The sequence below is a fragment of the Mustela erminea genome, chromosome 9, assembly GCF_009829155.1.
Source record: "Mustela erminea isolate mMusErm1 chromosome 9, mMusErm1.Pri, whole genome shotgun sequence".
Lineage (NCBI taxonomy): Eukaryota > Metazoa > Chordata > Mammalia > Carnivora > Mustelidae > Mustela > Mustela erminea.
Genome location: NC_045622.1, coordinates 11,194,085 through 11,266,173, shown reverse-complemented (window position 1 = coordinate 11,266,173; position 72,089 = coordinate 11,194,085). Strand labels below are relative to the sequence as shown.

Sequence of the window (72,089 nt, the reverse complement as noted above, 5' to 3'; positions counted from 1 at the left end):
TCCCATTAGGACACATTTCCGAGATTAAAAAGATAAGGTTTGTTTAAATACTGTAGAAAGGAAGACTGCTGCCTAAAATATTTTTTATTTAAAGTGCTTGAATATTCATTGCGAAAACTAATGCTGCTCCTGAGGCCAAGCAGATGACCCATTTGCATGCCTCAAAGAGGGCCAAATCTCAGTCTTGAAAGCTGCAAATAAACCGGTCACATTGGGACTGGCCAGCACTGCAGTGAGCTGGCTGACACAGGGCAACAAAAGTGGCCTGTTGGAATTGGTCAGATCCGTGTAAATATTAGAGATGGCCCTCAGCCACCCTAAAGCGAGGCTTCGGACAATTGGGAAGACGGCTGCATTCCCTCCATAATGGGTGTGGGAGGGGCCGTGCCAAACAAGGCGAAAGGATTCTGATGTTCTCTTCTAATATAGGCATGGGGCTAGAGAGGGTGGGGGGCATGGAGTGGGCAGACCCCAGACTGTGTTCTTCATGAAGCAGAATCAGGTGATTCTTCTCCCAGGGCTCCGTCACAGGTCAACCAGTGTTGACCTGGCAACTATCGACACAGAGGTAATGGGCTCATTCCTTAAGTCTCGCTTAGACTATTCTTGGAATGACAGAGAGCACCGTGTACTTTCCTTCCAGTCCCACCACAACAGCTGAAGCAAACAGAAGTGAGAAAACACCCACTCCCTGAGCTTGATACAGTGGGCCTAAAGAGGGGAAACCCCAAGCATCAGCTCAGACATATCCCAACTGCTTAAGTTCCAGGGGAAAAAAGATCAAGAATAATGACATCAAGGAAGCTGGGGAGCCTGAGCCAGAGAAATATGGTGGCAGCCCTGGAGGCTTACCTAGCGATGAGACTCTGGTGGCTGAGTCTGCCTAGTTACAAGGTTTGGCACAGGAAATCATTTGGCTCACTCAAGCGTGAGTGACAATCCAGTTGTCATAAAAAACAGTGCGCAGGGATTTACTCTCTACTCTCCCATTTCTCTACAAGGATGGAGGGATCCAGGGCAGCCAACTCTGTTAGATGTGTCTGCCCTGCAGAACCAAACGTCCCCATGACCTAAACTGAGAGTCACTGAGATATACAAAGTAGGAGTTATTCCTGCAGAAACTACTTCCTTCAGTTCAACTTTTATATCAGTAAAAGCAAACTTGTGATCTCCATCTTTCTGATAATTTTGTTTCTGTTGGTTGGTTTAGAATTCAAGAGGGGAGGCTAGGAGTGTGCTTTATTATAGTCCCTCAAACCCCAGACTTGTGTCTAGGATGCACCGGCTCAATGGATGAGTGTGATCATGAGACAGTGATTCAATCCAACCAGGTCTCTGTTTTCTCATCCATAAAATGGGGACAGTCGTCGAAACTACTTCAGGAATTGTTTCGCAGGGTGACCTCGTAACCCAAGAAAAGGGTTTCGCGGGGTCGTTGCATATTTTCAGTACCCAAGAAGTGTTGCCTATTATATTTATAATTTAATGCTTTAATTTTATTTTTGTTCTTTATTATTATAATTTTCAATTTTGCTGCAGAAATGCATTGGTCTGTCTTGTTTTTTAAATATGTTCTCTTGGCCCTGATGTCAGCTAATGTCCCAAACTCCTCTCCACCCAGTCCATGTGGAAAGGGATTTGAGACATTAACTGGTGTTGGTGAAGATGGGTTGGGGCATTAACTGGGGTCAGCGGAGATGGGGCTGGGATATTACCAATACCAGCAGAGATGAGTTTAGGGCATTAGCTGCTGTCAGTGCTAAAAGGACTGGTCGAAAAGGAAAACACAGCACTAAAATTCTGGGGCAAAGATCGAAATTGGACTATTGTCAAGAACATAGAAAATAAAAGAAATCCAATTGTATAAAGGAAGAAACAAGTTTTACAATGTGTGTGCGTGTTCTAGGAGGCAGTGCAGGAGTCAGGTAAATCAATACCTTGCAAATTGCCAGCACTCAGAGGTTGGCGGGTTATCACTTGCAGAGAGAGAAGGGAATAAGCAGGCTTTAGAAGCATGCTTTCCAGGAACGCTGCAGACAGGCACAGGTGGTGCGTGCCCAGGGCTGCTTAGCTAAAGAGCAAATATACAGAGACAGATAATTTGTAACAAAGGCCTCTAAGACAGGGTGCTGTGGTTACCTCCCTGTTGAACGCGATGCTCCCAATAGCTCCTTCCAGTCCATACTGGAATTGTTGCATGACATTGGAGGAAAGCAGCTGACCCCTAATTGGCAACAGTTATAATGGCCATGATCCATCCGACCACCTTGTGTTTACTAAGCCATGTGGATTCGTTATATGGATACGATATTAACTCCTTCAGTTATCTAACAGGAAACTATGGTCAGAGGAGCTAAGGCAATTTGTCTACCTTCACAGAGCTAGAAAGTTATAGATTTGGACTACAAACTGGGCTTACCAGAGCAGAAGAAAAATTCTCATATAAAATATAAGAAATTCTTCTGTCAAGATGCAGTGGTAGAAGCAAACCACTTCTAAGAAGTGGCTTTTGAAAGATCCCAACAGCAGAGATAAAAAAAGAAACCTTTATATTCTTAGAAATACAGAATTGAGCTCTTTTGTAGATTGCTCTGAAAAAGTAAAACTGAACTATGCTTTCAGGAATGCCAAAAAAAAAAAAAAGGTTCGCAAACATACAGACGGAAGAGACATGCAAAGGTTACTAAACAACTCCCTGCTAGACTTCAGAGAAGTGCCCATTGAGTCACTCAGGGACACAAGTTTATTTTCCCAGAATGTGTATCCGAGACAAGGGGTGGAGAGCCTGCCAAGCTTACCAAGCCTCCGGAGGTACAAATAACACATTCAGGAGATGATATAATTGTGAAATTGATTAACTACAAGTCATGCTAACTTTGCCTCCTGTTGATGGCCATAGCTTTAGATATATATTTTTAAGATTTTGTTTATGTATTTGAGAGAGAAAGAGAGAGCAGAAGCATGGGGAGGGGCAGAGGCCAAGGGAGAAGTAGGCTTCCCACGGAGCAGGGAGCCTGATGCAGGGGTTGATCCCAAGACCCTGGGATCATGACCTGAGCCAAAGGCAGACGCTTCACCAACTGAGCCACTCAGGTGGCCCAATGGTCTTAGCTTTAAAGATGATTAGCGTATAGAAAAGGGAATTATTAGCCACAGACGGGGTATTGGCAGAAGTCATGAACCATGCATAGTGCCAGTACAATGAGCACTTGGAAAGTGATTAAAAGGAAAATTAAACAGGGAGGCCTGGGGGGCTGAGTCAGTTAAGCATCCAACTCTTGATTTCAGCTCAGGTCATGATCTCAGGGTCCTGGGATCAAGTTCTGCTCAGTGGGGAATCTGTTTCTCCCTCTCCCTCTATAGCCCTCTACCTCTCCTGGCTCTCTCATTCCCTCTCTCTTTCTCTCAAATAAAGAAAATCTTAAAAAGCAAAAGGGGAAAGATATTTCGGATGTCTAGGTGAGTTGACCCCATGGGACAATGACATTCCATGCCCACTTGTACCAAAAAGCAGCCAACAGGACATTAACCTCTGGGTGCTCGGGCAACAGAGAAGTGCACCAGGTGACTTGCAGCACCCCAAAGCAGGAAACCTGTGCCCCCCAAATAGCTATTATCACCTGCATAATGTTGTATTTTTTCAGTACCCACAATAGCTTGAGGCAAGATTGTTCCTCCCAGAAAATAGCATCCTCTGAAATCGAATAGGGAAACTCTCATAGGGGATGAGTAGGCAGCAAAAAGCACCTAACATTGTGGAAATTCATTACCAAAAAAAAAAAAAAAAAAAAAAGGCCCTGAATTTACCACAGGTAGGACACCGAAGAAGGCAGTTAAGAGAACACACAGAACCATTCTTTTTTGTTTTAAAGATTTATTTATTTGAGAGAGAGAAAGGGAGGGAGTGGGGGGGAAGGGGCAGAGGAAGAGGGAATCCTGAAGCAGACACCCTGCTGAGCAAGAAGGCTGGTGTGGGGCTCGACCCAGGGCTTACCCTGGACCCGAAGATCATGACCTGGGCCAAAGTCAAGGGTCCACCACTAACTGAGCTACCCTGGCACCCCGAAACAGAACCATTCTTTAAGTCAATGTAACATACTCAGAAGGATAAGGTAGAATATTACATCAATTAAATAAGAACAGGTTAAAAAATGAGGAACTAAGGAATTATATCATAGAACTGTGGTAAAGAGCTAACTGACGGCTGGCTTATACAACAGAGATTTATTTTTTCACAATTCTGGAGGCTAGAAATGGCAGATCAAAGTGTTGGCAGGGCTGGTTTTTTCTGAGGCATCTCTCCTTGGCTTGTAGATGGCTAGCTTCTCCCTGACCCTGCAAATGGCTTTTCCACTATACCTGCCTGTGTCCTGCTCTCCTCTCCTTATAAGGACACCATTCTTTATTCCTAGAAATAGAGTAGTTAGCATCTTTAAGTCTAATCTGATCAGAGAACCAATACCAGAAACCCCAGAACGAATTCAGAAAACTTATCCTTAAAATTCTGTTTCTCTAAAATCAGTCTTGGTGCCAAAGTCTGCATTAACCAGGTTTTTTCAGAGAAACAGAACCACCAGAAGGTATACAGACCCTGAGAGAGAGAGAAACAGAGAGGGGGAGAGAGAGAGAGAGGGAGAAAAGGGGGATGGGGTGGGGGTGGGACAGAAAGAGATTGGTTTACTTTAAGAAACTGGTTCATGAGATTGTGGAGACTTGGAAAATCCAAACTCTGCAGAGAAGGATGTGAGGCTGGAGACCCAGGAAAGAAATGCAATTTCAGTTCAAAGACAGTTGCTAGGAGAATTTTTGCTTCTTTGGGGAAAGTCAGTCTTTATCTATTAAGATGGTCAAGGAATTGAATAAGATCCACACACATCATGAAGGACAATCTGTTTTAATCAAAGTCTCCTGGTTTAAATGTTAATCTCGTGTAAAAAAAAAATCTTCACAGAAATGTCTAGAACAGTATTTGACCAAATATCTGTACACTGTGGCTTAGCCAAATTGACACATGAAATCAACCATCACAGGAACTAATAGTTCACCTGGCGTGTTTGACATATTAAGGAGACTCCTACTATTCTAATACAGAATATAGAAAAGAATTTGAGTATGTTCACAGACAATTAAGCAAACAACAAAAGATTATTGTCCACACCAACAAAAATTGTATAAGGAATGAAGACCTAATCATAGTATCCCATGTGATTCATCTATGAGAAATATTGATATGATCAAGTTTGGTAGGCACAATGAGGTCTGCCCCCTCCTCCAGATGCCCACATCCAAATCCCTGGAACCTGTGAATACATTAACTTATTTAGACTTGTCGAGGTCATTAAGTTAGGGATCTTAAGCTGGGAGATTATCCAGGTGAGCCCAATGTAATGGCAAGATCCCTTATAAGAGGGCGAGGCGGGGCGAGGCAGGGCGATCTGGAAGTAAAGGGTTAGAGAGTCTGACAGAGACAGGAAGAGGTTACCTGGCTGGGTGGAAGATGGAGGGGGAGAACACCACGAGGGTGCAGCTGGTCTCTAGAAACTGGAAAATACAAGGTCACCGGTTCTCCCCCAAAGCTTCCAGAAGGAACCAGCACCACTAGCACCTTGACTCCAGCCCAGCGAGACTTTTTTCGGACCTACAGAGTGTAAGGTAATGAGGAGGAGTCAAGATGGCGGAGAAGTAGCAGGCTGAGACTACATCAGCTAGCAGGAGATCAGCTAGATAGCTTATCTAAAGATTGCAAACACCTGCAAATCCATTGGCAGATCGAAGAGAAGAACAGCAATTCTGGAAACAGAAAAACAACCACTTTCTGAAAGGTAGGACCGGCGGAGAAGTGAATCCAAAGCGACGGGAAGATAGACCCTGGGGGGAGGGGCTGGCTCCCGGCAAGCGGCGGAGCAACGGAGCACAAAATCAGGACTTTTAAAAGTCTGTTCCGCTGAGGGACATCGCTCCAGAGGCTAAACCAGGGCGAAGCCCATGCGGGGTCAGTGTGGCCTCAGGTCCCGCAGGGTCACAGAAGGATCGGGGGTGTCTGAGTGTCGCAGAGCTTGGGGGTATTGGAACGGGAAAACCGGCTACAGAGACAGAGCCAACAGTAAGATCACAGCTCGGGGTTACCTTGAATCGGTCGCAGGATCGGTGAACTCAGAGCGTGGCCGGAGAGCAGGCAGACGGGAGTTACTGGGCGCTGTTCTCTGAGGGCGCACTGAGGAGTGGGGCCCCGGGCTCTCGGCTCCTCCAGGCCAGAGACCAGGAGGCCGCCATTTGTATTCCCATCCTCCGGAACTCTACAGAAAGCGCTCAGGGAAAAAAGCTTCTGAAAGCAAACCTGAGCGGATTACTCAGCCCGGCCCCTGGTAAGGGCGGTGCCATTCCACCTGGGGCAAAGACACTTGAGAATCACTACACCAGGCCCCTCCCCCAGAAGATCAACAAGAAATCCAGCCAAGACCAAGTTCACCTACCAAGGAGTGCGGTTTCAATACCAAGGAGAGCAGCAGAATTCCAGAGGAGGAGAAAGCAAAGCACGGAACTCATGGCTTTCTCCCTGTGATTTTTTTTTTAGTTTTGCAGTCAAGTTAATTTTTTTCTTTTTCATTTTTTTTCTCTTCTTCTGCTAAAATTTTTTTTAACTTTTACCCTTTTCTTTTTTAACGTTTTTAACTAGTTTATCTAATATATATATTTTTTCCTTTTTATATTTTTCTTTATTCGTTTTCTTTTTTTTAATTCTTTTATTTTATTTATTTTTTTTTTCTTTCTTTCTTTTTGAACCTTTTTTTATCCCCTTTCTCCCCCCCTCACAATTTGGGATCTCTTCGGATTTCGTTAAAGCATATTTTCCTGGAGTTGTTGCCACCCTTTTAGTATTTTACTTGCTCCTTCATATACTTTTATCTGGACAAAATGACAAGGCGGAAAAATTCACCACAAAAAAAAAGAAGAAGAGGCAGTACCGAAGGCTAGGGACCTAATCAATACAGATATTGGTAATATGTCAGATATAGAATTCAGAATGACAATTCTCAAGGTTCTAGCCGGGCTCGAAAAAGGCATGGAAGATATTAGAGAAACCCTCTCGGGAGATATAAAAGCCCTTTCTGGAGAAATAAAAGAACTAAAATCTAACCAAGTTGAAATCAAAAAAGCTATTAATGAGGTGCAATCAAAAATGGAGGCTCTCACTGCTAGGATAAGTGAGGCAGAAGAAAGAATTAGTGATATAGAAGACCAAATGACAGAGAATAAAGAAGCTGAGCAAAAGAGGGACAAACAGCTACTGGACCACGAGGGGAGAATTCGAGAGATAAGTGACACCATAAGACGAAACAACATTAGAATAATTGGGATTCCAGAAGAAGAAGAAAGAGAGAGGGGAGCAGAAGGTATACTGGAGAGAATTATTGGGGAGAATTTCCCCAATATGGCAAAGGGAACGAGCATCAAAATTCAGGAGGTTCAGAGAACGCCCCTCAAAATCAATAAGAATAGGCCCACACCCCGTCACCTAATAGTAAAATTTACAAGTCTCAGTGACAAAGAGAAAATCCTGAAAGCAGCCCGGGAAAAGAAGTCTGTAACATACAATGGTAAAAATATTAGATTGGCAGCTGACTTATCCACAGAGACGTGGCAGGCCAGAAAGAGCTGGCATGATATTTTCAGAGCACTAAACGAGAAAAACATGCAGCCAAGAATACTATATCCAGCCAGGCTATCATTGAAAATAGAAGGAGAGATTAAAAGCTTCCAGGACAAACAAAAACTGAAAGAATTTGCAAACACCAAACCAGCTCTACAGGAAATATTGAAAGGGGTGCTCTAAGCAAAGGGAGAGCCTACAAGTGATAGATCAGTAAGGAACAGAGACAAGATACAGTAACAGTCACCTTACAGGCAATATAATGGCACTAAATTCATATCTCTCAATAGTTACCCTGAATGTTAATGGGCTAAATGCCCCAATCAAAAGACACAGGGTATCAGAATGGATAAAAAAACAAAACCCATCTATATGTTGCCTCCAAGAAACTCATTTTAAGCCCGAAGACACCTCCAGATTTAAAGTGAGAGGGTGGAAAAGAATTTACCATGCTAATGGACATCAGAAGAAAGCAGGAGTGGCAATCCTTATATCAGATCAATTAGATTTTAAGCCAAAGACTTTAATAAGAGATGAGGAAGGACACTATATCATACTCAAAGGGTCTGTCCAACAAGAAGATCTAACAATTTTAAATATCTATGCCCCCAACGTGGGAGCAGCCAACTATATAAACCAATTAATAACAAAATCAAAGAAACACATCAACAATAATACAATAATAGTAGGGGACTTTAACACTCCCCTCACTGAAATGGACAGATCATCCAAGCAAAAGATCTGCAAGGAAATAAAGGCCTTAAACGACACACTGGACCAGATGGACATCACAGATATATTCAGAACATTTCATCCCAATGCAACAGAATACACATTCTTCTCTAGTGCACATGGAACATTCTCCAGAATAGATCACATCCTCGGTCCTAAATCAGGACTCAACCGGTATCAAAAGATTGGGATCATTCCCTGCATATTTTCAGACCACAATGCTCTAAAGCTAGAACTCAACCACAAGAGGAAGTTTGGAAAGAACCCAAATACATGGAGACTAAACAGCATCCTTCTAAAGAATGAATGGGTCAACTGGGAAATTAAAGAAGAATTGAAAAGAATCATGGAAACAAATGATAATGAAAATACAACGGTTCAAAATCTGTGGGACACAACAAAGGCAGTCCTGAGAGGAAAATATATAGCGGTACAAGCCTTTCTCAAGAAACAAGAAAGGTCTCAGGTACACAACCTAACCCTACACCTAAAGGAGCTGGAGAAAGAACAAGAAAGAAACCCTAAGCCCAGCAGGAGAAGAGAAATCATAAAGGTCAGAGCAGAAATCAATGAAATGGAAACCAAAAAAACAATAGAACAAATCAACGAAACTAGGAGCTGGTTCTTTGAAAGAATTAATAATATTGATAAACCCTTGGCCAGACTTATCAAAAAGAAAAGAGAAAGGACCCAAATAAATAAAATCATGAATGAAAGAGGAGAGATCACAACTAACACCAAAGAAATACAAACTATTATAAGAACATACTATGAATAACTCTACGCCAACAAATTTGACAATCTGGAAGAAATGGATGCATTCCTAGAAACATATAAACTACCACAACTGAACCAGGAAGAAATAGAAAGCCTGAATAGACCCATAACCAGTAAAGAGATTGAAACAGTCATTAAAAATCTCCAAACAAACAAAAGCCCAGGGCCAGATGGCTTCCCGGGGGAATTCTACCAAACATTTAAAGAAGAACTAATCCCTATTCTCCTGAAACTGTTCCAAAAAGTAGAAATGGAAGGAAAACTTCCAAACTTATTTTATGAGGCCAGCATCACCTTGATCCCAAAACCAGACAAGGATCCCATCAAAAAAGAGAGCTATAGACCAATATCCTTGATGAACACAGATGCGAAAATTCTCACCAAAATACTAGCCAATAGGATTCAACAGTACATTAAAAGGATTATTCACCACGACCAAGTGGGATTTATTCCAGGGCTGCACGGTTGGTTCAACATCCGCAAATCAGTCAATGTGATACAACACATCAATAAAAGAAAGAACAAGAACCATATGATACTCTCAATAGATGCTGAAAAAGCATTTGACAAAGTACAGCATCCCTTCCTGATCAAAACTCTTCAAAGGGTAGGGATAGAGGGCACATACCTCAATATCATCAAAGCCATCTATGAAAAACCCACCACAAATATCATTCTCAATGGAGAAAAACTGAAAGCTTTTCCGCTAAGGTCAGGAACAGAGCAGGGATGTCCATTATCACCACTGCTATTCAACATAGTACTAGAAGTCCTAGCCTCAGCAATCAGACAACAAAAGGAAATTAAAGGCATCCAAATCAGCAAAGAAGAAGTCAAATTATCACTCTTCGCATATGATATGATACTATATGTGGAAAACCCAAAGGACTCCACTCCAAAACTGCTAGAACTTGTACAGGAATTCAGTAAAGTGTCAGGATATAAAATCAATGCACAGAAATCAGTTGCATTTCTCTACACCAACAACAAGACAGAAGAAAGAGAAATTAAGGAGTCAATCCCATTTACAATTGCACCCAAAACCATAAGATACCTAGGAATAAACCTAACCAAAGAGGCACGGAATCTATACTCAGAAAACTATAAAGTACTCATGAAAGAAATTGAGGAAGACACAAAGAAATGGAAAAATGCTCCATGCTCCTGGATTGGAAGAATAAATATTGTGAAAATGTCTATGCTACCTAAAGCAATCTACACATTTAATGCAATTCCTATCAAAGTACCATCCATCTTTTTCAAAGAAATGGAACAAATAAGTCTAAAATTTATATGGAACCAGAAAAGACCTCAAATAGCCAAAGGGATATTGAAAAAGAAAGCCAAAGTTGGTGGCATCACAATTCCAGACTTCAAGCTCTATTACAAAGCTGTCATCATCAAGACAGCATGGTACTGGCACAAAAACAGACACATAGATCAATGGAACAGAATAGAGAGCCCAGAAATAGACCCTCAACTCTATGGTCAACTCATCTTTGACAAAGCAGGAAAGAATGTCCAATGGAAAAAAGACAGTCTCTTCAATAAATGGTGTTGGGAAAATTGGACAGCCACATGCAGAAAAATGAAATTGGACCATTTTCTTACACCACACACAAAAATAGACTCAAAATGGATGAAGGTCCTCAGTGTGCAAAAGGAATCCATCAAAATCCTTGAGGAGAACACAGGCAGCAACCTCTTCGACCTCAGCGGCAGCAACATCTTCCTAGGAACAACGCCAAAGGCAAGGGAAGCAAGGGCAAAAATGAACTATTGGGATTTCATCAAGATCAAAAGCTTTTGCACAGCAAAGGAAACAGTTAACAAAATCAAAAGACAGCTGACAAAATGGGAGAAGATATTTGCAAATGACATACCAGATAAAGGACTAGTGTCCAAAATCTATAAAGAACTTAGCAAACTCAACACCCAAAGAACAAATAATCCAATCAAGAAATGGGCAGAGGACATGAACAGACATTTCTGCAAAGAAGACATCAGATGGCCTACAGACACATGAAAAAGTGCTCCATATCACTCAGCATCAGGGAAATACAAATCAAAACCACAATGAGATATTACCTCACACCAGTCAGAATGGCTAAAATCAAGTCAGGAAATGACAGATGCTGGCGAGGATGCGGAGAAAGGGGAACCCTCCTACACTGTTGGTGGGAATGCAAGCTGGTGCAACCACTCTGGAAAACAGCATGGAGGTTCCTCAAAATGTTGAAAATAGAACTGCCCTATGACCCAGCAATTGCACTATTGGGTATTTACTCTAAAGATACAAACGTAGTGATCCAAAGGGGCACGTGCACCCAAATGTTTATAGCAGCAATGTCCACAATAGCCAAACTATGGAAAGAACCTAAATGTCCATCAACAGATGAATGGATAAAGAAGATGTGGTATATATACACAATGGAATACTATGCAGCCATCAAAAGAAATGAAATCTTGCCATTTGTGACAACATGGATGGAACTAGAGCATATCATGCTTAGCGAAATAAGTCAAGCAGAGAAAGACAACTATCATATGATCTCCCTGATATGACGAAGTGGTGATGCAACATGGGGGCTTAAGTGGGTAGGAGAAGAATCAATGAAACAAGATGGGATAGGGAGGGAGACAAACCATAAGTGACTCTTAATCTCACAAAACAAACTGAGGGTTGCTGGGGGGAGGGAAGTTGGGAGAAGAGGGTGGGGTTATGGACATTGGGGAGGGTATGTGCTTTGGTGAGTGCTATGAAGTGTGTAAACCTGGCGATTCACAGACCTGTACCCCTGGGGATAAAAATATATGTTTATAAAAAATTAAAAATTAAAAAAAAAAGAAAGCCACATATTTGACCTGTTAAAACCCAAGTAAAGTAGTTATTGTGACTTTTGGAAATGTTACCATTAATAAATTGAGGTACTTTATGTCTTAAAAAAAAAAAGAGTGTAAGGTAATGAATTTGTATCTATTTAACCTACTTTTTGTAGTATGCTGTTACAGCAGGGATAGGAAACAAAAACACCTAATAATCTTAAATGCTGAGTAATTAAAATTGTGATCTTCTGAGAGGAAGAGAAGGGGAAAAGACGTGTGTATATAGGGGTGGGAAGTCAGGTAAGAAATAAATGCTAATCTTCCTAAATAATAAGGTAATGAATAATGTCTAAAATGAAAATATCAAAAATAGCCAGTAGAATTAGAAAGCAGAACTTGAATGAGGAGTAAGGATGCGGGGGCTCACTCTTATTCATTTTAAGTTTGTGGTGCGATAGGTCATTAATCTATGTACAGATATTGATTAAAAATTAAAACTAAATCAAAAGGTTACCATCTTCATACTCTGACCGAATTATAAGAGGATATATACTCCAATAGGGGAAAGAAATGAATTCAGACTAAAAACTGGTCATAAGAAGCAAGGGTAGATTTCCTCTATCCCACTTCTCCATCTCCCGAGAAGTGAGTTGGGGGAAATCAGAGAGGGAGCCAAACCATGAGAGACTGTGGACTCTGAGAAACAAACTGAGGGTTTTAGAGGGGAGGGAAGGGGGCTGGAGTGGAGGGATAGGCGAGCCTGGTGGTGGGTATTAAGGAGGGGCATGGAGCCCTGGGTGTGGTGCATAAACAGTGAATTTTGAAACACTGAAGAGAAATAAAATAAAATGGAAAAAAGAAAAAAGAAAAGAAGCAAGGGTAGATAAAGGTGCTAAAAAAGCCTAAATGGAAAAGAGTTCATAATCTGACGCCCAGGGGATCTCAATCGACATGATGATGGCAAAGAAAGCAGAAATAAATTCTAAGCTTCTTGGCATGTTTGTTTTGGTTTTGGTAAGCAGTAGATACTGATGAACCAGGCCTCAGGGACAATATCAACATGTCTGCTGTATATGGAATTGGTATCTCAAAAGCTCAGAAATAGTTCGGAAGAACCATGAACACTGAAGCGGTAATCAGTAAACATTTATTGTGCACACGCCAGCAAAAAGTCTGTTTGCGAACCCGGAGCCCCCAAACCAAACATGGAAGGAGGCTCAGGGGTATGCTGTTAGAAAGCAGGTTATATGGTAAGGAGATAATGACTGCTTATTTTTCAATGTGATTGGTTAGAATATTATACTTTTTTTTTCCCACGGATTGAGAAATGGTTAGTGGTTACTTTCTATCAACCATGGGAACCGCTCATTTTGCTGATGATTCCCAGAGGCATGAGTAAGAAATAACCCAGGTCTAGTTTGTCTTGCAAAATAAGCTCAATTATGTTTTGCTTGTAAAACTAAACTGGTTTGGTCTGTTTGGGGAATTTTCAGGGCTGGTCTCCACTTGTGTCTGATTTTTAACAGTTCCCGTACTCTTGGTCCTTCCCTTGTATGCTGAGAATATGACCAACCAGGAGAGCGTTATTCTCAATGTCCACCCATCAGTCAGGCTGAAGAATCACATGGGCAGTGTTTCCACCAGTCGATTCACCGGGCTGGAGGGCCATGTAGCCGTGGTCCTCATCATTTATGTGGTTATTGTCAATTTCATTCAGGTGCCTAATCTCAGTGGATACCCTTTAGCCTGTGAGTGCCGGCTGATGGGCATTTAAAACCCTCGAGATTATATACCGTACTAGAGAAGTTAATATGAGGACTTCAGGAGACTAGCTGAGGATTTGAAAAATTGTCCAGAGCAGCGACCCCTAGGAATCAAGACTTTAAACAACTCAATAATTCAAATGGGTTATTACCAGAATCAGGTCTTACCCTTCGTTTTAGATTATGTGCAGTTGGGTTTCAAATCTTTAAGTTATTTACATAATCACAATGTGCTGTATAGCAAACACATATGCTTATGAACACTTGGGACAGGCCACGAGGATTTTTTTTTCAGAAGGCCGTGTTGATGGGAACTTTCACCTGAACTAGGGCTCTTTAGGACCCGAACATGAGGTAACTTGATGAGACATTTCTACAGGAACAGAAGTAAACAAAGGTTCATTGTTCCAGCAAATTATAAATTCAGTTTCTAAGCTTGGAGTGCATTCAGTTGGGAAGATTTCTGGATTGGAGCTGGAAGCACTTCCAGAGGATGGAATGAGCATGGCCGTTCCAGTCCGATAGGTTTTCCTGGATGGCAGCGGGGTGGCCTTTGTCGTCAAGTATCCTGTTGCTTTTTCTTGAGTGGCCCATACAGCAACAGGCCTGAAGGTTGTCCACTTGTGATCTGTGGTAGGTGGTGGTCTTTCTGAAGTTTAGAAGTAGGTAACACCTCAAAGATGATTACCAGACCTGGAATCGGGTCACGGATACACCATCATGGATACACCATAGTTATCTGTCTTAACAACTTTTTAAGTCCCTTATATTAAATGTGATGAAACTAATTTGATTATAAAAGCATTCTTAGCCTTGATTATTTACATAATTGTGGTAAGACTAGTAATCTGTGCATATTCTCAAACAGGACACTTCCATCAACACTTGGATAATATCTATGGAGCTTTATTGGCTCCATAAAGTTGGGTCTTTAAAATTGTTTGGTAATAAGGAATCTCAAATTATACCTTTAAAGTCTCTCTAGGCTAATAAACCAAGCTCCAGACTTGTCCAACGGTGCCCTGTTACACGGAGAACTGATACTTACTAAACTTAAATAAATATATACAGTGTCATGAAAAAAAGGATATTAAGTATTTGGGGATGCCAGTGTGGCTCAGTCGGTTGAGCATCTGCCTTTGGCTCAGGTTATGATCCTGGGGTCCTGGGATCGAGCCCCAAGTTGTGCTTCCTGCTTTCAGCAGGGAATCTGTCTCTCCCTCTGCCCCTTTCTCTCACTTTTGCTCACTTGCTTGCTCTCTGTTTCTCTCAAATAAAATCTTAAAAAAAGTTAAATTTCTGAGTTTTGGGAGGATCAGGTAAAGAGAAACTAAATGCTTCCACCTTTGTTGTAAAAATATACTTCACACACACACACACACAGTGTGTGTGTGTGTGTGTATGTGTGTGTGTGTATCACCAAACAGCTATAAGTTTAAGAGAGAAAAGGATGCCTGGCTGGCTTGGTCAGAAGAGCATGCAACATTTGATCCCAGGGTCATGAGTTTGAGCCCAACATAGGATGTAGAGAGGACTTAAGCAAAAAAATCATTTTAGTTTTTTATTATTTAAGTATGGAAGAGAAAAGGGAGTCCTTAATTACAGTTCTAGAAATTCTTATCTGGTCTAGTGGTACGATCTTAAGTTATTGGAAACCTGTACTTGGTAGAGCCCTTCTCATGAATCCCTTTAGAGATCAAGAAACATTTTTGCAAAAGCATCAGAATAGAACGACTGTCTGTGAGTAACGACAGAAGGCTTGAACATAGCCACAGTGAAAGATCTGGGGAGGGTTCCCATATGTACATTGAAATGATGCAATTGACAAGTTTGATTATTTTGTGATAAACAATATCCGAAGATAATAGTTAAAATTATGACCGACAGTACTATACCAGGACATGTCAGATTTGGGGGAATTTCCTGTAATTTCTCAATTTTAAGGTCCTATAACTCCCAGAAATATGATCTGAAATGTTAAATATTTTATTTCATGATGTTTCCCATACAACTTAATAGATCAAATAAGTCTAAATGAATGAACATTTCTTCTTTTTCTTACTTTAGAATTTGGTTTGGAGAAGTTGTTATAAATATCAAAATACTGGGATGCCTATGTGGCTCAGTCAGTTGGGCGTCTGCCTTTGGCTCGAGTCATGATCCTGGTGTCCTGGGATCGAGTCCCGCATTGGGCTCCCAGCTCAGTGGGGAGTCTGCTTCTCCCTCTCACTCTCCCTTTGGGTTCTCTCTCTTTCAAATAAATTAAATTTTTTTTAAATGTCAAAATACTAAAAACAATTGATCAAATTGGATCATGGGTCTCTGTGAAACAATTCTTAGTTATCTATTCAGCCGAAGTGGCCATTAAGATTTCAAAAGCAAATACAGAAAATTACATAGTTTAAAAAAAAGAACAACTTTGTTCTTTTAATATATAAGTAAAATAAAGCCTATTCAGATAAACTAAGCCAAGAGCACTTGTCAATGGATATGCACTTCAAGAAACACTTGTGATTTAACAAGCCTCCCTGGTGATTCTGTTCCATATTACATTTTGAAAATCACAGATCTAAAACAGGAATTTGGCCCCTCCTACAAGGGGAACCTCAATCTTTGCCATCGTCTCTAAGGTCTAGGATTGCATGACTTAATAACCTATAATAGGGACTGTGGGTGGCTGAGCTACACCTCAGAAGTGTTCATGTGGACACTCTCTGCTCTCTGGGACAGGCAGTGCTGTACGTGACTCCAGGGTCAAAGGGTAGCATAGAGTGTAGAGTGAGTATTCTCTGACATTTACCGGAAATCTAGGGCTGTCATGGCACCCTGAGCATCACTGGCTTTGTTAACATGAAGCGGCAACAGTGTCTGAAGGCAGTGTTACCTACAGGATAAAATAAAGCCATGGAAGCCACAGGGATATTCCTTCAAGTAGCTTTGCAGTCATGGGTTGATCAGCAAACATACAACCAAAGCAGAGAGGAGTATCAAGAAGCAAACAAAATACAGCCAACGGACTGATTCACAGGCATACAGGAGGGACCCATTTGGGGATGATGAGAAATCAGTAGGACCTCTTTTGGGGTGGGAGTGGGGATTGGGAGGAGGACGTATAGTGAAGTACTGTGAACTCCTTGCTTGAGCTAGTGGGAGGTTCACGGTCACTTAAAATATGGCAGTAGGGTAAACAACTGTCTTCATTTGGTGTGGCCAGGTCATAGTTGGGCTTCAAAGGCCTGTGTGCAGTGAAGGACTGGTCAAGTGTAGGAAAAAGGTGGTGGAAAAAGAATGCCAAAGGTGACCGTTACTCTCGAAAGTCAGCGTTGACATGCCATTGGCTAGGACATGGTTCCTTATGGGGTGGAGGTGTGTGTAATGTTCTCGATGTCTGTTTCTTGATGCTCCATGGCCTCAGTCTGGTGGGATAAAGGGAAAGAGACTTCTGCTCCATAGTTCACTCATGGGTCAGGGAAGAGAATCTAATTGGAGTGTGGGCTTTCACTGGCAGCCAGAGAGGGAGTATGGTGTTGTAGTTAGGATCTGGTTTAGGAATCAATACAGATAGGAATTTACCCTTCCTGTGACCTTGAGTGTTTCACTTCCCTTTGAACTGCAGGTTCCTCATCTGCCAGGTGGAGATAATCTTCACCTTCACCTATAGGTTACGATCATTGCTATTGTTCTGTCCAACCAGTTTGACATTTCATTTTTTTTTTAAGAGGAAATTTAGGAAGATTCTTAGTTTCTAATTTTTCTCCTCTACAGAAAGCATTGTTGATAAATGCTGAGCTGTAAAGAAAGGACAGCTGGGTAAAATTTGGAATGTCAGCCAGAAGTTTCTGAGCACAAAAGATCTAGTGAAGAGTGTGAGTGCCAAGGGGGGTCCTAGTGCTTGTGTTTTGGCATAACGTTCCCTGTGATATCTACCTATCATAAGGCTCATGCTATGTATTTTACATTTGGAGGAAAAGCCTGCATTATTTTCTATATTGATGTTTGTACTTGTTGCTTGGATCATTTTTGTGACAAACACCCCCCCCCCAAAGACTTTGTAAAGCTAGGAAGTGTCTGCTCACTCCCTATATTAGGTAAGAGTGTTGTTTCATGAAAAGTCATCTCTTTATAAAGATAACTCACATTTGGGGATACAGCTGGTGCATGCTCAGAGGAATTCGTAAGTGCACACAAATATAAATCCCATCCTGAGGATCTTTCCTTCTGAATGCCCCACAGAATTTTGCCATATGGTGTAACCTTGGGTTTTTCTCTCTCTTCTTGCTCAAATGTATCATTTATTACTGTGGGGTTTTGTTTTTTTTTTAAGCACTTCTAAAATTCTGTGCTTTCCACACTTGGGATTTCAAAATCAGTAATTCTTCCCTTTCTGTCTCCTGCTTTCCATGTCTTTCTCTCTTTCCCTCCCTCCTTTCTTAACCTCTTTCTTCCCTTTTCTCCTTGCAGTTTTTCCGTAAATTGAAAACCTTCTGTAAAGGTTAGGGGATAATGGATCAAACACCCATGTCGCCATTGCCCAGCTTAAAAGTAAAAATTAAAAGTATACCATCTCTGGTCCAGCTACCCTTCTCTCTCACAGCCAAAGGCATTCACAAAATTTGACATTCATCATTCCTGCGATGATGCTAGAATTTGACTGCATAACTATGCAGCCTTATAGGTACTCTGCTATCAGTTTAAAAACTTTATATACATATATGGTTTCTACCCTGCAACTTCCTTTTGTTTTATTCCTTTTTTTTTTGGTTCAAAATTTTGTTGGAAATACAGTTTTCAAATTTATTGTTTGCCAAACAGATATTTTAAAAATCAGGACACCTTCCCTATCAATTAGAAATCTCAAGAATCCTTTGTTAAATTATATACCCTCTATGTAAGGTACCACATTGATTTTCCTCTCCTGTTTTGCCTTGGACTGCTAGAGATGTCCTTGCCAGCTGAGAATAGGGTGTGGTCCAGCACTGCCTACACGTGTCTCTGTTCATCTCTTTCATAGCATGTTGGGGATTGGAGATTGTACATCCTTCTGAGGCTAGAACAGTAGGTAAGAAAGCAGGACAACAGCTCAAGGCCTTGGAGTTAACCCTCAAGTTAACCTTTTGTCTTTATGCAGACCATGGTTTCACTGTCTCTTTGGGAAAAACATTTCTCCACCACTCAGAACACTGACTTGTAGAATCTACGTTGTCCCCTCTGACAAAGGCTCTGGGTCTGTCTTCACAAGTTCCGTAGTAGCACCCCCATAAATAGCGTCAAACAGAACTCACTAAATTATACAGAAAAAATAGCTTAAAGAGAAGCCTTGCTGGTAAATATGAGAATACAAACCAGCCAAGTGTATAAAGAAAAGATTAAAAGCAATTTTTTTTCTTTCCACTTCCCTTCTTCTCTGTTGTGTGTGTGTGTGTGTGTGAGTGTTTTATTCAAATACAGTTGACATGCCATATTATATTAGTTTCAATTGTATAACAGCAATTCAACACTTACATACATTACAAAATGATCACCATAGTAAGTCTAGTTATTACCTGTCATTGAGCATACAAAGTTATATATTGTTGAACTATATTCTCTATACATCCTGTGACTTATACATGAAAGTTTGTATCTCTTTATTGCCTAATCTCCTTTAGTGATTTCACCCATCTTCTCCTCTCCCTTTGCTTTGACAAAGACCAGTTCTCTGCATTTGAGTCTATTTCTATTTCGTTCATTTTTTTTTTAAGATTCTACATGTAAGTGGAATCACATAATATTTGTCTTCCTCTGACTTATTTCTCTTAGCATAATGCTCCCTAAATGCATCCATATTGTTGTAAATGGTAATAAAATTTTTATGGCTGAGTAATATTCCTTTGACTATATATACCACATCTTCTTTATCTTACCATTCATTGATGAACACTTGGGTTGATTTCATATCTTAGCTATTGTAAACAATGCTGCAATGAACATAGGAGGGCATATTTCTTTTTAAGTTATTGTTTTTGTTTTCTTGGAATAAATACCCAGGAGTAGAATTTATGGATTGTACGGTAGTATTGTTTTTAATTTTTTGAGAAACCTCCATACTGTTTTCCATAGTGGCTATACCAATGTGTATTCCTGCCCACGGTTGACGAAGGTTCCCCTGACTCCATCATCTTCAACAAAACATTTCTTGTCATTTTGATACTAGCCATTCTGACAGGTGTGGTTTTAATTAGCATTTTACACATTATTTTACTGTATTTTGCTGATCTCCCTGTGGTTTTGATTTGCATTTTACTGATTATTCGTGCTGTTGAATATCTTTTCATTTGTCTGTCGACTGTATGTCTTCTGGGGAAAAATGTCTATTCAGGTCATCTGTCCATTCTTTAATCAGCTTGTTTTTGGGGTGTTGATTTATAGGATTTCTTTATACAGTTTATGGGGCCCCAACCCTCCACACAGTCAAATCAGTATATGAAATTTGGTGCCCTCCAGAACTTTACTACCAGCCCACTGTTGACTATAAGTCTTACCAGTAACAGTTAACATATCTTGTATGTGTATCATATACTGTATTCCTATACTAAACTAGAGAAAAGGAAATGTTATTAAGAAACTCATAAGAAGAAAACGGGACTGGATGTATTATTAAAATCCATGTATAAGTGGACTTGTGTTACTCAAACCCATGTTCCAAGGTCAACTGCATATTTTGGATATTAACCCCTTACTGGATATATGATTTGTAAGTATCTTCTCCCTTTCAGTAGGCTGGCTGCCTTTCCATTTTGTTGATGGCTTCTTTCACTCTGCAAAAGCTTTTTAGTTTGATGTAGTTTCAATTGCTTTTCCTTTTGTTGCTCTTGCCTGAGGGGATTAATCTGGGGGAAACAAAACAAAACAAAAACCAAAGTGCTAAGATGGATGTCAAAGAGTTTCCTACCTATGATGGTTTTTTGTGGGGTGTTTTTAAAGAGTTTTATGGCTACATGTTTTCTGCCCATTTCTTGACTGGATTATTTGTTTTTTGGGTGTTGAGTTTGATAAGTTATTTACAGGTCTTGGATACCAACCTTTTATCTGTTGTGTCATTTGCAAATATATTCTCCTGTCTGTAGGTTGCCTTTTAGTTTTGTTGACTGTTTCCTTTGCTGTGCAGAAGCTTTTTATCTTGATGAAATCCCAGAAGTTCATTTTCACTTTTGTTTCCCTTGCCTTTAGAGATATGCCTTGAAAGAAGTTGCTGTGTCTAGGTGAGGAGGTTACTGCCTATGTTCTCCTCTAGGATTTTGATGAATTCCTATCTCACATTGAGGTCTTTCATTCATTTTGAGTCAATTTTTGTGTGTGGTGGAAGAGAATGGTCCAGTTTCATCCTTCTGCAAGTGGCTGTCCAATTTTCCCAACACCATTTATTAAAGAGACTGTCTTTTTTTCCATTGAATATTCTTTACTGTTTTGTCAGAGATTAGTTGCCCATAGAGTTGAGGATTCATTTCTGGGCTCTCTATTATGTTGCATTGATCTATGTGTCTGTTTTCGTGCAAGTACCATCCTGTCTTGGTGATCACGACTTTGTATTACAGCTACAAGTCAGGCACTGTGATGTCCCCAGGTTTGGTATTCTATTTCAACATTCCCCTGGCTATTCGGGGTCTTTTCTTGTTCCACACTAATTTTAGGATTGTTTACTCCAGCTCTGTGAAAAAGGTAGATGGTCTTTTGATAGGGAATGCATTGCATTGCATGTGTAGATTGCTCTGGGAAGTGTAGATATTTTCACATTTATTCTTCCAATCCATGAGCATGGAAAGCTTTTTTTTTAATCTCTTTCTTTGCATCTTCCTTAATTTCTTTCATAAGTGTCCTGCAGCTTTTCAAGTATAGATCCTTTACCTCTTTGGTTAGATTTATTCCTAAGTATCTTGTGGTTTTTGATGCTGTTGTAAATGGGATCAATTTCTTAATTCCTCTTTCTTCAGTCACTTCTCCAAAGAAGACATACAAATGGCCAACAGACACATGGTATATGTTCCACATCACTTTCCATCAGAGAAATACAAATCAAAACCACAATGAGATACTGCCTTACGCCAGTTAGAATGACTAAAATTAACAAGACAGGGAACAACAAATGTTGGCAAGGATGTGGAGAAGGGGAAGCCCTCTCACACAGTTGCTGGCAGTACAGCCACTCTGGAAAACAGTGTGGAGTTTCCTCAAGACGTCAAAAATAGATCTACCCTATGTCCCAGAAATTGCACCACTGGGTATTTACCCTAATGATACCAGTGCAGTGGAAAGAAAGGGCACCTGCACCCCTATGTTCTTAACAGCAATGCCCACAATAACCAAACTGTGGAAGGAGCGGAGATGTTCTTCAACAGATAAATGGATAAAGAAGATGTGGTTCATTTATACAATGGAGTATTATTCAGGCATCAGAAAGGGTGCATACCTTTCAATTACATTGACATGGATGGAATAGAAGGTATTATGCTGAGCGAAGTAAGTCAATCAGAGAAAGACAATTATCGTATGGCTTCACTCGTATGTAGAACACAAGAAATAATGCAGAGGATCATAAGGGAAGGGAGGGAAAACTGAATGGGAATAAATCAGGGAGCTAAACCATGAGAGACTCTTGACTTCAGGGAAACAGGGTTGTAGAAAGGGAGGTGGGTGGGGGATGGGTAACTGGGTGATGAGCTTTAAGGAGGGCACATGATGTGATGAGCACTGGGTGTTATACACAACTAGTGAATCCTTGAACACTACATCAAAAACAAATGATGTACTGTATGTTGGCTAACTGAATTTAAATTTTAAAAGTTTTATGGTGTCAGGTCTCACATTTAGGTATTTAATCCATTTTGAGTTTATTTTATGTAGGGTATAAGAAAGTGATCCAGTTTCATTCTTCTGCATCTGGCCGTCCACCTTTCTCAGCATGACTTATTGAAGAGACTTTTATTTGCCCCATCATGTATTCTTGCCTCCTTAGTTGTAAATTAATTGACCATATAAGTGTGGGGTTATTTCTGGGCTCTCTATCCTGTTACATTGACCTATATGTTTATTTTTGTGCCAGTGCCATACTGCTTTGATTACTATAGATTTGTAGAAGAGTTTAAAATCTTGGAGTGTGATACTCCCAATTTTAAGATTGCTTTGACTAGGGTCTTTTGTGTTTCCATACAAATTCTAGGATCATTCCGTCTAGTTCTGTTAAAGCGCATGTGCGCGTGCGCGCACGCGCGCGCGCGCACACACACACAATATTTGTCTTCTGATAGGGATTGCATTGAATCTGTGTATTGCTATAGGTCTTGTGGATATTTTTAATAATATTCTTCCAGTCCATGGTCATTGTATATCCTTCCATTTATTTGTATCTTTTTCCATTTCCTTCATAAACGTCTTAGTTTTCAGGGTACAGCTCTTTTACTTCCTCGGTTAAATTGATTATTGATTTCCAGATTTTTTTTTTGGATGTAATTGTAAAGGGGATTATTGCCTTAATTTCCCTTTCTGGTAGTTTCTTATGAATATATAGAAACGAATTTCTGTATATTTGGTATCCTGCAACTTTCCTGAGTTCATTTATTATTTCTAACAGTCTTTTGGTGAAATCTTCAGGGTTTTCTAGATCTCCTCCTCTTTCATGCTCTCTCAAGTCTCGCTTTTTCACTTCTCTCCCTCCACGTTACTCACATTCCAAGTTAAACTTATTTTACTCCCTCTATTCTCTTTTTTGGTTTACATTCTTCTTTCCACTTGTGTCCCCCATCCTAACTCTGATAGTTAATACAATACAATCATTAAAGGCGTGAGCTCTAGAATCAGACCTGGGTTCCAGTCCTGGTCCAGCCACTGATAACTGGTGTGAGTGACCTTGGTGTGATGTTTGGCAGATTATTTAACCTCTCTCTATCCCAGCTTTCTCCTCTGTAAAATGGGATGATTTTAATGTCTTCCTCAGGAGTTATGGGAAGTCCAAGAAAAATACCAATATTAAAAACCTGTTTCAGGTGACTGACGCCTAGTCCCCTCTACAAAACTATTAAATATCATCATCTACTCTATTTTTTCATTCTTTTCTTTCTCTTGTCAGCTTATTTTCAGTTTTTATGCACCTCACTTCAATCCCTTAAGTTCTTTTGTGGGTACATTCAGGCTGTCTTTTTCTAACCGTGGGTATCTAGAAATGGGTTGTAATCTAGACAAGAGGAGCATCAGGATAGTTAGGAACCCACCAGGGGAGATAATGCAGAGACAAGGTGTGTGATTTGCACAGAACACTAAGGTATGTTCCTTATCATTCCATTGTTGTTCTGCTGTAAGGATCATTTGTTATACTCTGAAGCACAGAGTCTTGATAACTGATTTAGGAATTTTAAAGAAATTTAATGAATAAGCTAAACCAGATGATTTCACGTGAACATTGCTGCCAGGTCCTACTTCCGTGTACTCACAATAATCAACCTTAGAGGAGTCCCATTGGAACTGAGAGAATATTCCAGGGACAGGAGAACATATGGTGGGTCATTTTCTAAAGGCCAAGACCTAAAGGAAGGTAGTTCCGGAAAGGTGACCAATTTCAAGAATGGAACTCACTTTGTCAAGCACCCCTTACTCTGGGAAGGCCTGGTCATTGTGTTTCTTTTGTTCCTCCACCCCTGGGGAACAAAGGGACTTCTGTTCTCTAGAGAGTAAGAAACCCTTTGCCAGATCCTCTCAAAAATCCTGAGTATGACATTCATACAGAATGATGAGCTTAACTGTGCCCCAACCTGGATGCATTAAAAACAGAAATATGGGAGCCGTACCTGTAAATGTAATTTTCTAGTAGCTATACTTAAAAAGTAAAAAGACACAGATGAAATTAATTTGAATTTTTAGCCCAACGTATTATCATTTTAACATAGAAAATTATTGAGGTAGCTTACATTTGGGAACTTTTCTTTATATTAAGTCTTTCAAATCTGGTAGCATTCTATGCTTACAGCATCTCACTTTGGGCCAGCCACATATCAAGTGCTTAATGGCCACATGTGGCTGGTAGCCTCTGGTTTGGACACTGTAGCTTCCGACCAAGAAGCCTTCTACTACACAAAACCTGCCATGTTCCTGACCTGTATGAAAGAACAGGAACAGCAAAGTGCCTTTTCTTAGTTTCAGAGGAAAAACATTTGCTTTACAGATAAATAGGGCTTCATCAAGAGATGCAGGAGACTGAGACTAGGGCCAGGTCAGACTCCCTCAGGTAGGTCTTCCCCTAGCTGTGTTCCTCCACTATTAACGTGGAGTTCAGCAGTCGGACCCATCAGCTCTGTGTCCTCCAGGTCAACTGACCTTGGGGAGTCTCTTTACAGGGAGCTATTCATTTACTTGCACTGTTCCAACCTCCTTTTCCTGAAAGGGTCTTTAAAAGGAGGGCACCTGGAGATGCAGCCTCCCTGGAAGACTAGTTAAATGGTTTTAAGGAGAAGAGACTATTAAACTCTCAAATCCTGCTGATAGGTTAAAAAAAAAAAAAAAAAAAAAAAAAAAAAAAAAAAAAAGACCTGAGCCTGGATCATTGTGGAGGTCAGAGACTACCCCAACTGCACCCCAGCCCATGAGGTAGACCGAATCCACGTTCGGCTGTGCGTGAACTAGACACAAATGTCCATGGACCTAAGAGTCCCAGCACAAGAGACTTGAACTGGGTTTTAGGGAAGGCATAGTGTGAGAATGGGGCTGAGCAACTCTGGAAGTGTTAGGTGTGACAGCGAGGGCGGGGAATTGGGACACCGTCTGTGGGGCTCTGATCACCAGCTGGAGAACCTCACATGTTCAGTAATGTTTCAAAAAAACATTTGAGGTTTTTGAGAAAGGAATGGACCTTTACCTGTACCTTGCCTAGGAGGATGGGAAATGAGAGTGGACTCTGGTCACCCATGGCCTAACTCATCTTTGGCATCTTAGGTAGCCTCTTGACCTTAAAAATTCGTCCTTTGCCTTGTAGGGGTCAGATGTAGCACAGTCTGGCTTGAGAGTTGTCCCAGCTGAGCTTCCTCCCAGTCTGTCCTTTTTATTGGGGGTGTAGCCTCCTGTGTACTGATGAGAAGCACAAGGCTTCTAGCAGAACCTGGGGAGGGGGGTGGCATTAGAACCAGGGCCCAAGGCTGGGCATCGTGGACTTCCCACTCAGACTCTACTTACCTTGAGAGGTTCCCAGCAGAAGAATGAGGTCAGGAAACTGCTTGAGAAAAGACACAAGATACTCATTGCCTTGAGCGCCCGCTCCCCACCCCCAAACCACCAGAAGCTCAGGGATGGTACCAGTTGCTTCTGCAGACCCTCTACCAATCCTGGGGAGGTGAAGGTTCTGTTGCTCTTAACTTTCCTTGCATGTATGGATCCAATGGCCTGATACTCACTTCCATCTCTGATTCATAACAGAGACCTATAGTAAAAATAATGGGTAGGAGTCCACACTGAGAACTGTGGAGAGGAACAAAGTCACAACCAGACAGCTCACCCAGCCTCCAGGGGTCCACAGCACCCAGGCTTCTGCCAGACAAAGCCACCGCTTCCCCATACCCTCCTGATCCAACACTGTGGTCTGATTTTTGGAAACTTTCAATAGTTCTCCTCCACTGTTGGTCCTCTTCCTTATTTCCTAAATTGTTATTCATTCTTTAAAACTGTTCTGTCATTTAGGGGGGACCAGGGAGGGAGGTCAAAGGAAGGATGAAATAGCAGTGGAGGAGTTTCATTGTTCTCACTGGCTGGAGGAAAACCCTTACTACAGGCAGTTGGACATGAAATGTACAGTTGACCTTGAACAACATGGATTTGAACTGCACGTGTCCACTTATACACAGATTACTTTCCTGTAAATGCAGTAAAGTACCACAAAAGTATTTTCTCATATGATTTTCTTAACTTTTCCTTTCTCTAGCTCACTTTATTATAAGAACACAGTTTATAATGCATATATGACATATGTGTTCGCTGTCATTGGTGAGGCTTCCAGTCGACAAACTATTAAAGTGTTGGGGGCTTAGAAAGTTCTACATGGATTTTCAGCTATATGGGGGCCAGCGCCCCTGACCACTGCATTGTTCAAGAGTTAACTTTATTATCTAAAGTAATAAAAAGATGAACAGAAGCTCTATAAGGAACAAATTTCACAATGGTGGAGAGAAGCTGAAAGTGATCCAGATTTCTCCTCTTTCCCAATGGCTACTTAATGGATTCTAAGGTCTATATGATCAATAACCAGAACGATAAACTTGGATCCAGGTTTTAACTACCTGATGACCCAAAGCAGAAATGGACCCCTCTTTGGAGGGACTGCTCAGGGCAAAGCACTTTCTAGGTCATACAATTCTATTGTACTTGGGCTTGCTTTAGCATATATATTCTTATCTAAGAATTAAAAAAAAAAAACAATTTGTGACCTTCAGTTTTGTCAGATTCCTGAAGCCTGAACATTCCAGCTACACTAATGATTATAGGTAACTATAATCACAGCAGTTTCATTGGAAATTCTGCCAGATTTATACCCTTATTATGAATTTCAGCTGACCCAGAGAAAAGTAGCGATGATGGATATGACCTCTTGCATTTCCCCGTACCACAGGAATTGTGGGCACTCATTCTTCCTCACTTTTTATTTTGAACATTTTTAAACATTTCTGTAAGTGGGTGGAATGGAATAATGTAATGAATTCTCGGACACTTATTATCTGGTTTTTAACAATGAATACCATTTTAATATATTTCTCCATCTATTTTGTTTTGTATTGGCTTAAGTATTTTAAAGTAAATGTCAGACAAATGACATTTTTACCTCCAAATATATATGTATGCCTCTTTTTTAAAAAATGGCATTTCTTACATAAGGACAAAGTCGTTATCATTTCTAAGAAGATTTACAATAATGCCTTAAGTTCCTCTAATACCCTATTCATTTACAAAATTCTCCAGTGGTCCCCAAAACCTCTTTTATCAAACTAGGGTCCACTAAATGATCACACATTCCAATAATTGGATATTCTACTTCCTAAGTCTCTCTTCTAAAAAGTTTTACTGAAGTATAATTGATGTATTGAACATATTTGATTTATACATTTTTGAGACTGGGCATGTGATAAACCTATAAAACCATTGTCACAATCAAGGGAGTAAATCCATCCATCACTTCAATGTTTCCTTGTGCCCTTTACTTTTATTTTGTTAAGTTTTTTTTAATGTGTGTGGTGAGGAGACTCAACTTGACCTCTCTACAATTAAGGTGCATGATACAGTATTGCTTGTTAGAGACAGTGTTTTACAGCAGATCTCTAGAACTTACTCATCTTGCTTAACAAACTTTATATCCATGTGCAACTCTCCATTTTCCTTCCCCCCAGCCCCTGGCAATCACTATTCTGTTTTTTAAATCTTAATCTAAAATGGTTATCTAAAACAACTTCCCTTTTTTCCTTGACCTTGACTTGTTAAAAAACAGTTAAAAAATTTTTTTTTTTAATTCTGTTCTGCAGAATATCCCATCTTCTGGATTTTTCTTGTGTTTTTACTTGAGTTAAAATTTTTTTTTTAAATTCTGTTCTGCAGAATATCCCATCTTCTGGATTTTTCTTGTGTTTTTACTTGAGGATAGCTGACACACAATGTTGCATTAGTTTCAGGTGTACAACATGATTGACCATATTTATACATTTTGCTGTGGCCACCACAAGCATAGTTGCAATCTGTCACCATACGATGCTATTACAATATCCATGACTATATTCCTTATGCTGTGGTTTTTCTTCTCGTGACTTATTCATTCCATATCTGGAAACCTGCATCTCCCCACCCCTGCTTTCCTCTGGCAATCAGCAGTTTGTTCTGTATAGGCCTGAGTCTACTTTATGTTTTTTTTGTTTTGTTTTGTTTTGTTTTTTGAGGGTTCTTTTAGATTCCACATATGAGTGAAATCACATGGTATTTGTCTTTCTCAATCTTATTTCACTGAATATCCTCTAGGTCAATCTCTCTTGTTGCAAATGGCAAAATTCATTCTTTTTTATGGCAATGTAATAGTTCATTGTGTGTGCGCGTGTATGTACACCCATCTTCTTCATTCATCTATCTGTGGACTCTTACATTGCTTCTATATCTTGACTGTTTAATGCTGCAACAGACGTTAAGGATACATAACTTTTCCAAGTAGTGGTTTCATTTTCTTGGGGTAAATGCCTGGTAGTGACGTTATTGAATCCTATGGTATTTCTACTCTTAATCTTCAGAGGAACTTCTGTACTGTTTTCCATAGTTGTTGCCCCAGTGTATATTCCCACCAGTAGTGTATGACGGTTCCTCCCCGCCCCCACAGCCTCTGGGTTTTTCTTATTGCTTCCTCATAGTGGTACTTAATTTGCTCCTTTATTCTGATAGGTTTCTTACAACCTGGAAATTTGGTCTGGAGATACTGTTAGATTCTGGTTCAACACTTGGACAAAAATTCTTCACATTGTATCATATCAGAAGACCTATGGTGATGGATTGTCCCACTTTTAACAATGTGCAGGGGGTGTAGATGGGCGCAGGCTACATTCCCAATTGTTAAGCTGTACTTTGTCTTAGAGCCAGGAAGTCATTTGTAGGGTAACATTTGGGCATCTCGTGAGTAGCTTCAATTATTCTAGAATCTATTAATAACTATTACTTACATAAATGCATTAGGAGTTTAAAACATGGTGATTTTCGAACTCTACATTTATTAGCTGGAACAATTCTGTTAAGAACTTTCCTTCGTTAGGTCCTTTCATCTCTTTTGTTTCCTTGAAATACAGTTTACACAGGAAAAGCAAGATGATTTATTTTGTCTTTCTTATCAACTTTTAGAGTAAACTAATTCTATCCTAGCTACCTCCAATGATGATAAATGAGATTTCCTCTCTATCCCTTTCTCTTTCCTCCTCCTTATCTTAAAGAATTTTATATATTCAACGCACCTCAAATAATTGTAGCTCTTTTCAGTGTGCAAACTCCCATATTTGACTGGTGAGAACCCCTCAAGTTCTTTTTCAGAGAAGATAAAACTCCATTTTTTTATAAAAAAAGAATTAAGTGTTACCTACAAAACTTTATTCATGGCCACCAGAAGTCTGAAAAATAGGAGTGGTGAACTCAGAATTATCTTCCAAGGTAAAAGAAAAGTATATGATATTAAGAGTAGAGGACTAGGAAGAAAGTGTAAGAAATGTCAGACATTCCAGGGATGGAAAGGAGTTGGATGGAAGTAAATCAAAGAGCAAACACAAATAACTTCAGGATGATTTTTACTATGTCCATGAAATTTTAATGCAGTTGTTTTTAGGCTACATTTTGACATTTACACCTAATCCGTATATCCTTCTAACCAAAGGGAAAAGAAGAGACTGAGACAGACCAGCTTGATTCTTCTAAAAATGCTCAGGAATGTGCACAGCTGGTACCATGCCCCTCCATTGCCCACACCTCAACCAGAAGTCGCACTTCTGCCAGTTACCTTGTCCTTTATTATTTTTATTTTTTTATTATGTCCAGTTAGCCAGCATATGAGCCATCATTAATTTTTGATATAGAGTTCAACGATTCATTAGTTGCATATAACACTCAGTGCTCATCATTAAGGTACCCCCCTTAATACCCATCACCCCATTACCCCTCATCCCAACCCCCACCCCATCCTTCTGAGACCCTCGTTTGGTGCCCGGAGTCCATAATCTCCCTCTCTGATTTCTTACCATTCAGTTTTCCCTCCCTGTGGACCTCTGAGCTTTTCCTTACCTTGTCCTTCAACCCCATGGCTGACTCCAGAGTCCTTCCTTTATTTTGAAATGGCCTTCAGTGTCTTCTGTAATGTTTATTAATTATATCAGTAAGGACTTTTCCATTTCTTTAAAAGATTTTATTTATTTATTTGACAGAGAGAGAGATCACAAGTAGACAGAGAGGCAGCCAGAGAGAGGAGGAAGCAGGCTCCCCACTGAGCAGAGAGCCCGATGCGGGGCTCGATCCCAGGACCCTGAGATCATGACCTGATCCAAAGGCAGAGGCTTAACCCACTGAGCCACCCAGGCACCCTAGGACTTTTCTATTTTTAGACTAAAAATTCAAGGAATTCTGCTATATTCCCCAGAATACTGTCCACTGTTTTGCTAATGGAGCAGGGCAATTCCTCTAAGCCAAAGTCATTCAAAACATGAGGTATTTATACTCTTGACAATAGGGAACAGAGAGACGGTTGCTGGCGGGGAGCTGGGTGCAGGGATGGTGTAACTGGGTGATGGGCATTCAGGAGGGCACATGATGTAAGGAGCACTGGGTATTATATGCAACTGATGAATCACTAAATTTTACCCCTGAAGCTAATAATACACTACATGTTAACTAACCTGAACTAAAAAGCAACAACAACAAAAATTAGGTATTTGTAGTGTCAGTTCGCTTTTCTTTTCTTTTCTTTTTTTTTTTTTTAATGTAGTGTAAGTGCCTGGCAAGCTTTGATCATCTAGACACCCACTTGGAAGGGAGCTATCCAATAAGCATATCACCAACACATGCCTAGTTAAAGAGAAAGGCCACCTCCCCCAACTGAGGCTCCTTCGTTTTAGATATCTTAGATGATTTCACTAGTATTTTTTTTTTCTTCTCACACTTTTAATTCCTGCTTTTAGGCTTAAAATTCATCAATAAAGAGTGAGACTGCAAAATCCTAAGCCTCCACATTAGACCCCAATAAAAGCAGAACCTGCGGCACCTGGGTGGCTCAGTTAGTTAAGCGTCTGCCTTTGGCTCAGGTCATGATCCCATGGTCCTGGGATCAAGTCCTGCATCAGGCTCTCTGCTCAGCGGGAAGTCTGCTTCTCCCTCTCCCCTGCTTGTGTTCCCTCTCTCACTGTCTCTCTCTCTCTCTCTCTGTGTCAAACAAATAAATAAAATTTTTAATAAAAAAAAAAAAGCAGAACCCTAGATCCATAGGTACAGTCTCTTTCTTCATAATCTTGCTCCGTGTCCCTGGGTGTATGTAATTTTCAGGCCTCATCAGTAAAAACTTTATTTTTTTTCAAAGTTTCCTCATGGTTGTTGTTCAAGGGTGCCTTGCGATCATAACCACAAGGGCCAGTTCACCCACGACCTTGGTTATTGATAGGTTGAGACTAGCACAACATAGTGTTCTATGACAACCATTATCATTTGTTACAACTCAAAAGCAATAATGCCCAAATTGGAGCCAGAATCTAAATCTGGTTACTGAATTATAAAACCAAAGCTTAATTGTAGGATTGAACAGCAAGTTTCCCATAGGAAAGTTAGTAAATATTAGTTAGTTAATAAAGCAGTAAAATATTTGGATTAAGCACTGGGAATGAGATTAAATTCAAAGGTGGGGTAAAGGCTTGCAATGATTGGAGAATAGTCATTTTTCACGTTAAGTAATCCATATCAATAAAGGCTAAAAGTTGAATGCTATCCCATAGCACCACCTCCAAAAAGGATAAAAGCGACCCAAGAAATAAAAATATTTGCATCAAACCTTACTATTTCACTTCTGCCTTAACCTATGTCTTACAAAAGATCTGAAACCTAAGAATTGAGCCCAGTTACCTAGATGGGAAATGAGTAGACATGCTTGTGAGGTAGAGAACTTCTCAATCAAGAGTGGGCCAGAGGGACTTCGAATCTTTTGCTACTATAATTCAGACTTGGTTTGATTTTACTGCAGTCTTTGTTCCTTTAATCTGATGAGCACAAGGGAATAAAATAATAGAAATATTTGGCTACACTGAATTTGGTTTATTAAAACCATTAATAATGATTCCACATTAGAGTGGAACCATTCCTGTCGTGGCATACTTCCTTCCCTTGAAATGATCATCTGAACAACACTGAACAACACAACGTATCTTCTGTATGAGCAAGTGCTGGTTGTCGACTTTGATGAGTAACAGCTTACGTTGACCTTGCATTGTTCCAGAGTGATCTCACTAAGGACTTTAGATGAATCTTAGCAAGCAGATACGGCTAGTAGCCATCTCACAGATGGTGCAGCTAAGGTAGAGAAAGGTGACTTAAGTTGTCCAAGGACCCAGCGCTAGTCAGCGACCAAGCTGGGATTCAAAAACCGGGCTGTTCCAAGCTTAGTTTCGTAATCACTATTTGGCTATGATTGCAATCATCTCTTGGCAAATACATTCATCATTCATTCTGCCATCCAGTGTTTGTATGTTGAATGCTTCCTATATCCCACCCAATTGTGCTGGGCATTGTAGATAGAAAAATAAGACTAGAAACCTTCCCTGAAAGTGGAATCCAGTAAACATTTTCTCCTTAGAAATAGGATAACCCGCTTAAGCTTTTAAGTTTGCCCTGTTCCGAAGTCCCCAGCCAACTCTCCCAGATCTCAGATTTTCTGGGGGCCACACAGTTGTGGGGTGCTTATCTCCACAACAGGCCCTGAAGGAGGACCCACTGGACCCAATCAGTCCTTGGAGAGAAACATTTAGAAGGTGGAGGAGGGCTTCCAGGCCACTGCAAGGGAAGGAACACCCCAAACTGTGAGCTGGGTTTACTTGTACCTACCCTGACTCTTCCAGATCCTTCTCCCTGAGAGGCATATAGCCCATTTCAGATTTGCAAATGAGAAAACAAGCTCATTGAAGTTAAGGGGCTTTTTGGAGGTCATCCAACTCGTGAAGTAGTAAAGATTCCATTTGAGGTTAAGAATGTTGAAGCAGGGGATGGTACTCTTCCCACTCTGGCAGGGGCCCCAAGCCTTCAGGGTTGGCTGGAACCCCTCCTGTGACCTGGAGAGGTCTGATTGTGTGCATCCCCTCCAACTCGGTGTCGGTGACACCACCCTTGCAGTTTGCAACCAGCCATGGAGGGGAGTTCTTACCCCCACAGAATGTGGCTGATGTTACAGGGCTTTTTTTTTTTTTTTTTTGGTCCAAGTTGCTGGTGGTTGAACACTTACGTGCAAACCAGTGGGTTGTGTTAATTGGAGAACAGGCATGAGACCTAGGCTAGAAAGGACTCTTAGCTGACGATGGCTAAGAGGAGGGCCAGCCAGGAAGTAACCAGGGCTCTAAACCAGAGGTCAGCAAATGGTTCTGTGAAGGGCCAGATGACAAATACCTTAGACTTTGATGGCCATATATTCTTCTTTGTTTTTTTCTTACGAACCTTTAAAAAGGTAAAAACAAAAAAAAAAAAACAAAAAAAAACCACATTCTTACCTCGCAGGTAATATACAAACGGGTGGCAGGCTGTGTTCAGCTGGTGGCTGACCCTTGCTATAAACTAGCACCAGATCTATGGAAATGCCAAACCTGTTTATTCCAGTTATTCTTAGAGGGAGTGTTCTTTAGGATTGCAATGAACACTGCCATCATCTGTTTCAAGGACAGAACACTGAAAATGCTACTTGCCTACCCCCTAAAGGGGCCTCCTACTCACTGCCTTCTGAGTAGAGCCATCTCACAGTCGGTGCAGCTAAGGTAGAGAAAGGTGACGTAAGTTGTCCCTTAATCACAGAGCTTTTATTTGGCTTAGTGGGATATGCAACTTTGGGTCCGAGCTGAATTGTTTAGGATAATTGGGACAGCTTTGAATTTTCTCTGCTTTACCCCTTAATGGTCCTCGAATTACCTTCTCAATTATATGCTCCCCAAATAGTTAAAGAGCTGTTCATCATGAATAGCTAAAATGGTTATTTCTCTGCCTGCATCCTACTTTTCAGAAAGTACATATTCTAGATCTGTGATCTAGATAGTTCAGAGATGAGTAAAGTATACAAGAATCATACTCACCTATAGTCCAGAGCATTTTTGTTCCATCTACCAGCCTCCCTTCTTCCTGGATAACTGATATGTAGGAAAGGGAGTGAACTTCTCTTGAGTACCAGAATCCTTTTTTTTTTTCTGCCCATGAAGTAGAGCAAAAAGAGGCATAGAAAACTTTCACTGGATTCAGGGGAGGGGAGGGGAGGGACAAGCTACCTGTTGTCAGGCCCCCTGAGGCTGCTTTTCTGTGTCTGACAGCCTGACAAATCTTCCAGGAGAATTGTGTATATGTGCTGCCGAAGCGAGCACTTCCAGGAGAATTGTGAATTACCTATCTTGGAGTTGCTTCTCTCTACTTCTCCTAGGGTCCTGTGGTGAGAACATAGGGAAGAGGTTTATTATCTTTATTAAAAGATTTTACTTACTTGACAGAGCAAGAGAGTACAGGCGCAGGGGGAGTGGCAGAGGGAGGGGGAGGGGGAGAAGCAGGCTCCCCACCGAGCAGGGAGCCTGATGCGGGACTGGATCCCAGGACCCTGGGATCACGACCTGAGCCAAAGGCAGACGCTTAACCAACTGAGCCACCCAGGCGTCCCAAGGCAACAGGTTTACATGAACAGAGGAGGGATAGACAGGGCAAATGTACATACATAATAAACTGTTTCACCTTGGGGAATGTGGTGGAAAGAGGATACCTCAGGGTAGCATTCTAAGATTGATCCTATTGCCGGGATAGATGTGGTAGAATTGTTGGAAGACTATTTAAAGATACAGATTCCTGGGTATTACTCAAAAAAAGTTGATTTTGTTGGTCAAAAGTTAGACCTGGCAAATCATGTCTTCTAAAGGCTTCTCAGGTAACTTTACACCCTCCTTTGGCTATTTTGAAGTGGGTTTCGATCACCTATTTTTGTTTCTGTATTTGTATTTTTTTAAGTCTTAACTGAATACAAAAGGAAAGGTATTATATTAAAACACATATATTAAAAGATAGTATTCAAGGTATATATATTAAATATATAAACCTTTAAATATATATATTAAACATATATATATGAAAAGGAAAGGTATTATTAAAATGAAAGAATTTATGTAATTGTCAAGCAAAATTGTGATTTTTCCCAAAGCTTCTCTATATTCTTAATAAAAATTACTTTCTCAAAGATGGTACATAAATCATAAAGTTGGTTTAGTCAGTTGATCTTTCTTTAAATTTTATCTTAATTCCAGTAGAGTTCACATACAGTGTTCTATCCGGTTCGGGGGTACAATACAGTGATTCAATAATTCCATATGTTACTCAGTGCTCATCACAAGTGCACTCCTAATCCTTTCACCTGTTAAAGACCCCTGCTGTTGTTGTATTACTACCAATTACTTCCTTTATGTTTGTTATTCACTGCTTTACATATGGCTACTCCCACGTTGAGTACATAAATACTTCCAATTGCTATATCTTCTTATTGGATTGTTCCCTTTATGATTATGTAGTGTCCTGCCTTGTCCCTTAAAGTCTATTTTGTGCAATATTAGTATTGCTACCCTGGTTTTCTCTTCACTTCCATTTTCATGATAAATGCTTTTCCGTCTCTTCACTTGCAATCTGCATGTGTCTTTAGCTCTGAAATAAGTCTCTTGCAGGCAGGCAGCATATAGAGGGGTCTTTAAAAAATTTATTTATTTATTTCTTATTTAGTTATTTTTATTCACATATAATGTATCATTTGCCCCAGGGGTACAGGTCTGTGAATCATCAGGTTTACACATTTCACAGAACTCACCATAGCACATACCCTCCCCAATGTCCCTAACCCAGCCACCCTGTCCCTACTTCCCCTCCCCCCAGCAACTCTCAGTTTGTTTTGTGAGATTGAGAGTCTCTTATGATTTGTCTCTCTCTGGATGGGTCTTTTATTTATCTATTCTGTCACCCTATGTCTTTCGATTGAAGTATTTAGCCCATTTACATATCAAAAATATTGAAAAGTGTGTACCTATCACCATTTTTTACTTACTTTATGGTGATTTTGTAGTGCTTCTCTGTCCCTTTCTTCTCTTGCTCTCTTCTGTTTTCTGTCTTTCTGTAGTGAAATACTTGGATTTCTATTTTTTGCATACTATTACTGGTTTTTGTTTTGTGGTTACCAATAAGCTTATGTATAACTTCTTATGCAGATAGCAATCTAAATCAAGTTGCCAGTCACTTAAGTTTGAACCCATTCTAGGAGCACTAAATTTTTCCTACATTGGCACCTCCAACCACACACTTCAGTATATGATGTCCCATATTTTGTGAATCCCTTGACTAATTTTTACAGATACACTTAATTTTACTGATTTTGTGCTTACTGGTTTTCTTACTCCTGCTTATAGTCTTTACTTTACACTCAGAGTCCCATTTAACATTTCTTATAAGGCTTGCAGTGGTGAATTCCTTTAACTTCTGTTTGTCTGAGAACCTCTTTATCTCTCCTCCTATTCTGAATGGTAGCCTTGCTGGATAGAGTATTCTTGGTTGTAGATTTTGTCCTTTCAGCATTTTAAAATGTATCTTGCCACTTCTTTCTGGCCTCTAAAGGGTCTGCTAAAAATCAGCTGATAGCCTTATGTAATTTCCCTTGTATGTAACTTTTCTTTTGCTGATTTTGAATGTCTCTCTTTACTGTCACTATTTTTTGCTTGTAGTTACTATGTGTCTTGGTGTGGACTTCCTTGGGTTGATTTTGTTGGGAGTCCTTTGTGCCTCTTGGACCTGGACTTTGTTTCCTTCTCCAGATTTGGGACGTTTTCAGCTACTAGTTCTTCAAATCAATTTTCTGTCCCTTTTCTCTTTCTTCTGCTTCTGGGATCCCTATGATGCAAATGATGTTATTACACTGCTTTTGGTATTACCAAGTTCCCTTAAGCTCTTTTCATGTTTTTTATTAATCATTTTTCTCTCTCTTCTTTAGCTTGATTACTTTCCATTACCTGTCCTCTAGGTCACTGATTTGTTTTTCAGCTTCCTCTGATCTCCTATTGATTGCCTGAAGTGTACTTTCTATTTCAACCTTTGAGTTCTCTGGTTCTTCAAGTGTTCTCTTTGTATAGGGTCTCACTGAGATCTTCCATTCTTAAGTCCATTGAGTATCTTTGACCACTACTTTAAATTCTGTATCAGACACATTGCTTATTTCCATTTTGCTTAGCTATTGAGCTCTGATTTTTGTCCTGTTCTTCCATGTGGATGTATTTCTCTGTCTCCCCATTTTGTATGACTCTGTATCTGTTTCTATATATTAGGAAAGTCAGCTATGTCTCCTGTTCTTGAAAATAGTGGCTTTATGAAAGGTGGTCTTGCAGTGCAATGCTCCCTGTTCACCAGACCCTGGCACGTCAGGGATGTCTTGTGTGTCCCCTGCTATTGTGGCTGGACTGTATTTGCCATCATTACAGTCATCTATAGTGGTTCTCTTTGCTTGTTGTGCACAGGGTTTTGTCCCTGCGTTGTTAGTGGGTCAGTCTGAGGCCATCTTGGACTTGAGTCAGAGCACACATTTGCCAGAGCTTCAGAGGCACTGAACCACTAGGAGCCCTCCCCATGTCCTTCCCCGAGAAACTTCCATGGTGGGTGGGGTTTGTGGCCAGAAGATGTCTGCCTCCAGCCTACTGTTGGGGCTCTAGTCAGACAGGTGTGTATGGTTACCTTCCCCTCTCCCTGGGGCAGGAGTCCCTTTGGAGAGGTACTGGCCCCTATCGGGGCTGCTTACACACTGCCAGGCTTGTGGCTTTGCTTTGGATGAACGCCTGCCAAGGACATGTTGGAGGATGTATCTGCAGGAGAATGCAGGGGTGGGTGACATCGTGCCAGTAAGGTCTGCGCAGGTCCACTCCAGGAGGGGCTTTGTAGTTGCCTGGGAAACCAGCCAAGGCTGGCTGGGTCTTGAATCTCAAAGGGGCAGGGCAGGCTATTAGCAAGCTAGGTGGAGACCATTGGTACTGTGCTTGTTCCCATGGGTCCCTGTGTATCTAGGCTGGGGGGTGAGGGAGAGAAACGGCACTTACCAGCTCTTTTGGTCTTGGAGAAGTCCCTTAAAGATCCTTGCCCCTCTAGTGCATGCTCTGAGATTATTAAATCTTGCAGTATACTCAGACATTTTTCACACTGCTACTTCTGTGATGTATCTCAGCGGGGCTGTTTGTTGTGGTGTCTTTTTTAAGAGCAGGGACTCCCTTTCCCCTAGCCCTCCTGCTCCCCCAGAGCTGAGTCTACCAATTTTTAATATTCCAGGTGTTAAGCCCCACTGATTGCCCCCTCTGGTTTTCAAAGCCAAATGTTACCAGAATTCGTCCTTCTGGCCTGAGTTCCTCACCCTGGGGTACCTGGCATTTTCCTCTCTCCCCTCTGCACCAAGGGCATTCCTCCCTCCTGTGGGTCCATTTGTCCCCTGATGATGTCTCCACACCTCCCTACCCTCTTTGGGGTAGCTCCCCCTCTTTTATGTAGCCATTTAACTGTTTACACTCTCCTCAGATCATTTCCTGGTTTATTTACACTGATGTGGCTCTTACCTAATTTTATCTATGGGGACAAGGTAAGCCCAGGATCCTAATACTCCACCATCTTCCGTGGAAGCCCTTCTTGACTGATACTCAGTTAATAGTTTGGTCTTTGTGAGCATTTTTTTTTTTTACATTATTACAGTGTTTTGTATGTGTTAAATTAACATTCTGTTGGCCTCTATTTTATTTTGTATGCTCACTACAGAAAAAAGCTTAAAAGTAGATTATTGAAAGGAAAGGGAGTGATAAAACCAGTAACATAAATACTTCAACTCAAAGTAATTTTTAAACAACATGAAGAGCTTCTTTTCAAACATCTGTGAATGTGGTGACTTTAAAAAAGTATAAAAATGCAATAAAGCCATGAATCTCTCATAATTAAATTTTATGACATCAGTAATATATTTGTCCTATGGGTATTATTTTTATGAGATTTTTGTCAAATATGCAGTAGAAGAAAAATATCTGATGTCTGTATTTCCTTCACTTCTGGCGCTAGGCTCTGGCCACAGGAGTAGACATATGCTCCTGCTTGATGATCAAGATCATTTATCCTCCTAGCCACTGGCACTGGTTCCAACATGGACATGAAACCCAAGCTGGAATAACCAGAGTCTTCTGCGTTTTATCTCTGTATAGACACTAGGAGAGCGTTCTGTTCCTCTGGGATTATAAGTCACAAGGACACGTAACCTTTTTCAGCTGCCACATGTAAAGATCCCACCTGAAAATTAAACCAACACAGAAACACGGGGCCGAGAGGCAACAAGGGCAGACCGAGAACTAACATTGTACTTTCAGCATCTGGATGCAACATCCCTTGGCTTTTCTGCCTTTTCTGCATTTTCCAGTTATATGAGTCAATACATTCCTTCCCATCGCTCATTAGGTATTTTGAGGTGGATTTCTATCACCTGTAAAAAAAAGGAAAAAAAAAAAAGTTCTGTCTAAGACAAGTCAAAGCCGTCAAAGATCTTTATACTTGTCATACTAAGCACAGTCCCCTCACCCCCGCTAAAGCAATCTTTTTTTTTTTCTCTAGAGCAAGAACAAAATATTGCCTTCCAGTACAAATCTGATGAATTCTGTCAATGAAGTCAAAGGAAAGGCTAGAATTACCAAGCTATCACTCAGCATTGCACTCCTCCAAATGAGAAAATGTCTAAGTCAAACCACTGATAAGTTTACAAAGCCAATCATGAGTTAATGACAAACACGCTTAGTGCTAAATCAAAAGGAACTGTTGGCAAAATGCTTTCACCAAATGATACTGCTGTACAAACATTATGTCAATAACATACAGTGTGAATTGAAAGGTGTGTACTAGAACACATTTTGCTTTGTAGTAGGTTGAAGTGATTGATAATGTAGAGTATGAGTAAGTTGTTGGCATCTGTGCATGTTTTTAAGATGGAAGCACTTGATTATTTTGCTTCTGGTTTTCATTGAAAACTCATACTTTAGAGGAAGAATTTTCATGTACATTATTTTGTGAACTGTGGTGTAGAAGGGAAAGGAGCTTTGGGATTTCTCCTGCTGGAGCAGGAGCTCTGTCTGTAGCACAACTTCGACCTGAAGCCAATTCACTTGCTGTTTAATTAACAGAACAGTTTTTAAACCATGTGCTTCCTAATGTTGATTCATTATGGAAGAAAATAAGGAATTTAAGTCATTATCCGTTACTGAACAACTGAGACTACTTCATTCCAGTGGGTTGGGCAAAGAAATGAAATGCTCTTGGTTTCCACATTGAAGTTTATTTGCTATGAAAGGAAAAGAACTACCTCAGGAAGGTGTGTGTGTGGTAAAATACACATAGCATGAAATTTACCATCTTAACAATTATGGAATGTACATTTCGGTAGCCTTAGGTATATTCACTTTGGTGTGCAATATATCTCTAGAAACTTGATCTTGCCATACTAAAACTATACCCACCAAACACTAACCACCGCCTCCCCTCAACATTGGATAGTTGCCTTTGTACTTTGTTTTCATGATTGTGACCACTTTAGAAACTTCATGAGAGTGGAATCATGCAATCTTTGTCTTCTATTGACTGGCTTATTTTGCTTAGTATAATGCCCTCCACATTTATCTATGTTGTAGCATGTGACACAATCTCCTTTTTAAAGACTGTATTGTATGTTTATACATACATATAAAGACCCATTGTATGTATATACCATGTTTCCATTATCTGGTCATGTATTGATGAACATTTGGGTTGTTGTTATATCTTGACTATCCTTATTAACGCTGCAGTGAACATGGGAAGGCATATTATCTCTTCGGAAACCTGATTTCAGTTCCTTTGGATATCCAGAAGTAGAATTGTTGGGTTATATGGTAATTCTGTTTTTAACTCCTTGAGGACCCCCCATATAGTTTTCCATAATAATTGGACCACTTTCCGTTCACACCAATGGTACACAAAAGTTCCAATTTCTCCACATCCTCACCAATACTTGCTATTTTCTGTTCTTAGAGAGTGGTCAACCTGTTGTGTGAGGTGGTATCTTACTGTGTGTGGGTTGTTCTTTTTTTAAATTTTTCCTTTACTGAAGTATAATTACATAAATATTATATTACTCTCAGGAGCATGACTCAGTTGTTGCCAAGTCTGTATGCTGTGCTCACCGCAAGTGTACTGCCATCTGTTACCATGCAGCGCTAGTACAGACCCTTTGACTCCATTCCCTGTGCTGTGCCTTTTATTCCCGTAACTTATTCCCGAACTGAAAGCTTGTAGCTCCCACTACTTTCCACTCATTTTGCTCAGCCATCATCTATCACCTCTCTGACAACCATTAGTTTGTTCTTTGTACTTTATGGTGTGCTTCTCCTTCTTATTCTTTTTCATTGTTTTGTTTTTTAGACTCCACATATAAGTGAAATCATAGGGTATTTGTCTTTTTCAGTCTGAATTATTTCACTTACCATAATACCCTCTAGGCCCATCCATGTTGCAAATGGCAAGATTTCGTTCTTTCTTATGGCTGCGTAATATTCCTGTGTGTGTGTGTGTGTGTGTGTGTGTGTGTGTGCACATGTGTGTGTGTATCACATCTTTATCCATTTATCTATCAATGGAGATGTTGCTTCCATATCTTGGCTATTAAAAAAGCTGCAATATACATAGGGGTGCACATATCTTTTTTGAAATAGTGCTTTTATTTTCTTTGGGTACATACCCAGAGTGGAATAACTGGATCAGATCAGAGGATATTTCTACTCTTTTTCTTTTTTTTTTCTTTCTTTCTTTTTTTTTTTTTAAGGAAAATCCATACTGCTTTCTACAGTGTCTGCATCAATTTCCATTATCCCCAACAGTGCATTGAGGTTTCTTTTTTCTCCATATCCTCGCCAACACTTTTTTTTTTTTTTTTGATTCTACTCATTTCGACAGGTGTAAGGGGATGGCTCATTGTGCTGTCGATTTTCATTTGCCTGACGATGAGTGATGTTGAGCATCTTTTCATGGGTATGTTGTCATTTGTGTGTCTTCTTGGGAGAAATGTCTATTCAAGTCCTTTGCCCAATCTTTAAGTAGGCATTTCTTTTGTCACTGATCATAATATTTCCTTATATATTCTACATATCAAACTTTTATCAGCTATGTGATTTGCAGTTACTTTTTCCCATTCTGCTGGCTGTTTTTTCATTCTGTTGATTCCTTTGACATGCAGAAGTTTTTAAATTTGGTGCAGCCTAACAAAAAAATAAATAAATTTGGTGTGGTCCCATTTATCTACTTTTTTGCTTTTGTTGCCTATGCTTTTTTTTTTTTTTTTTTTTTGTCATATCAGAGAAGTCATTGCCATGCTTAATGTTGTAAGCTTTTCCCCCCTGTGTTTTCTTCGAAGGTTTGAATAATTTTAGACATTTTATTTAGGTCTTTGTCCATTTTGTGTTAAATTTTGTATTTGGTGTAAGGGTCCAACCTAATTCTTTTGCATGTGAATATCCAGTGTTTTGGTACCATTTGCTGAGAAAATCATCCTTTCCCTATTTTTAGGCTTGGCATTCTTGTTGAAAATCATTTTACCGTATATGAAAGGGCTTATTTTGGGGTCTTGTATCCTGTTCCATTGGTTTATGAATCTATTTTTTATGCCCATATCATATCATCTGACTAACTGTTGCTTTGTAATATAATTTTGAAATTGGACAATCTGAGACCTCTAACTTTGTTCTTCTATTTCAAATTTGTTTAGGTTATTTAGGATCCCTTGAGATTCCGTATTAATTTTTTTTTTCCAGGTTTTCAACCAGTAACCCCTTCTTTTTTTTTTATTTATTTTTATTTCCAGCATAACAGTATTCATTATTTTTGCACCACACCCCGTGCTCCATGCAATCCGTGCCCTCTATAATACCCACCACCTGGTACCCCAACCTCCCACCCCCCGTCCCTTCAAAACCCTCAGATTATTTTTCAGTATTAATTTTAAGATATTTTTCTATTTATGTAAGAAAAACGTCACTGGAACTTTGATAAGGATTGCATTTGTAGATTGCCTTGGGTAGTATGAACATTCTAACAATATTGTCTTCTAGTCCACAACTATGGGATGTCTTTGCATCTATTTGTATCTTCTTCGCTTTCTTTTAGCAATGTTTTATATTTTTCAATGTACAAGTCTTTCACCTCCTTGGTTAAGTTTATTCCAAAATATTTTATTCTTTCTAATGTTATAGCAAATGGGATTTTTTTTCTTAATTTCCTTTTCAAATTAGTTTGTGTTCACTATAGAAATGCAACTAATTTCCAAGAGTTGATTTTATGTCCTGCAAATTAGCTAAATTTAGAGTTCCAACAATTCTTTGTGGAACCCTTAGGATTTTCTAAATATAAGATTCTGTCATATGCAAACAGAGACTTTAACTTCTTTTCTGATTTGTATATCCCTTATTTTTTTTTTCTCATTTAATTTCTCTGTCTAGAATTTCCACCACTACTCGAATAGTTTTGTGAATTGTGCTACAAGCCCTTGTTTTGTTCCTGATCTTAGAGGAAAATCTTTCTTTCCCTGTTGAATTTTGTTGGCTGTGGGCTTTTTATACAGCTTTTATTATTTTGGGGTAATTTCTTCTATTCCTCGTTTTTTTTAAATGTTTTTTCTTGTAAAAGGACATGGAATTTTAAATTTTTTTCTGCATTGATTAAAATGATGTGACTTTTGACATTTTGTCAGTGTGGTACATTACATTGATTTTTTAATCTGCTGAACTATCCTTGTTTCCAGATGTAAACTCCACTCAGTCACAAAGTACCATCCTTTCAATGTGCTGATGAATTTACTTTGTTAGTATCTTGTTTAAGGTTTTTGAATCAAGGGTGCCTTGGTGGTTCAGTTGTTAAGCATCTGCCTTTGGCTCAGGTCATGGTTCCAGGGTCCTGGGATTGAGGCCCATGTTGGGCTCCCTGCTCAGTAGGAAGCCTGTTTCTCCCTTTCCTACTCCCCCAGCTTGTGTTCCTTCTCGCTGTGTAACTCTCTGTCAAATAAATAAAATCTTTTTGAAAAAAAGATTTTTGCATCAATATTCATCAGGGATATTGGTCTACAGTTTTCTTTTTGTGTCTTTGTCTGGTTTTTGTATTGAAGTAATGGCCTCACAGAATGAGTTAGTCAGTGTTCCCTCCTCTTCTATTCTTTGTAAGAGTTTGGGAAGGATTGATGTTAATTATTCTTTAAATCTTTGGTAGAATTCTCCAGTGAAGCCATCTGGTCCTGGGATTTTCTTTGTTGAGAGGTTTTTTGATTACTGCTTCAATCTCTTTCTTGCATTAAATGTAGTTATATATTCTCAGATTTATTCTTTCTTCATGAGTCAGTCTTGGTAGGTTTCATGTTTCTAGGAATTCATCCATTTCTTTTGGGTCGTCCAATCTGTTGGCATATAATTGTTCATAAACTTCTCTTTTGTAGCACTTTTGCAAGATTCCAGAAGTCTCAATATTTTGTGTGCTTATTCTCACTTGTCTCCAAATATTTTCTAAATTTTATTTCTTCTTTCACCTATCAATTAGGAATGCATGGTTAAATTTCCACATATTTAAGAATTTTTCTGTTTTCCTTATGCTAATGATTTCTAGTTTTATTCCATTGTGTATACCTGGGTTCTTGAAACAGACCTACTAATACCAGTAAAGAACATTTTTACCATTTCAAATGGCTTGCTCAAGTCTTATATATTAGCAATATAGTCAATATCTGCAATCACCTGAAACTATGACTTCAAGGCCAAAACATTATAAAATATGTAGGTACCAGGATTTTTTTTTTAAAGACTGAGCTGGAAGTCTTTAAATGTCTTAAAAGTCAGGAGTTTGATGCTTAACAACATTTGATGATTTCTTTTACTCACCATAAAATTAATAAGATATCACTGGCTTATTTTTAAAAATATAGCCAAATATCACAACAAAACATTAAAATATATATATACATACACATACATACATATACTCTCCAGAAGCGAATGCAAGCAAATATCGTGCTGTCAGTATAGTGCCACTCGGTGCGTATGTCTACTGAACACTTGAAATGTGATTACTGCAACCAAGGAGCTAATTTTTAATTAAGCAGTCATGTGTGGGGGCACCTGGGTGGTTCAGTGGGTTAAGCCTCTGCCTTTGGCTCGGGTCATGATCCCAGGGTCCTGGGATCGAGCCCCACATCAGGGTCTCTGCTCAGCGGGGAGTCTACTTCCTCCTCTCTCTCTGCCTGCCTCTCTGCCTGCTTGTGATCTCTGTCATCCTGACAAATAAATAAAATCTTAAAAAAAAATAGTCATGCGTGGCTTGTGGCTATTCTGTGATATGGTGCAGCTGTAGCCTAAGAGAAGTGGTAGTCATGATTTTGTACTAATTGGTCACACTTTCGTTAGGGCATGTGAGATGGGGTGGAAGGCATGTTGTAGAGTGACATAAGACAAACTTCAGTGTTTCCAGAGAAGAACCATGATAAAACCAGACACTTTGTCCTATCAGAACTAGAATGAAGGAATTTGAAGTGGCCTTGGGGAGGGGAAGTGCTAAGTCACATAAGCAGCTGAGAGTACATTAGCTGGAAGAATAGATTTATTTCAAAAGTTTCCTTTAGGGGCGCCTGGCTGGCTCATTCAGTAGGGCACGTGACTCTTGATCTTGGGGCTGTGAATCCAAGCCTCATGTTGGGTATTACTTAAATAAAAAACCTTAAAAAAAAGTTTCCTTTAAAAATAATTAGGACGAGTAGGTAACTTGATACAAGAAAGAGCTTTCTTATTTTATTTTATTTTATTTTATTTTATTTTATTTTATTTATTTATTTGACAGAGAGAGAGCAAGATCACAAGTAGGCAGAGAAGTAGGCAGAGAGAAAAGGAGAAGCAGTATCCCTGCTGCTTGATCCCAGCACCCTGAGATCATGACCTGAGCCAAAGGCAGAGGCTTAACCCACTGAGCCGCCCAGGCGCCCCACAAGAAAGAGCTTTCTCATGTGTGTTGCCTCCTTCTTGAGAGGAGCCTTGACCATGGCACCATTGCTCTACTTATTACATTTTCACTTTTCACCGAGAAGCAAATCCTAGACAAAGGAATCATCCTGGAGTAACAACAGTTCTACTCTTCATACTTCGAACATGTTAATGGGAAGAGTACATGCTCTCACGCTAAAAAAGAATACTTAGAGACAAAGTTTATAAAATCATTTCCAGTCCTCTGGAGGGGATCTCACCTCATACCTCTAGGGTCTGCAAGAAGCAGTGTTTCAGGATCTGTATGTTGACATAACACTTAGTTTCTCTCAATGCATTTGTGCATTTTGTCTGTGATCTCTGACTCTTACTGGAATCCAAAAGACGACTGGTTACCAAATTCTAAAATAATTTTCTTAAGCAAGAAGACTTCTTTTCTGATTCCACCAAGTTTTCTCCTACAGATCACATTTTCTCTAAACTTAAATTATTTAGACTATTCATTTCTGGGCCATGCATTTCTTTCAACTAAATTATGAATGATGATCTGCTATTCTGTCACTACACTCAGCATTGAAGACATTCCTTCACGTTTGGCTTCTTCTTCTGTGCAGCATTATTTACAATTGCCAAAAAGTGCAAACATCCATCAACAGATGATGTCCATCAAAAGATGATGGATAAACAAAATGTCGAGTATACATCGTATGAAATGTTACTCAGTCTTAAAGAAAAAGGAAATTCTGACACAGGCAAAATCATGGATAAACCGTGAGGACATTATAATGAATGAAATCAGTGGATACAAGAGACAAATATTGTTGGGGCACCTGGGTGGCTCAGTGGGTTAAGCCTCTGCCTTCGGCTCAGGTCATGATCTCATGGTCCTGGGATCGAGGCCCGCATTGGACTCTCTGCTCAGCGGGGAGCCTGCTTCCTCCTCTCTCTCTGCCTGCCTCTCTGCCTACTTGTGATCTTGCTGTCATATAGATAGATAAATAGATAGATAGAGATAGATAGATAGATAAAATCTTAAAAAAAGAAAGACAAATATTGTGTAACTCCACTTATATGAGCTACCTAGAATAGTGTAATTCACAGAGACTGAGTAGGATGTTGATTGCCAGGTGTGGTGGGGTAAGGGAGAATGAGGAGTTAGTTTATGGACAGAGTTTCTGATTGGGATGATGAAAGGTTCTGGGGATGGATCAATGTGAATGGTTGTACAATATTGTGAATGTATCTGAATTGCACAGCCACTGAATTATACACTTAAAAATGGTTCAAATGGTAATTTTTATATTATGTATTTTTACTATATTTTTTAAAATTTCATTTCTTCATACATGGATTGCATATAACCTTATAACGTAAGTTAGGTCATCTATAGAGAATGGCTAGTACTGGTTTTTCTATACTTTTCCTCTAGTAAAATAGTTTAAGAACATGGTAATCCAATTTCCAATCACATGTCCCAGGCATCAATAATACCCCCATTAAGAACCACAAAAATATCCCTTATGATAAGATTATGAATATTGCCATAATCATTAAACATCTCCACATTTAGTTTTTTCCCCCTGGTATTTTCAGTTTTAGGGATCACCTTGGTCTCTGGGGTTTTCAAGAGTAGATATTCAATGGCCTTTTGTACATTAATGGCCTTACGATGAAAATCATAACAGAAAAGGGTCTGAAATGCTGGCCGAGGGTCATGACAGTGGTTCTGTCTCTCTCTGGCTACCAGATCAATTTCCCTTGGGATATATAGATTTCATCTGTCACTGAAAACAGATTTTTGGTGATACAAGGATGGTCATGTTTTTCCACTGAATCAAAATACGTTTTTCAGCATCCAGAAACATACATGTGTTTTGTTTTGTTTTCTCATGTTAGTTTTGCTCCTTCCACAATATTCAGGTGTGCAAGAAATTTCACAAGAGTAAAGGTCAGCAGCAAGCTGGAGAGGTGGCAAATTCTTTACAAGTCAACGGGCTCTTAAACCCACTAAAAGACAAGCAAGTTTAAGATCATAAAATGTTAAAGATGAAATTCTATCACAATGTCCTCTTTTCAGCTCTATTACAAATTTACCGTAAATATCAGTGTTAATTATACCTTGTTATATGAGTTGAGCTTGCTTTAACCTCATACACTAAAAGGAATACTCCTTTCATACACAAAATCTGTTACACATCTGGCTTCTTTAAAATGACAGGTGAACATTTCCAGAGCCAAAAAGAATTTAGCAAAGCTAAGCTACAGGAAAATGCAAGTTAGTAAGCTTTTCCTTCCTGCTACTGAGTACCAGTGTAAAGTCATCAAACTGATACGTAGAAATGGTACAAACACGTTATCTTGATAGTTTCATTTTAGTTTCAACATGAAACATTGTAGAAAGCATACTTGTTTCTGTTACCATTTTCTAGTTTAACTTAATTATGATTATCTGTATTTGGGGTCAAAAGGTAAGTGCCCCAATTCTTTTTTTTTTTTTTTAAGATTTATTTATTTGAGAGAAAGCATGCACACCTGAGTGTGCAAGAGTGGGCAGAGGGTGAGACAGAAACTTCAAGCAGACTGCAGGCTGAGCACCACAGGGCTCCACTTCATGACCCCTGAGATCATGACCTGAGCCAAAACCATGAGTCGGACCCTTAAGCGACTGAGCCATCCAGGGTCCCCAAAGTGCCCCAATTCTATTTCAAGATTTGCCGTGTGACTCCCATTAGTGTGACCATATTTATGCCACTTCCCTTCCCTTTTATAAGGTTGTGGCTGAGGGTGCTTCTGCTAGTTTTTGAAACCTGGAGTTTTCAATATCTACCATATGCTGAAGACCCCGGCTCATTGATGATCGAAATATTTTAAGGTTAACGGACAACAAATCAGTATATCTTTTTAATGAAAGGAAAATAATCATAATTTTTAAATGCACACATTTGTAAAATTCGAACCAAGAGAATTTCTAACTATAAAAGCATCACTGCCTGTGGGAAGAAGAGAACTATATCAGATACATTAAAATCTTAACACAATTTGGGGGGTACCTGGTGGCTCAGTCGGTTAAGCACACACTCAGGTCATGATCTCTAAGTCTTGGGATTGAGCCCCATGTGGGGCTCTCTGCTCTGCAAAGAGTCTCTGCTTCTCCCTCTGCCTCCCCCCCTCTCATGCTCTCTGTCTCTTTTTCTCTCTCTCAAATAAAAGCTTTAAAAAAAATATCTTAACACAACTTTTAAACTTTTTATTAGGACATAAGAAGGAGAAGAAAAATGTTAATCATTGTGAATGAAAAAATAAAATTTAACTTACTAAAAGCCCAAATCTAAATGTTTGGCAAATTTTTAAAGCAAAACAAACATCAGAAAAGAAATACAATTATTACAAAAACAACCTCAGAAGTCAACTGTAATTTCAAAATAAAAATAAAGTACACATTTTTCATCACTTTTTGTAAGTAGTGAATCCACTGTTGCAGTATTGAAACTCCCATGAGGTCAATAAGTTTTCTCTTCAAGCAGTCATCTATAGTTTGCATTCCATTTGATTTGATCTATTTACAAAATGCTATAATCCACCTTCTTTTCACGGTATAACCACTGGGGAAAGGAGTCTTCATTCCAATCTGACATTTCTTTTTTGTGTTCCCACTCTCTGGCAATTAAAATGCCCACAGTAAAACATTATTACCACGAATTATTTCTGAAACACATTCTTAATTTATTCTACTCTTTCCCTCTTTTCCCCCCATCTTTCTTGACTTATACCCTCCTCTCTTCCATAAATATTTATTAAACAAGATCCTGTTAAAGGAGTGAATTAAAAGCTCTCTTTCGAATCTCACAAATGAATAGTTAATCTTGGAGTGGGAATAATTTTTCTCATGCACTTGCAAGGTCTTTCTCAGCCTTTACCTGGTCCCCAAAGCTACTCCACTGCAACAGTTTCAGGAGGAAATGTTTGGGCATGAAATAGCAGGACTCAGTATCCCAGCTAAATATTGTGCCAATAACATTGACCTCGTTGTATAACAGATCTTCTCCTCAAACGCTACTTATCCATGAAGAAATCTTGAACATGTTCATGAAATGATGTCCCACATTGTTTATTTTGGGTGCCCCAGAATTGGGTTCTCAGGTTAAACATTTCATTGCTATGCCCAGGCTGAACAGAATATTATTGGCCTGGTCTGATTAGTGCTGAAAAAGGGAAGACCTCTTTATTCAGAATATTCTCCTATGAAATTAGCCTAAACTTATCCATTGATTCATGTCAAGCTTTCACCCAGGAAGACTCAGGCCATTTAAAAAAATTTATTATTGAAGTATAGTTGATATAAAATGTTATATTCCTTGCATGTGTACAATATAGAGATTCCACAATTCTGCTCATTCCTTAGTGCTCATAACAATAATTATAGTCACTATCTGTTACCGTACATTATTACAGTATTATAGTCACCATCTGTCACCATACATTATTACAGTATTGTAGTCACCATCTGTCACCATACATTATTATAGTATTAGTGACTGAATTGCCTATGATGTACTTTCTGTCTGTGACTTATAAACTGCAAGGGTGTACATCTTAATCCCCTTTACCTAGTTCATCCATCTTCCTAGTCCTATACCCTTCTGTCAACCAACATTTTGTTCTGTCTACTAATGAGTCTGTTTATGGTTCTCTTTTTTGTTTTGTTTTTCTTAGATTCCACACAAAGGAGAAATCATATAGTATTTGTCTTTGTCCTTCTGACTTATCTATTGAACATAATCCCCTCCAGGCCTACCCATTTTGTTGCAAGTGGTAGATGTAATTCTTTTTATGGCTGAGTGATATCCCATTGTATTCATATATGCAAGATCTTTTTTTTTCCATTCGTCTATTAATAGACACTTAAGTTGCTTCCATATCTTGGCTATTGTAAATAATGCTTTAATAAACACAGGGGTGTATGTATCTTTTTGAATTCGTGTTTTCATTTTCTGTGCATATATACTCAATAGCGAAATTACTGAATGACATGGTATTTCTATGTTTTGAAATCTCTATTTAAACTTGAGTTAGTTAGCATATAGTCTGTTCAGTTTTCCCAATATCAGCTTAAAACATTCCCTTTTTCCCATTACATGTTTTTACCTCCTTTGTCATAGGCTGATTAGGTAAGTTCCACTGATCTATGCCAGTAGCATACTGTTTTGATTACTATTGCTTTAGAGTGTATCTTGAAATCTAGGGTTGTGATACCTTCAGCTTTGGTCTTATCTCTCAGGATTGCTTTCCTATTCAGGGTCTTTTGTGCTGCACACAAATTTTTGGATTATTCTAGTTCTGTAAAAAAAAGATACTGTTTTGGTAGGGATTGCACTGAATCTGTAGATTGTTCAGTGTAATATGGACATTTTAACAATATTCGTCCAATCCATGAGCATGGACTATCTTTTCATTTGTGAAATTTTCAGTTTCCTTTATCAATGTCCTACAGTTCTTTTCAGAATACACTTCTTTCATTTCTTTCATTAAGTTTATCCCTACGTAGGTATTTTGTCCTTTTTGGTAAACTTGTCAGTGGAGTTGTTAATTTCTCTTTCTGACACTTCATTATTAGTGTATAGAAATGCAGTCAATTTCTGTAAATTTTATATCTTGCAACTTTACTGAATTTATTATTTCTAGTAATTTCTTGGTGGAGTCTTTAGGGTTTTCTATGTACAGTATCATATCATCTGCAAATACTGGTAGTTTTACTTCTTTGTTACCAATTTGGAAGCCTTTTATTTCTTTTTGTTGTCTGATGACTGTGGCTAGGACTTCTAATACTATGTTAAGTAAAGGTGAGAGTGGACATCTTTTTCTTATTCCTGATCTTTTTTTTAAATTAAAATAATTTATTTATTTTCAGAAAAACAGTAGTCATTATTTTTGCACCACACCCAGTGCTCCATGCAATCCATGCCCTCTATAATACCCACCACCTGGTACCCCAACCTCCCAACCCCCCGCCACTTCAAATCCCTCAGTTGTTTTTCAGAGTCCATAGTCTCTCATGATTCACCTCCCCTTCCAATTTACCCCAACTCCCTTCTCCTCTCTAATCTCCTCTGATATTTGTTATGCTCCACAAATAAGTGAAACCATATGATAGTTGACTCTCTCTGCTTGACTTATTTCACTCAGCATAATCTCTTCCAGTCCAGTCCATGTTGCTACAAAAGTTGGGTATTCATCCTTTCTGATGGAGGCATAATACTCCATAGTGTATATGGACCACATCTTCCTTATCCATTCGTCCGTTGAAGGGCATCTTGGTTCTTTCCATAGTTTGGCGACCATGGCCTTTGCTGCTATAAACATTGGGGTACAGATGGCCCTATATGGAAAACCCAAAAGACTCCACCCCCAAACTACTAGAACTCATACAGCAATTCAGCAACGTGGCAGGATACAAAGTCAATGTGCAGAAATCAGTGGCTTTCTTATACACTAACAATGAAAATACAGAAAGGGAAATTAGAGAATTGATTCCATTTACTATAGCACCAAGAACTATAAGATACATGGGAATAAACCTAACAAAAGAGGTAAAGGATCTGTACTTAAGGAACTACAGAACACTCATGAAAGAAATTGAAGAAGACACAAAAAGATGGAAGACCATTCCATGCTCTTGGATCGGAAGAATAAACATTGTTAAAATGTCTATACTGCCTAGAGCAATCTATACTTTTAATGTCATTCTGATCAAAATTCCACCGGTATTCTTCAAAGAGCTGGAGCAAATAATCCTAAAATTTGTATGGAATCAGAAGAGACCCCGAATCGCTAAGGAAATGTTGAAAAACAAAAATAAAGCTGGGGGCATCAAGTTACCTGATTTCAAGCTTTATTACAAAGCTGTGATCACCAAGACAGCATGGTACTGGCATAAAAACAGACACATAGACCAGTGGAACAGAGTAGAGAGCCCAGATATGGACCCTCAACTCTATGGTCAATTAATCTTCGACAAAACAGGAAAAAATACACAGTGGAAAAAAGACAGTCTTTTCAATAAATGGTGCTGGGAAAACTGGACAGCTATAAGTAGAAGGATGAAACTCAACCATTCTCTTATTTCTGATCTTAGAGGAATCACTCAGCTTTTCACCATTGAGTATGAGGTGAACTGTGGGTTTGTCCTAGATGGCCCTTTATTTTGAGGTAGGTAGTCGCTAAACCTACCTTGAGAGTGTTTATCACGAATGTATGTTGAATTTTGTCAAGTGCTTTTTCTGCATCTATTAAGATAATCATAGGGGTGCCTGGGTGGCTCAGTCTGTTGAGCATCTGCCTTTGGCTCAGGTCATGATCCCAGGGTCCTGGGATGGAGGCCCATGTAGGGCTCCCTGCTCAGTGGGGAGTCTGTTTCTGCCTCTCTCCCAGCTTATGCTCTCTTTCCCTCTCTGTCTCTGGTTCACTTTCTCTTTCTCAAAAAATAAACAATAAAATAGTTTTAAAAGATAATAATATGGTTTTTATCCTTCCTTGCCTTAATGTGATGTATAATATTGATTTGCAAATACTGAGCAATTCCTGCATCCACAGAATAAATTGCGCTTGATCATAGCGGGGCGGGGGGATCCTCTTATTTTATTGTTTTGTTACTTAGGTACAGTTGACACAATGTTACACTAGTTTCACAAGCATAACCTGGTAATTGGACAACTATGTGTTCAGCTGTGTTCACCACAAGGGTAGCCACCATCCGTCACCATGCAGCATTACTAAAATACCATTCACTTTATTCCCTATGCTATACCTTTCATGCTAATGATTTATTTATTCCTTAACTGGAAGCCTGTACTTCCCACTCCCCTCACACTTTTTGACCATCTCCTCACCTTCTCCATTCCAGCAACCATCAGTTTGTTCTCCCTATTATGGGTGTGTTTCTGCTTTTGTCTGTTTCTTTGTCCATTTGTTTTGTTTCTTGGATTACACATATCAGAGTGATCATATGGTAATAGTCTCTCCCTGACTTAATTCACTTGGAGCAGGTTCTTTCATGTTGTAGCAAACAGCACAGTCTTACTCTTTTTTAATGCCTGGTTAATATCCCATTTATATATCACATCATCTTTACCCATTCATTTATCATGGGACACTTGGGTTGCCTTCTTAATTTGGCCGTGGTAAATAATGCTGCAGTATACATAGAGTACCTATTCTTTTCAAATTAGTGTTTTTATTTTGGGGGTAAATACCCAGTAGTGGAATTACTGGATCATATGATAATTTTATTTTTAATTTTTTTGAGGAGCACCCATAGTATTGCCCACAGCAATGTGGGTGCACATTGGTGCACCAATTTACATTCCCACCAAAACTGCACAAGGGATCTTTGTTGTTGTTGTTATTTTGCGGAGTTTTTTTTGTTTTGTTTTGTTTTGTCTTGTTTTGTTTTACATCTTTGCCAACACTTGTTATTTCTTGTCTTTTTTTATTTGGGCCATTCTGACAGGTATAACAGGTATATGACAGGTATATATCTTTGTGTTGATTTTCATTTGCCTAATGATCATTTGCCTAATGATCAGTGATGTTGGGCATGTTTTCCTGTATGTTGGAAAAGTCTGTCTTTTTTGGAAAAAATGTCTGCTAAGGCCTATTTTTTAATCAGATTGGGGTTTTTTTGGTGTTGAGTTGTAGGAGTTCCTTATATATTCTGGGCATTAACGCCTTATAATATATATCATTTGTAAATATCTTTTCCCATTAAGTAGGCTGCCTGTTTATTTTGTTGGTTTTCTTCCCCGTGCAAAAGCTTTTTATTTTAGTATAGTCTCAATAGTTCATTTTTTAAATTTTGTTTTTCTTGTCTGAAGAGACCTATTTAGAAAAAATGTTCCTAAGGTTTATGTCAAAGAAATTACTGCCTGTTTTCTTCCAGGAGTTTTATGGTTTCAGGTCTCACATTTAGGTTTGTAATCCATTTTTTATTTATTTTTGGGTATGGTATAAGAAAGTGGTCCAATTTCATAATGAAGCTCTGACAGAGAAATTAAGAAAACCGTCCCATTTAAAATTTTACCAAAAGATAAAATACCTAGAAATTTAACCAAGAATTAAAGGCCTGTACTCTGAAACCTGTAAGACATTGACTAAAGAACTGAAGATGACACCAACAAGTGGGAAAGTATTCCATGCACGTGATTGGAATAAAGGGTCCATATTACCCCCAAACAATTTGCAGATTTAATGCAATCCCTATCAGAGTTCCAATAGCATTTTTGACAGAAATAGAACAAAAGATCCCAAAATTTGTATGAAGGACAAAGACCCTGAAGAGCCAAGGCAATCTGGACAAAGAAGACCAAAACGGCAGGTATCACAATCTCCGATTTCAAGATACACTAGAAAACTCTAGTAATCAAAGCAGTATGGTACTGGCACAAAAACAGACATGTGGATCAGTACAACAGGATAGAGACACAGAAATAACACATACTTATCTATAAGTGACCCAACTAATCTATAACAGGAGGCAAGAATACATAACAGGGAGAAGACTATCACAATAAATGGTTTTGGGAAAAATCATTGGACAGCTATGTAAATGAGAATTTTTTAAAAACATGGATTGTTGAATTTGGTTTGCTAATATTGAGAATTTTTGCATCTATATTCATCAGGGATATTAGCCTACAGTTTTCTTTTTTCCTAGTATCTTTATCTGGGTTTGGTATCACAATAATGCTGGACATGTAGGAGGAGTTTGGAAGTTTTCCATCCTCTTCTGTTTTTGGAAGAGTTTGAGAAGACTAGGTATTAGCTCATCGTTAAATGTTTGGTAGAATTTACCTGTGACACCATTTGGTCCCGTACTTGTATTTGATTGAGAGTTTTTTTGATTACCAAGTCAATTTTGTTACTAGTAATCTGTCTGTTTGAATTTTCTTTTTCTCTCTAATTCAGTTTTGAAATACTATGTTCCCAGGAATTTACCCATTTTTTCTAGGTTGCCCAATTTTTTCACATTCAATTTTTAATAGTATTCTCATGCTCCTTTCTGTATCTGTGGAATTGGTTGTTATTTCTCCCTTTCATTTTTACTTTGAGTCCTCTCTTGTTCTTGATGAACTGGCTATTGATTTTATTTATTTTTTCAAAGAATCTGCTCTAATTTCATTGATCTTATCTATTTTTTAATCTCTATTTAACTTACACTCTGGTCTTTATTATTTCCTTTCTTTACTGAGCTTGGGCCTTTGCCCTCTTTTTTTTAGTTCCTTTAGATGCAAGGTTAGATTGTTTTAGATTTTATTTTATGAGCTAGGCCTGTATTGCTATAAACTTTCCTCATAGAACTGTTTTTATCATGTCTCAAAGATTTTGGACCATTGTTTCCATTTTCATTTGTCCACAAACAAGTATTTTATTTCTTTGATTTCTTTGTTAGCCCATTGGTTATTTAGCAACATGTTGTTTAGCCTTGATGTTTTTGCATTTTTGCATTTTCTTCTTGTAATTAATTTCTCATTTCATACATTTTCATCAGAAAAAACGTTCAATAGGATTTCAATTTTAAGTTTACTAAAACTTGGGGCACCTGGGTGGCTCAGTGGGTTAAAGCCTCTGCCTTCGGCTCCGGTCATGATCTCAGGGTCCTGGGATCAAGCCCGGCATCGGGCTCTCTGCTTGGCAGGGAGCCTGCTTCTTCCCTCTCTCTCTGCCTGCCTCTCTGCCTACTTGTGATCTCTATCAAATAAATAAATTAAATATTTAAAAACATTTACTAAAACTTGTTTTATGGCCTAACATGTGATCTGTAGAATGTCCCATGCACATTTGAAAGGAATACACATTCTGCTGTTTATGGATAAAATGTCCTGTATGTATCTGTGACATCTATCTAGTCTAATGTATCACTCAATGCCCCTGTTTCTTTATTGAATTTTCTGTCTGAATTCTATATCCACTGATATAAGGGGGGTGATCAAAGTCCCCTTCTAGTATTGTTACAGTTTCTCAATCTGTAAATTTTTATTTTATGCATTTAGATGCTCCTCCAGTAGGTGCATGGATATTTCAGTTGTTACATCCTTTTGTTAGAGTAATCCTTTTATTAGTATGTAATACCCTTCTTTATCTCTGGTTAGTTTTCAAGTCTATTTTGTTGGATATAAGTTGTGCCACCACAGCTTTTTCTTTCTTACCTTTTTGCTTCCATTTGCATGGAATATCTTTTTCCAGCCCTTATGGTTTCAGTCTGCATATGGCTTTAGGTCTGAAGAGAGTCTCAGGTAGGCAGCATATAGATGGATATTTTTTTTTTCTTGTTTGTTTTTTTACTCACTGTCCTACTCCATCTTTTAATTGGAGCGTTTAGAGGATTTACACTTTGAGTAACTCTTGATAGATATATATATGACATTACTGGTTTTTTGTTTTGTTTTTCTTTTTGCAGTTCTGTTGCTTTCTTCTCTTGCTCTCTTGAGTTGTTTTTTTTTTTAAGATTTTATTTATTTATTTGACAGAGAGAGATCACAAGTAGGCAGAGAGGCAGGCAGAGAGAGAGAGGAGGAAGCAGGCTCCCTGCTAAGCAGAGAGCCCGATGCGGGGCTCAATCCCTGGACTCTGGGATCATGACCTGAGCCAAAGGCAGAGGCTTTAACCCACTGAGCCACCCAGGCACCCCACTCTCTTGAGTTTTGATGCTTGGATTACATTCTCATTTTTTGTGTATCAATAAGTCTTTGATTTATTCTTACCATGGGGTTCAAATGTAATATCTTATATGTACAGCAATTGTACAGTATGTTGACGGTCACTTAAATTTGAGCACATTCTAAAAACACTGCATTTTTACTGCTTCCTCCGTGTTTTATGTATGATGTCATTTTACATCTTTTTTATTTTTGTATCCCTTGATCAGCTTTTGTAGATATAATTGATTTTACTACGTTTATGTTTCAATCTCCATACTAGCTTTGTAAATAATTATTCTACATTTACTCTGTTTGCTTTTACCAGTGAAATTTTTTCTTTTCATAATTTTCTTCTAGTTATGGCCTTTTCTTCCCATTTAAAAAAAAATTCTCCTAAACATTTCTTGACAGGCCAGTTTAATGATGAACTCCTTTAACTTTAGTTCATCTGGAAAAGTCTTTTTATCTCCTTTTAATCCTGAATGATAATCTGGCAGAGTATTCTTTGTTGGATGTTTCTTCCTTTGAACACTTTGATTATGTCATGCCATTCTCTTCAGGCCTGCAGAGTTTCTGTTGAAAAATCAGCTCATAGCCTTATGGAATTTCTCTTGTACATTACTAGCTTCATTTCTCTTGCTGCTTTTAAGACTCTGTCTTTATCTTTGATTTTGATTTTGAAATTGTTGTGTGTCTTGGTATGAACCTTGGGTTCGTGTTGTTTGGGGCTCACCTGCTTTGAATCCAGATGTCTGTTACCTTCCCCCAGATTAGGAAAGTTAAAGGTTATGATTTCTTTAGGTTTTCCACCCCCTTCCCTCTCTCTCTCTCTCTCTCTCTCTCTCCCCACTTGGAAGATAATGACATTCACATTATACTTGATGATGCCACACAGTCTCTTACAGTATTTTTACTATTTATTTATTATTATCTTGCTGTTCAGCATGGTTGCTTTCCACTTTGTCTTTCACATCAGTGATCCATTCTTTAGCATCCTCTAATTTGCTGCTGATTCCGTTTGCTCTGTATTTTATTTCAGTTATGTATTTTTTTTAAGATTTTATTTATTTATTTGACAGACAGAGGTCACAAGTAGGCAGAGAGGCAGGCAGAGAGAGAGGGGGAAGCAGGCTCCCTGCTGAGCAGAGAGCCTGACGCAGGGCTCGATCCCAGGATCCTGAGATCATGACCTGAGCCGAAGACAGAGGCTTTAACCCTCTGAGCCACTCAGGCCCCCAGTTATGTATTCTTTAGCTCTGACTGGTTACTTTCATGTTTTCTATCTCTTTGCTGAAATTCTTACTGAGTTCATCAACATTTCTTTCAAGTCCAGTGTATATTTTTATGACCATGAGTTTGAACTTTTTATCAGGCATATTGCTTATCTTTGTTTCATTTATCTCCTTTTTTGTGATTTTTTTCCTTATTCTTCATTTGGAATATAGTCCTCTGTTTCTTCATTTCGTTTATCTTTCTGTGTTTGTTTCTATATATTAGGTCAGCTGTCTCTCCTGGTCTTGGAAAATAATGGCCTTATATAGAAGGATTTCTGTGGTGCTCTGTAGCATAATCTCCTTTGGTCACCAGAGCCAGGCCCTCCATGGGTTTCCCCTGTGTAGGCTACATGTGACATCCTATTATGGCTGAGCCATAATTACTATAGGCATATTGGTGGTTTAAGCTTATCCTCAGCCCAACTTGCTATAATGACCCACTTTGCTTATTGTGGGAACACTGGTGGGCCAGGCTTTCCACTTGTGGGCCTAGAAGACTCATCTACAGACCCACTGGTACATGGGACCAGCCCTCAGCTCACCTGTCTGCTATTAGCCACTGTGACAGTTATGGAGTCATCGAAGAGCAGGGCACAGGATTCTCTGCACAGGCAGCTGAGAGGTCCAGCTGCAGGAAATGTGGGATGCCAGTGTGTGTGCTTAGTTTCCCCACTCTTCAGTGCAGGAGGGGCTGCCCACTGGATGTAGCTCAGAGGAGCGCCTGTTGGGGCAAGTGGGTTGGGTAAGACAGGTTTGCAGGGGAATGCTAGGATGGGTCATGAGGTGCTAGCAAGGGATGGAAAGTGTTAGAACTGGCTCCGGTAAGCATTTGGCTATGCAGCCTGGGGAAGGGTAAGAAAAATGGCACCTACCAGCACTTTCATTCCTGTAGAAAGCTCTGACAGATCGCTGCCCCACCCCAGCAGCACACATCCTAAAATTAGTAATAAATCTCCTTCACATATACACCAGACACTTCTCAAACTGCTATTCCTGTACTATGTCTCAGGCTGTTATCTAGTGGCTAGCTCTTTAAGTGATGGGACTCCATTTCCTATTGCCTTCTGGCTCTCCTGGAGTTAAATCCTGATGATTTTCAAAGCCTGATGTTACAGACACTGGTCTTCCTGTTGCAGGTCTCTAAGATCAGGGATGTCCAATGTGGAATCTGATTCTTTTGTTCCTTGGTGCTTGTGATGTCCTTCCCATTTGTGGTCAGTTATGCAAGAGGTTGGCATCTTCACCCCTCCTACCCTTTTTGACATGGCCTTCTCTCTACAACTAGCTGTGGGAGATCTCCTCTGCCAGTCTTCAGATGGTTTTCGGAGTTAGTTGAAGTACATATAGTTATTGCCTCATTATGTCCATGGGACGAGATGAACTCAGGGTCCTCCTAATCTACTATCTTTCCTCTCTCAGGAATCAGGTCATTTATATATTTTTCCACTTAAACAGCATATCCTTTTTGTCATCTACCTGCATTGTTGGGACCTGCGGTATAAGTTTAAGAATTTAAATTCATGCATATTGAATTATATCAGATTTATAAATGGCTCAAAAAATAATAAATTTGGCATTATCTTCTAAGGAAGTTCCTGATATTACTAGAAATTATGGTTCAGGAAATAGGGAAACCATAGAAGTGCTAAGAGGACTCAAGTTGTCTTCAGTCTAAGAACTTCTTTTGGTGTAAAAGCTTGGCATGGGTGATGACTGCCATGGCAGAGAGAAGAGATCTGTCTTTTTCATAAACTGTGAGCTTTCAGCGGGCTCATGATTTATTTATATGTTCTCCACAGGGTTTTGTAAAGTTCTTTGCATACAGTTGGTCCTCAGTAAACATTTTCTAAACACTTGAAAAATGGGCAATAGGTAAATGCCTACACCATTGAATGCTAGAACAAGAGGCATTTGCTTTTTCTGAACTTCACTTTATTTCCAGTATAGCAGGAACATCGCTGTTGTGAGTGAGATGGCTTTGTACTGACCACTGAATTTCCTGTGATAAAATTGAAAATATCCACAGAAATTGCTAGTTCATAGAACTTTAATCAAGATGGTTTGGCTGAAACACTGAGAAGCCACTGAAGAAATTTTCTAACTCAGTAGCTTATCTGAGACATTTTCACATTACCCAATTATTGAATCATCAGGAATGAATCTTAAGTTTAAATCAAGATAACCTGTACATTTTGAGAGTAGGCAGCTGAAATTAAGGGTTCCGAAGACTTTTAGATCTGACTCAAGGTGAAAATTCATTAAAATTTATATGAAAATAATTTCTAAGAATAAAATACTTCCTGCAAAACCCAAGATGATTGGTACTCTTTATCCCAAGAAATGAAAGATGAAAATGCATAATGTCAATTTTCTCAGAGTAAGAATGTCTTTTAGATTGATAAATTGTGAACACAGCAAGCAACTGCACAATAGACCTACTGTTACATGGTAAGATCTCAATGGAGGTAAAGTTCCTCGTCATTTCCTCCCCTACGTTTGACCTTCAAAAAATGGGAAAATAAATTAACCTGATATCTGCCCAGATATTAAAATAAAAATCACTGGCTTAGAGAGATTGAGACTCTCAACTCTCTGCAATTTTTTTTCCTTTTTTCTTTATCTTTACCTTGAAATGTTTAAGATATTCTGAGAAAGTAAATGGGTCAGGATTCTGGAAAACTGTTCTCTTGGTAATAGCAGGGATTCAAAGATCCAGAAAGAGACATGTGCAATGGAGAGATGTTGGTTAAGAGGTAAAAGCTCTGAGTTAGAAGATGACTAAGCTCTGGGGATCTAATGTATGGCATGGTAACTATAGTTAATGTATTATAGGCTTGAAATTGGCTGAGAAAGCAAATCTTAGGTGTTGTTATAACACACAGAGGCACCTGGCTGGCTCAGCTGGTAGAACATGTGATCTCAGGGTTGTAAGTCTGAGCTCCATGTTGGATGTAGAGATTACTTAAAAATTTAAAAAGTATAAAAATACTATGTGAGGTGATGGATATGTTACTCAGCTTGACTACGGTTACCATTTAACAGTGTATATTTATATCAAAATATATACTTTAATGTGTATCATTTTTGTCAATCACACCTCAATAAAGCGGGGAAAAAATAGTTCTGGGGTGGGATGCCTGGGTGGTTCAGTTGGCTAAGCAGCTGCCTTCAGCTTGGGTCATGATCCCAGCGTCCTGGGATCACCTCCAACATGGGGCTCCTTGCTTGGCCGGGAGCCTGCTTCTTCTTTTTTTTTTTTTTTTTAAAGATTTTTTTTTTTTTTAAGATTTTTATTTATTTATTTGACAGAGAGAGAGATCACAAGTAGGCGGAGAGTCAGGCAGATTGAGAGAGAGAGAGAAGCAGGCTCCCGCTGAGCAAAGAGCCCAATGCAGGGCTCGATCTCAGGACACTGAGATCATGACCTGAGCCGAAGGCAGCGGCTTAATCCACTGAGCCAACCAGGCATCCCATGGGAGCTTGCTTCTCCCTCTGCCTCTGCCTGCCACTCTGTCTGCCTGTGCTCGCTCTCGCTCCTCTCTCTCTCTCTCTGAAAAATAAATAAATAAATAAATAATCTTAAAAAAAAAAAAAGTTCTGGGGTGAGGTCCAAGAATTTGGATTTCTAACAAACTTTCAAGTGAAGTTGAAGCTAATCCAAGGACATTACTTTGAGAACCTTGTCCTAAATTCTTACATTCCTCTTCCTTATTTTATCCCACCTAAAAACATCTTCTGTGCTGGCTGTTTTATTCTCCTAGGTAAAGTACTTCCATGACTTTCCATTATCCGCCTACTGTATTAGGACCAAGCTCCTTTGCTGGCTTACAACCTCCTATGAGCATTCACTTCTCCAGCCTCCTCTTCATGGACTCTCCACCTTCACAGGACACCCCCCACCCCCAGAGGCTATTCTCTGTACTTAAGCATCTCCTTGAGAGTAGGACTTAGGTCACTTATTCATTAAAATGTTTTCATTGTCTAGCACTTTGAGCTTCACCTCAAGATACAGGTCTTAGCAATTAAGATGGTGACTATATCTGGTCAACTGAATTCAATCCATCAACATAAAATCCATCTAGGGAAATGAAGGGCTTCCAGAGCCAGAGCGACAGAGACCTCCAGGAGGGACAAAGGAAGTAGTTTCCAAAATTGAGAAAGATTGCCTGAATCCCAGGCAAGTAAGAATAATATTCTGCTCATCAAGGGCACCAGAGGACGACAGAAGTGAGGGGCCAGGGTATCTGGATAGTGACAGTTGGGTGGAGTGGCAGAGTCATGGAGACAGGGCTATAGCCTCTTGAGAATAAAGTAGATTAGGATTCCAGTTCCAATTTGGTCATTTGCTTTGTGTAACTTACCTTGGCCAAGCTATTTAATATGTCTGTGCTTAAATGTGAAATGAGCCAAATGGTCATTCCAGTGTTTCTACTAAGGATCCTATCAGATCTATCTTTGGCACAAGGTTAAAATTTGTCTCAGTGAGGAACTTGGTCTTCTGAAATTTGAAACATACTTCCATATCTATCCCAGGTAAGATTGAAGTTGATAAAAGATGCTGATACCTGGCTGCCTTGTAAATCTGAATATTAAAACCAGACACTGGGACATTAAAAATAGGATTAAAGATAGGTATAAAGACATTCGTTTCATTGTGTCTTCTCTTAGTATTAAGCATGCATATGTATATGTATATATATACGTTTTGCATTTCAGAAGGGGATCTGTAATAAACCATGATAGAAACTGAAAGATGAATTATGAACTAACTCTGTTTCTAGTATGAAGTCTTCTCATGTGGCAACCTTTGTTTATTTTCCCATCATGATTATTAATAAAACCCTTAAAATTAAAAAAAAATTAACTTTGAAGAAGTGAGTATTTGAGGAGGTAGCATCTGATTCGGTAGCCAGGCTTGAGAGAGAGAACACTTAGTGAGAAAATGTATTTATTATGTTAACAAATGAAAGAGAAACAGGCTTAGTCCTTGGACTTGTGGAAAGGAATGAAGTCATAGAACCTGACTTGGGCCTAAAAATGGGGTTTAGAATTTAATGATAGAATCTCTGAGAACTCTTGGATATGGAATTAACTATGAATCCAACCATTCCTTATATCTGCACTTTATCAGCTGTGAGGAAATTACATCTCTGCTTCCACGCAGTGGTAGAAAAAAACAGACAGTTTGAATGAAGCAGGGAATCCCAAAGTAAGTGTGTTTATTAGAAAGTAAAACAGGGTCAGGCCTAATATTGTCATAAATAGAGCCCACTTTAAAAGTATCATTGGACCCAAAATACATGAAGCTGTGCCAGACCAGGAATTTGGGGTTTCCTATGAACAGGCAGGAAAGTGTATAACGAGAGTTCTCCCAACCCAGGCTACAATGATGACCATCTCAAGAGGGAGCCATATGTGGCAAACGGGGAAAATGGAATCAGCCTGGGTAGATTCTTCCTGGAGAGTTAAGACATGGCCTTCAAAATGGGAAGCCTTCTTTGTCTGCATAATTATGTCCCCTTCTGTTATTAGTAAAGTTTTTTATTTTTTTAAGATTTTATTTATTTATTTGACAGACAGAGATCACAAGTAGGCAGAGAGGCAGGCAGAGAGAGAGAGAGAGAGAGAGAGAGAGAGAGGGAAGCAGGCTTCCTGCGGAGCAGGGAGCCCAATGCGGGGCTCGATCCCAGGACCCTGAGATCATGACCCGAGCCGAAGGCAGCAGCCCAAACCACTGAGCCACCCAGGCGCCCCATATTAGTAAAGTTTTTTTTTTTTTTTTTTTTTTTTTAAAGTCCAGTGTGTTTTGTCTGAGCCATAGGATAAAGGAATTGTTCCATACCTTGGTCAGGAAATCAAAGACTGAAGGTGACAGGGATGAAAGGGAAATCTTACAGAAATGTAGGGTCAGTTTTGCCCTGCACTCTGCCCTTGTATCATCATCATGTTTAAAATGGATTTGAATGTTAATTTCTAGGCCACTATGTTATCCTACTTGGTGTTCTGAACCCACATCACAAACACAAGGCCTCTCTAGAGCAGCAACTACCAAACTGTGGAACCAAAATACCTTCAAATGATCCATTAAACTGTTCCATGGTCAAATAATTATGAAGTTCCGCATTCTATCCTTACTTGAAGGGATAGATACTACAGTTACTGAAAAGGGGCTGCAAAGAAACCTACTTAATTATCTTCCCAGATTGCACTGCACTTATTTTTCCATTCAACAGTGGAGAATCTTCTGGGTGGTAGATATCACACTAGGCTGTGAGACAAAATGGTGACCCTCCATGGCTTCCTATCATGTATAGATGGCTTCTAAGCTCTGCCCATACCTCTGACCTTCTCTCTCCTTTTTTCATTGTATGGCAGCCTCAATGGTTTTCTTCACAGTTCCTGGAACATTCCAGCATGCTCCTGCCTCTGTTCATAAACCCTCTCTTGGGGATGTGGTTTCCCCCCAAATTCACCCCGCTCACTTCCTCATTTCATTCAAGGTGCTGTTCAAGTGTCTCATTCTCAGGTTTGTATTCAAAACAGGCCTTACCTGGTCTCTTTTAAAATAGCATTCACCAGCGGTATGTGGATGGCCCAGTCAGTTAAGCATCCAACTCTGGATTTCAGATCGGATCATGATCTCAGGGTGGTGAGGTCAAACCCTGTGTCATGCTCCATGTTGAGTGTGGAGTCTGCTTAAGATTCTCTTTTTCTCTCCCTTAGCCCCTCCTTCTCACCCCTACATGTGTTCTTTCTCCCTTTCTCTCTAAAAAAAAATTTTTTTAAAAAAGAAAGAAATAGCATTCATCTTTACATTAAAATTCTTTATTCTTTATTCTGGTGACTTTGTTACAAACCTGCTTGTTGTCTTTTTCTCCCACTAGGCTGTTGAATTCCAAAAACCTACAGCTATGCCTGGAAGGTAGAAAGTCCTAACTATTGATAAATTGAATAAATAAATGTTGAAAAAAATAGTTACGATTATTCCCTCACAGAGCTTACAGTTCAGAAGATTAAAAAATTTTTGAAATTTAATGGTATGATGAGTGTTGTCATTGGGGTTATAAAGTGCCAGAGCTGAGAAGCAGCATGATCTGCTCGTGAAATAGAAGTTGAGTTTACCTGCCAGAGCAAGGCTGCGTAAGGGTGAGATGAACAGGCTTCAGAACTGGGCAAGTCTTTGTAAACATTAAGGAGTCTAGATTTCATCCCTAGAGCAATGAGCTCATACGACAGGTTTTAAGCAAGGAAAAGTCATCTAGATTTTGGAAACATTAGTCAGGGTGCAGTGTGGAAAGTAGATTAAAGGATACAAGACCGTGGCGAAGGAAATCAGCTCTGGAGATCGTTGAGATAATCTAATGGAGGTACGAGAGTAGTTCATATGATGATGGAGGCAACAGCAATGGAGAGAAATGGCAGAGTTCAGGAGCTATATGGGAGGTAAAATCTATAGGATTTGGTGATTTAATGTACAAAGTGAAGCAATTAAACAATGATCCCATTCACCCCCTCCTTTCTTTGCTTTTTTTTTTTAACATAGTATCTTTAATATCCTGTAGGATTGGTATTCCATGGACTATGTTATAGAAACACAGTCTCTAAAAAGTTACGAGATCTAGAACTATTACAAACCATGGAGAACTATGGGCAGATGTAAAATGCATCATTGGTTATACAATGACAGGTGAAGAGATGACCTATTTGGGGCCCTGTGAGCATCCTTGCTGCTGAACAGACTCTGAGCAGTGGAGGGATTTATAACCCAATCAACATTCATTGATCTAAGGGAGCTTGATTAGGAAAAGTTTCTAGGCAGGACTGGACTGAACACAAGCCCCCCTCTTTGTCTATAAGGCCTGTTTACCTGTGGAAAAGACTTTTTTTCTTCCTTTCTAAGATGGAAAATGTTTCCATTGCTGGGGATCCTGTGGTCAGGGGCTCACAGGGAACATGTGGAGGCCTCATGTAGTAGAAGACTTCTTGGTCTCAATAATCTAGGTATTTCCAAAAATTCAGCACTTGAGTTTAGGGTCAGACCACACTGAGACGATCCAGGAAGTGCCAGTGTCAAACTGGCCTGTGAAGGTCACCCTGTCATGGCCTTGGTTCCCTGCCCTCCCAAGAGCTGATCCTCGTCACTGGGATGGATGAGCAGGAGAGACAGAGAGACCTGACCCTCCCATAGCAAAGTGACACTGACTAGGTACTGTTGTTGAAGTCTGCCACCTTTCCTGAAGCACCCGCCTTCAGGGCTGGGGAAGACATCCTGGCCCTCAGGACATCCCCACCATATTCCTTCCTGTATCCCAAATGGTCCCTCACCTCCAGCAGGATGTCTAGCAGATGCCCCCTGCAGTAGGCATCTTGAGGGGAGAAGATGGTGGCTGTGCTGTGTGTGGCACTGGTGATGAGGTTCCCACTGGTGAAAGGTCTGCGTGGGATCAGCTGGTCTAGTTTCTCCATGATTTCTTTTATTCTCAGCGCAGTCTCTATTAGTGAAACTGATGAATCCAGTGGTACTTCAAAGGGTAAGGACTTTCTGAACATATTCTATTGCTTCAGGAAAGTAGGGATTCTCAAATTGAACAAGAACTGAAGTGTTCAGGGAAAAGGGGTATGTATATATTATCAACAAATAATATAGCTTCTTTTCAGTATAAATTATTATGGTCTGGGTTGTACACATTTCAGTAGATATAATCACAGATCAAAAATGGATTCTAACAGTTTTCAGATTTGGAATCCTAGGAATCAATTTCCATGAAATGTGACTTCCTCTGCTGCCAATAGATGTTTTTGTTTTGAAAGTCACTGGCTTAAAATTAATTATATAAAATAAAGATATAGTATTTTTGTGATGTATTGAAACTAAACTGCACCTTTAATCAAAAGGACCCTGTGGGTCTCACTTCCCTGAAGTGGGAGTTTGGGTGTGGAGAAACTACCAGCTGAGCCCACATGTATGGGTTTGTATCCTGTTTTGTTCATTAGGTCATGGTCTACATATTCTTAATTCAATATACCACTCCAGCTTCTCAACACACAAAGGATGCAAGTTATGAGTTATGTATAGGGCTCCTAACAATATAGAGAAAAATATTTGATCAAATGAAATAAGTTTAGTTGACAATGTCATTGTATTCACCTGGACAGCAATGTAACTGTAGGTAATGTCATCACCAGTTTAAAATCTGTTCAGGAGTCTCCCAAGTCCCATAGAGGTACATTTAGCCATGGCCTAAAGTGACATGGGTGAAGTCACACTTGGAAACCTACCCCTGTTTATTTGTTAAATGGCTTGTTTTTATTTTTGTTTTGCTTTGTTTTACTTTTCAAGTTGACTGCTTTTTTTTTTTAAACTGAAAATGCCTTTATCTTTTTTATTGAAGTGTAACATACAGTGTTATATGTTAGTTTCAGGTGTACAATATAATGATTCAGTAATCCTATACATTTCTCTGTGCTTATCAAAATAAGTGTAGTCTTAATCCTTTTTATCTGTTTTACCTATCCTACCTACTTCCCTCCTGGAAGTTTGTTCTACATATTTAAGCATAGGGTTTTCCATTTTTGTTTTTGTCTCTTTTTTCATTGCTTGTCTTAAATTCCACATAACCCCTTACACCTGTCAGAATGGCTAAAACGAAAATCACAAATGTTAAGTGTTGGTGAGGATGCCTGATGCAGTGTTGGTGGGCATACACATTTGTACAGCCACTATGGAAAACAGTATGGACTCTTTCCATCATTTGGCTGTTGTTGCTAATGCTGCCTTAAGGGTAGGGTGCATGTATCTCTTTGATGCAGGGTTTTTTGGATAAATGCCTATTAGTGCAATTGCTGGGTCATAGGGTAGCTCTATTTTTATGGAGGAACCTCCGTACTGTTTTCCACAGTGACTGCTAATTTGCATTCCCACCGAGAGCGTAAGAGGGTTCAAGTTTCCTCAAAATATTAGAAATAGTATTACCCTATGGTCCAGTATTTCCACTACTGGGTTTTAACAAAGAAAATGAGAACACTAATTCAAAAACATATATGCACCCCTATATTTGTTACAGCATTTTTTACAATAGTGAAGATATACAAGTACCTCAAGTGTCCATCCATAGATGAATGGATAAAGATGTGGTGTGTATATAATATATGTAACATTTATCCATTCATCTGTGGATATATGTGTGTGTGTGTGTATACACACATATATATATAATGGGATATTACTTCACCATGAAAAAATGAGATCTTGCCATTTACAACAATATGGGTGGAGCTAGAGGGTATAATGCTAAATGAAATAAGTCAGAGAATGAGACTATGATTTCACGCATAGAATTTAAGAAATAAATGAAATTGAGTGCTTTATAATATTTACACAGAAAGTCTTAAAATCCAGGTATACTCTTTCCTCTCATAATTGTTATCAAAGACTTTTCTGGAATAAGATATTTAGTTATGCCAAAAAAAATTGTATAACCCCTCCTATATTATACCCTATTAATTAGTTGTCTGAAAGAAAGATTCATACAAAATCCATCTTCTGATTGATGAGCAAATACTGTGTGTTCCCCAAGATTGTCCTTGGATGTCTGTCATCAATTTAAATATTTTTGGTTAAATTATAAAATGTTATTAAAAACATTTACAAATTCAACAGATGAAAATGGAGACTTAAACTGGAACTAAAATAAAAGTAATTTAAAATAGTATTTCAACTGCATTTCCCCTCAAATACTTTTTTCACTAATATATTTCTTCTGAATGGTCTATTGGCTTTGTCCATTTTTTAATTTCCATGTCAATGTTTTCAATTTCTGAGTTGACAGTTCTTTATATAACAAACATCTTAACATTCAGTCTCTCAATTTTGCAGAAAATATTTGATTAATTGCTTGACATTTTGAAGGGTTTAATATTTACAGTTAAAGCACTGAAGAATTCCTTTGTGACATATTTCTATTGCCTCTAATCTTAAAGACTGTTCTCCACACTTTCATTTCTAAATATTTAATTTTATTTTAATATTTCTGTGATTGAACTTTTTATTCTTCAACTTAGTGAACAGAAAAGTCTGCTCTACTCATTATTATGATAAAGATACTCTCTGCCCTCTTACTGATCTTAAAATTTTAATTTAATTATTGCTAATTAATTACGAAAGGAAGACACACAGTTACCATTTGCAGCCAGGAAATACAGTCTAGTGAGAGGAACAAACGTGTAAACTTACTACAAAAAAGTAAATAACTTGAATGATACACAAGCAGAATTTTGTGGGTACCTAAAATACAGTAGCAAATTTGGCCTGGGATAGTTAAGAGTGGCTTCATGGGGGTGGGGGATGGATTAGAAGTTATAGTTCAATATATGGGAAATATATATGATGAATATATCAATATAGGTGAATGTGGTGTTTCCATGTGGAGTGATAAGAAAAATCTGGAAAAAGATACTGGTGATGGTTATGTAATCTTATAAACAATTAATTCCATTGCTTTATACACTTCAGTGGTTAAAATAGAAAACTTTTATGTTATCTATAACCACAATGTTTATAATTAATAATGTAATGTACCAAAATCCATTGAATTACAGACTTCAAATGGGTGAATTATGAGGCAGTTAAATTTTGTATCCATAAAGTTTTTTTTTTTTTCTTGAAAGAATGGCTGTACAGGGCTGATACTTGATTCTCAAAAGACTGGAAGGCGATTACCAGATAGGAGGGAAAAAAATCTTTTTTAGATAAGAAAAGCTATCTTTGGTATGGGGATTTTTCTTTTCAAAAAATGTTATTTTCACTATATTTCTGTAAACCATGTTCATAAGTCCAGAACCATTAGCCTTCTTTCAAGCACAAATTTTGAGTCCAGAAAGTGACTAGTGTCCAAAAAAGATCCTAACCTAAATATTTTAAGATTTAAGGGCCTGGAGAAGCTCTGCGGACCAAACTTAATAAAGACCATCATCCATCTTCGTTTCCTGGTGTCTGACATAGGCTGTCATTGATAATAACTAGGCAATTCTGCTCCCAGATCTTTTTGTAATAAGAAATATCCTACAGTTCTTCCATTAGAAAGATCCACATAATAACCAAATTAAAGAAGAGTCTAGGCTAGCGCCTAGTCTAGCGCCTGGGTGGCTCAGCCAGTTAAAGGACTGCCGTGGGCTCAGGTCATGACCCTAGGGTCCTGGGATGGATCAGGTCCAGCTTCCTGCTCAGTGGGGAGTCTGCCTCTCCCGCTCTCTCTCTCTGCCCTTCTCCCCTACTCATGCTCTTTCTCTTTCTCTCTCTCTCTCTCAAATATATGAGTAAAATCTTTAAAAAAAAAAAAAAAAGAGTCTAGGGACGCATGGGTGGCTCTGTTGGTTAAGCATCTGTCTTTGGCTCAGGTCACGATCCCAGATCGAGTCCTGCATCCGGCTCCTTGCTCAGCAGAGAGTCTGCTTCTCCCTCTCCCTCTGCCTGCAGCTACCCTACGAGTGTACTCTTTCTCACTGTCTCTCTCTCTGTGTCAAATAAATAAATCTTTTTTTTTTTTGAAGACTTTATTTATTTGACAGAG

The 72,089-nt window shown here is 39.2% G+C and overlaps 1 pseudogene; it reads right to left on the bottom strand.

Moving 5' to 3' along the window:
• Nucleotides 1-14,196: 14,196 nt before the first annotated feature.
• LOC116598743 lies at nt 14,197-68,070 on the bottom strand (annotated as a pseudogene).
• Between the last annotated feature and the right edge of the window lie 4,019 nt (nt 68,071-72,089).